Genomic DNA, 70,802 nt, shown 5'->3' with positions numbered 1-70,802 from the left:
GCTGCCACCATTCATCATGCCTGGGCACAGGTGGCAGAGGCAGTAACCTCCGTGAGCAACACCGTCCAGACAGGCCAACAGTGCTGTAAAAAACTGTACAACCTCCTTGGGGTGTGTAGGCAGCACTGTGCCTCTGGCACCAAACCCATCCCATGCTGTTCCTTAGCTCCACCCAAACAGATTTCACATTTTGTATTCCTGATCTGAGATCCTCCCTTATTAATGTACTGATGCCGTCCCTTATTATCAGTGCAACACCACCCCCTTTTCCTTTTTGCCTGCATCAACAGCAAACTCAACAATCATTACCTTCAGACCCATCATCCAAGTCATTGATATAAATTGTAAAAGATTGACTCCCCAGCACTGATCCCTGTGACACACCACTCGTTACATCTTGCCAACCAAATAATGACCTATTTATGCTAGTCTCGGTTTTCTGGTAGTTCGCCAATCTTTCACTGTGAAAGACAGTTCTGGAGTTAAAGGCTGCCAGATTGGGAAAAGAAAAGAACGGAACCCTCAGGAATCACTTTGGACTGATACTTTTATGGTGTAGGTTTCCTACAAAAATAATATTTAGTTAATGTTGCTTCTAGTTTGTTTGTTCCAGTAAAAGTTATAAAACCTTAAGTCATGTCATGTGATCCTTTAATTTGTTGACTGGGGATTTGATTTTTGTTTTGAAGTTACTGATCTTTACAGAGATTCTAATCTACAAGTTCTGTCTACCTATTTAAGCCTCTGGCACCTTTCTGTCTCGTTATTGATCGTGTCAATGACAGCGAGGCAACTGAGCTGAGGGCTGAATTTAGCTGAGAAGAACGGGGCCTGTGCCCCAGTTGGGAATCTGCTATGGGTGTCACACTAATAGACAGGAAGCTGCTGGAGGACTGACTGGGAAATCAGGTGATGGGGATGATTAGGGCTGATGGTGTCTCGAACCCAGGGTTTTGTGCTCCTGTGTTCAAAGTAGGGAGTCAGAGGAACAAGCTACAGAGGAACCGAAGAGAAACATTTGGGTCCCGAATATTGTGAACATCCTTTCATGGTTACTCTTTACTCTGGTTGTCTTTGATCCGCAAGTAATGTTCCGATATTATTTACAACCATGTTCTATTTCATGAATAAACTTGTTTCATTGAAAATATTTGATTTTTGGTGGTATTTTTCTGCTTAAATTCATTCACTTTGGGGAAAGTGGGTGAAAGAGGTTGACAGGCTCTTTAACTGAAAGTGAGTCTCTCTTAAGCTAATTGTAAAGGAGCCAGAGGGGGAGAGGAGATTTTAGTTTTTGACACAATGTTTGAAAATATGGTTCAGAGAGTCAATTGGGATTGACTAATTTATGGAGTCTTTTTCAGGAAATAATGTCAATATAGGGGAACCTGTTTATCTAGGTTTCCAGAAGGTATTCCCCAGGGTGCCACATCAAAGGTTATTGCACATAATAAGAGCTCAGGATGGTGGGGTGGGCGGGAGGAGCAACATATCAGCATGGTTAGAAGGTTGGTTAGCTAACAGGAAGCAGAGAGTAGGTATAAATGGGTTACGTTTGGGTTGGTAAGATGCAACAAGTGGAATGTCACAAGGATCAGTGCTGGGCCCTCAACTATTTTACAAACTATATGAATGAGTTGGATGATGGGATTGAATGTATGGCAGCTAAATTTGATGATGGCACAAAGCTTGGTAGGAAAGTAATTTGTGAAGTGAACTTAAGGAGTCTGCAAATAATAATAATAGACAAGAAATAGGTTAAGTGAGTGGGAACAAATTGACAGACGGACCATAACTTGGGAAAATGTGAATGTGTCCACTTTGGCAGAAAGGGTTAAATAATACAGAACATTATTTAAATGGGGAGAGATTGCTGAAGCATGAGGTACAGCGATATCTGGGCGTTTTCAGAACCCCAAAATGTATCATGGAGTTCAACCAACCTCTCCCTTTAATGGATTTCTTGCTTTTCCGAGCACACGGCTTTTTCCTTAGATGTGGGATTACAATTATGGACACGTGGGTTTTTAAACACAAAACACTGTTTATTCCATGAACTCAACTTAACTAAACTTTGGATCTCTTAACACCCCTTACTTCAAAGATAACTCAGAAAATATTGCAACAGTAAATAACTCCTTAAAATGTTCCTTCAAACTTCCAAGAGACTTAACACCTTGAAACAGTATCACATCAGGTTAAAGGCTTTACTTTAAATCACCCAAATGATCCAGAGATAGTCTTTCATGGTAGAGATCCAGCTCACTGCAAAACACAGACACACACCCAGCTCTTTTCAAAACTTGCAGCTCTCTGGAAACACACAGACACACACACGCTGCTTTTTAAACTGAAACTAAAAACCTGCAAAGTGGTTGACCTAAGCTCAGCCCCACCCACTCTGACATCACTGTTTTCTTAAAGGTACATTGCTTAAACATCCATGTCTTAAAGGTACCCTCACATGACAGTGTCCTGGTACAGGAACCATAGTAAATTAGTTTGCAGGTACAGCAAGTGATTAGGAAGGCAAATTGAATATTGTCATTTGTTGCAAAGGGACTGGAATATAAGTCGGGATGTTTTGCTGCAGTTGTACAGGGCCTTGGTGAGACCATATTTAGAGCACTGTGTATAGTTTGGGTCTCCTTATTTCAAAATGAAATGCATTAGAAGCAGTTCAGAGAAAGTTGACTCCATCGGTTCCTGGAATGGGGAGGTAACCCTCTGAGGAAGGGTTGGTCAGGTTGGGACTGTATCCATTGCAGTTTAGAAAAATGTGAGATGATCTTTTTGAAACACGTGAAATCCTGAGTGGAACTGACAGAGAGAATGTGGAGAGTATGTTTCCCCTTGTGGCAGAGACTAGAACTACATTTAAAAAGGATTTCCCATTTAAGATACAGATGAGGATATTTCTTTCCCCTGAGGTCTATGGGTCTGTGAATCTCTCTTCTCCAGGGAGTGGTGGAGTCAGGGTCATTGATGGACCACCAGACGGACAACCAGCCTCACTGAAGTTCTCAACATGAGAGTTTTAAATGGATGTTCAATGGCTCCTCTCTTTATCCTGAACCCTCAGGAGGAGTCCAACAGGTGAGAGAAAACTCAGAGCTCTGGCCTCACAGTTGCTTAATCAGAACGGAAATGACAACTTGCCAACCGCTCCCAGGTTGTGCAGAAAGAGGAAGGTATTTGGCCACAAGCCCTCAGCTGAGAGAGATCTGCTTTCGCTTTCACAGGCTGGCTGGAAGCATTTTAAATCGCCAGGCAGAGAGGTAAAAATAGAGAGAGTCCAGACTTGCAGTGTGCTGCCTTCCAGGTGTAAATAGAAGTGAATTAAAATGGAGATTGCTTCTTCTCCTAGCCTTCCCTTCAGAGGTTTCTGAAGGGTTCCACCAATCACAATGAAGAATGGGGTAAATCTGAGCTGATTGACTGCTAGTCAAGTCCATCAAAATGACATCACGGGACCCGACCACACAGCACAGAGGGGAATCCCTTTGGCCAGTTCAACTAACAGCTTGCAGCGGGGTGTTTCCAAAGTCTGTAGTTCAAACCCAGAAACTGCAATAGTGCAGCAGTGAGCAAGACAGTAAAATAAAGGGACACATAGAACAGACAAGGATTTTAAAAAGATTCCTTGCACATGGACCAATTACAAAACCTGTCATTGAACCATCTGTACCCGCCCAAGCCACGTCAAACTCTCAAACAATTGTCTTCCCCACGCTCCGTCCCCAGTACAGGGAGTCAGCATTCCCATGCCAAGCAGTGAAAACATGGTGGCATTGACACCCAGGTGTTGTCCAGGATTCCAGGCACTCTTGTTTTCTCTGTCCTCTGGGAGCTGTTTATCTCCCTGTTCCCACACAGCATGTCGTCTGTTCTCAGCTCTGCTCGATTTCTGCTGGAGTTTGGTCCCTTTTACACCTTCCGGATCAATAAAACATTTGGTCAGTGAAGACCCAAACCACAATTTCCCATCCTGTCACCTGTCAACCATCCTGACCCAGAGCGTAATCACAACAGGAATAAAAACAGGAGAAGTGTAACAATCAAATAAAAATAAATCCACAGCCAGTCATAGAATTTAATTTAACGTTCATTAATTAGCAAGAAAACCTGAAGTAGGGGGTCCTCCAGGATTTTTACAGTCCACACCTTGAGGGGGAGGAAAACTCTCTCTGACCCCTCACTCAATTTCATTCAGTTATTTTCCCGTTCTGTTCTGGCTCCACCTGGGGTAACATCTACTCGATCTTTTCTTCTCCTGAAGGAGCACCGTGAGTTCTAGGTCACTGGCACATTAGGACAGATGCTTCAAGGAACAGATCAAGCATGGATGTAAAAGATTCTCTAGCTCTCTAATTACTCTTATCCAACTTGTGGATAGTTCTTACTCAGTATTATTTCTCCCAAGCCCTTCATTGTCCCATTATCACTTTAATTTCACTCCCACTTTGACCATGTCCAGTGTGTTTAATTCTATCCGGATTGTTTCAAAGTCAGTTTCACTCTGGAGTGTGTGTCAATGTCTTGATGATGTCACAATGGTGTCTCAATCCCCTGGCCACATTAACCATTTCATCTCCTGCTGTGTCTCCAGTAGCTGTGTGTGTTTGGGACCCGGTCTTCAGTCCATTTCACCATGAATTTAGGCTTGTTATTTTTCACATGTAAGAAATCACATCTGCACACCCACACCGGTATCCCAAAATCATGTCACATATTCTTAACTCTCAGATGCTCTGATGAAAAGATCAAAGTGAGTGTCTGTTGGTCTTACCTGCCCTGTTATGGTGGTGATATTTCGTGTAGTATCTGGGCTTTCAAATGTGGATTTCTTTAAAATAAAGTTCATGGGCCAGGGTGTAAATATATCTGGGTGGCACGGTGGTCAGCATTGCTACCTCACGACGCCGAGGACCCGGGTTCGGTCCCGGCCCCAGGTCACTGTCTGTGAGGAGTTTGCACGTTCTCCCTGTGTCTGCGTCGGTCTCACCCCCACAACCCAAAAGAAGTGCTGGGCAGGTGGATTGGCCACGCTAAATTGCCCCTTTAGTGGAAAAAAATAATTGGGTCCTCTAAATTTTTTTTTAAAGCACGTCAATATTTCCAAGAGATAGTGATCAACTTTTTCATCCCGTCTGCACATTCCAGACTTTCACTAGAACGTCGGAGGATACCAGATTGATATATTCCATTCACCCACACCCAAGGCAAACATTCCAATCATTAATTGTCCAGGACAATATTCCCAGTATCTTTCAAACAGAAATTAAACATTCCCGTTCGATCTCAGGTATTAACATATTCTGTTTGTTTGTTCATGTCAGGCCTGGGATTGTTCACCTCGGAGCAAAGGAGGTTGAGGGGAGATTTTAGAGAGGTGGACAAGAATATGACAGGTTTATTTGATTTGATTTATTATTGTCACATGTATTGGTATACAGTAAAAAGTATTGTTTCTTGCATGCTATACAGACAATGCATACCGTTCATGGGAAAGGAAGGAGAGATTGCAGAATATAATGTTACAGTCATAGCTAGGGTGTAGAGAAAAGATCAACTTAATACGAGCTAGGTCCATTCAAAAGTCTGATGGCAGTATGGAAGAAGCTGTTCTTGAGTCGGTTGGTACGTGACCTCAAACCTTTGTATCTTTTTCCTGACGGAAGAAGGTGGAAGAGAATATGTCCGGGGTGTGTGGGATCCTTAATTATGCTGGCTGCCTTTCGAGACAGCGGGAATTATAGGCAGAGTCAACGGATGGAAGGCTATTTTGTGTGATGGATTGGGCTACATTCACGACCTTTTGTAGTTTCCTGCGGTCTTGGGCAGAGCAGGATCCATACCAAGCTGTGATACAATCAGAAAGAATGCTTTCTATGATGCATCTGTAAAAGTTGTTGAGAGTCATTGCTGACATGCCAAATTTCCTTAGTCTTCTGAGAAAGTAGAGTCGTTGGTGGACTTTCTTAACTATAGTGTCGGCATGGGGGGGACCAGGACAGGTTGTTGGTGATCTGCACACCTAAAAACTTGAAGCTCTTGACCCTTTCTACTTCGTTCCCATTGATGTAGACAGGGGCATGTTCTCCACTACGCTTTCTGAAGTCGATGACAATCTCCTTCGTTTTGTTGACATTGAGGGAGAGATTATGGTCGTCACACCAGTTCACCAGATTCTCTATCTCATTCCTGTACTCTGTCTCGTCATTGTTTGAGATCCGACCCACTATGGTGGTGTCATCAGTAAATTTGAAAATCGAGTTGGAGGGGCGGGGAATATTTTGATGCGGTGAATGGTAATGACCTGGAACTTGCTACCTGTGAGGGGCAGGTGTTGTGTGGAAATGAAGTCAATGGAAGATTTCAAACAGAAATTGGATCGGCATTTGAGGGAACTAAACTGCAGTGCTGCAGGGATAGAATGGGGCACTGGGAACATATAAGCCATGACAGGTCAATGGATGGGAGGCAGGTTTGTGTGATGGACTGGGCTGCGTTCACGACTCTGCAGTTTCTTACGGTCTTGGGCCGAGCAGTTGCCATACCAAGCTGTGCTGCAGCCAGATAGGATGCTTTCTATGGTATATCTGTAATAAAAGGTAAGATTCAATGTGGACATGTTGAATTTCCTTAGTTTCCTGAGGAAGTATAGGCGCTCTTGTGCTTTCTTGGTCGTAGTATCGACGTGGGTGGACCAGGACAGATTGTTGGTGATGTGCACACCGAGGAATTTGAAGCTGTCAACCATCTCCACCTCGGCCCCATTAATGCAGACAGGGGTGTGTACGATACTTTGCTTCCTGAAGTAAATGACCAGCTCCTTAGTTTTGCTGACATTATTGTCATTACACCATGCCACTAGGTTCTCTATCTCCCTCCTGTACGCTGACCCATTGTTGGTTGAGATCCGACCCACTACGGTCGTGTCATCAGCAAACACAGAGGTGGAGGTTGAGCCAAATTTTGCATATAGGGAGCTAAGTAAGCAGCCTTGTGGAGCCCCGGTATTGAGGACTACCGTGGAGGAGGCATTGTCGTTTATCATTATTGATTGTCGTCTGTGGGTCAGGAAGTTGATGATCCCATTGCAGGGGGAGGAGCTAAGTCCTAGGTTTTGGAGTTTTGATATGAGCTTGCCTGGGATTATGGTGTTGAAGGCGGAGCTGTAGTTAATGAATAGGAGTCTGACATAGGAGTCCTTGTTGTCGAGATGCTCCAGGAATGAGTGTAGGGCCAGGGAGATGGCGGTGGCATCTGCGGTGGACAGGTAGGGCCATGGCGTCTGCGGTGGACCGGTTGCGGTGGTATGCGAATTACAGTGGATCAAGGCACTCTGGGAGTCTGAAGTTGATGTGTCTCATGGCCAAACTCTCGACGCACATCATAATGATCGATGTCAAGGACACCGGATGGTAGGCGTTGAGGCACATTGCCTGGTTCTCCTTTGGCACCGGTATGGATGGTGGTCTTTTTGAAGCAGGTGGGAACCTCGGAACGGAGTAGGGAGAGATTGAGGATGTCCGGAAACACATCCGCCAATTGGTCCGTGCAGGACCTGGGTGCACGCCCAGGGCTCCTGTCAGGACCCACCGCTTACCGAGGGTTCACTTTCAAGAAGGCCAATCTGACTTGGGAGGCTGTGACGCTGGGTATGGGTGTGTCCAAGGCTGCTGGGTCAGTTGACAAATGTTTGTTGGTTTCCTGCTGAAGTGAACATAGAATGCATTGAATTAGTCTGGTATTGTCTTTTGATGTCCCTGTTCGCTTTGCAGAGGTCGCACCTAGATTTCTTGTATAGGTCAGCGTCACCTGTCTTGAACTCCTCAGATGTGGCCTTCCGAATCTCCCGAATAACCATAGTTTCTGGTTGGGTAACAAACGTACTACCTTCTTCACGCAATCTTCTACCCACTTGCTGATGAAGTCTGTGATGGTGCTGGCATACCTGTTTAGGTTGGCTGCTGAGTTTTTGAATATGGACCAGTCCACTGACTCCAAGCAGACACGCAGGAGCTCTTCTGTTGCCGCAGACCAGCATTGCACGACCTTCTTAATTGGATTCTCCCGTTATGTTTCTGCTTGTATGCCGGGAGAAGGAGCACCGTCTTGTGGTCCGATTTTCCGAAGTGCGGTTGGGGGATGGATCGAGAGGCGCCCTTGATGTTTGTGTGGCAGTGGTCAAGGATGTTGGGGTCCCTGTTGGGACAGGAGATGTGTTGGTGGAATTTTGGCAGTACACTCTTGAAGCTGGCCTGGTTAAAGTCCATGGCCACAATGAACAAGGCCTCCAGGTATTCTGCTTCATGGTTAGGTGTGACTTCGCTTGTGTTTCATCAGGTTGGATGACGTTCTAAAGCTCTTTGTGCAGTGAGAGCAGCTGAACGGTCTCTCCTCAGTGTGAATGCGCTGGTGGATCATCAGTACCTGAGAGCTTTTAAACCCACTCCCACAGTCAGAGCATTTAAAGGGTCTCTCATTGGTGTGAGTGACATTGTGGCTCAGCAGGCTGGATAATTGACTGAATCCCTTCCCACACACAGTGCAGGTGAATGGCCTCTCCCCGGTGTGAACTCGCTGGTGTGTCTGCAGGTGGGCTAACCGAGTGAATCCCTTATCACACACAGTGCAGGTGAATGGCCTCTCCCCAGTGTGAACTCGATGGTGGACCAGCAGGTTGGGTAACTGAGTGAATCCCTTCCCACACACAGAGCAGGTGAATGGACTCTCCCCAGTGTGAACTCGATGGTGTCGCTGCAGGTGGGATAACCGAGTGAATTCCTTCCCACAGTCAGAGCAGGTGAATGGCCTCTCTCCAGTGTGAACTCGTTCGTGTCTCCGCAGGTTGCCAATGTCAGTGAATCCTTTTCCACACTGGGAACAGGTGAATGGCTTCTCTCCAGTTTGACTCCGTTGATGCCTTTCCAGCTCATGTGGGGCTGTGAATCCCTTCCCACATACAGAGCAGGTGAACGCCTTCTCTCCAGTGTGACTGCGTTGATGCCTTTCCAGCCCGAATGGGCCTTTGAATCCCTTCCCACAGTCCTCACATTTCCATGGTTTCTCCATGGTCCGGGTGATCTTGCATCTCACCGCATTGGACGATCAGTTGAAGCTTCGTCCACACACAGAATACATGTACAGTCACTCCCTGATGTGAATGGTGTGATGTTTTATCAGGCTGTGTAACTGGTTAAAGCTCTTTCCACAGTCAGCGCTCTGGAACACTCTCACTCGGGTGTGTGTGTCTCGGTGGCTTTTCCAGACACACTGATGTTTAAAATCTTTTGAAGCAGACAGAATAGACAAACATTTCTCCTTCCAGATTCAAGACCGATGATATTCGGTTCCCAAGTATTGTGTGACTTAGACAGTTCTTGACGCGATATTTAGTTTGAGATATCGGCCTCAAGCCCCTCTTATTCTAACTTCCTGCAAGAAGATTTGACAAAAGTCATCACTGTCAGTACAGGATAGAAATTCAGAACAGACAATTCTAGTTTCTATCGAACATTGTTTGCTCTCTCTCTTTCCCTCAAATGCTCTAAATCTCCATTCAACACACTCTCCCTCCATTCTCACTTTGCTGTATCTAATATTCACCCTCCCAATTCTCATGAAGGCACTGAATCAGGCTGATTGACAGATCCATGCTCACTGCTTCCTGTCCTGGACACAGAGGCTGCCAGACAGATATGTGTCTATGTTACTGGACAATAAATGTGTGTAATATACGGATTGGATTCACTTCCTTCCACTCCCAATTCTCCTGAAGGTGCTGATTGATGCTGATGAACAAATCTAAACTCACTACAACCTGCACAAGAGTAGAGACTCTCCATCTAAGTGTATTTACTGATTAGAGATGGGGTGATCCTGAGGGAGAATTTTATTTAGTCATGGAGTGGGCATGAGCAGGAACCCACTGCCCACAAGGGTTGTGGAAGTCGAGATGATCAACAATTCAAAATATAATATGAAGAAAATAAGCTTTCAGGTGAACAGGGATATCGAGGGGGAATGGGACTGACTGGATTGCTGTACAGAGAGTCAGCATTGACTTGAGTTACCAAATGGATTCTGTCAGTGCTGCAATGACTGTATGACTGGAAATATATAATGTAGGTACAATACTGTATTACAAAACTAGAAATAATAATACATGTATTTTATGACAGAACCATCAATAATATATTTAATACATTCCATATAACACTAGATACATCTCTGTCCGATATAACATTATGGACGTCGATGATGAGGCCAGCATTTATTGCCCATCCCTCGTTGCCCTTCAGAAGGTGCTGATGAGTTGCCTTCTTGAACCGCTGCAGTCCTTGAGTTGTATGTACATCCCTGTGCTGTCAGGGAAGAAGTTCCAGGATATTGCCCCCAGCAACAATGAAGGAAGGGCGATATATTTCCAAGTCCGGCTGGTGAGTGACTTGGATGTGAACCTCCAGGTGGTGGGGTTCCCAGGTATCTGCTGCTCTTGTCCTTCTAGATAGTAGTGGTCATGGGTTTGGAAGGCGCTGTCTGAGGAACCTTGGTGATTTACTGCAGTGCACATTGTAAATGGTATACACGGCTGCCACTGTTTGTCGGTGTTGGAGGGTTTGAATATTTGTGGAAGGGAGAGCAGTCAAGCAGGCTGCTTTGTTCTGGATGGTGTAGAGCAGCATCTTGAGTGTTGTTGGAGCTGCATTCAACCAGGCAAGTGGTGATTATTCTATTACACGCCTGACCTGTTCCTTGTATATGGTGGACAGGTTTTGGGGGTCAGGAGGTGCGTTATTTGCTGTAGTCTTTGACCTGCCCTGGTGGCCACCGTATTAATATGGCTAGTGCAGTTGAATTTCTGATCAATGGTAACCCTCAGGATGTTGGTTGTGGGGGATTCAGTGATGTGAATGACACTGAATGTCAAGGGGTGGTGGTTAGATCCTCCTTTGTAGGAGATGGTCATTGCCTGGCACTTGTGTACCACAAATGTAACTTGCCACTTATCAGCCTACACCTGGATACTGTCCAGGTCATGCTGCGTTTCGACATGGACTGCTTCAATATCTGAGGAGTCGCAAATGGTGTTGAACATTGTGCAGTCATCCATAAACATCCCCACTTCTCACCTTTTGATAGAAGGGTGGTCATTAATGAAGCAGCTGAAGTTGGTTGGGCTGAGGAAACTGCCCTGAGGAATTCCTGCAGTGATGCCCTGGAGATGAGATGATTGACTTCCAATCACCACAACCATCTTCCTTTATGCCAGGTATGACTCCAACCAGCGGAGGTTTCCCCCTGATTCCCATTAACTCCAGTTTAGCTGGGGCTCCTCGATGCCATACTTGGTCGAATGCTGCCTTGATGTCAAGGACAGTCACTCTCACCTCACCTCTGGCATGCAGCTCTTTCGTCCATGTTTGAACCAAGGCCGTAGTTAGGTCAGGGGCTGAGTGACCCAGGCGGAACCCAAACTGAGCGTCTGCGAACAGGTTATTGCTCAGTGAAGTGCTGCTTGATTACACTGTCGATGAATTCTTCCATCAGTTTGCTGATGATGGAAATAAACTGAGAGGGAAGGAATTGGCTGGGTTGAATTATGTCCTGTTTACTGTCCCCTTAAATGTCAGCCATCTCCTGGGGAAAGCAGCCCTTTAATTGTGGACATTAGGAAAGAGACGATCCTTTTAGCCAGACAAATAAATGTGTCAAGCTGAGGGAGCAAAGGATGTCAATGTCCTTAAAAGAGAGAGACCTGGGCCAAGCTTTGCAGAGTCTGCACCCTCCCTGGGTTCACTTCCTTTCCCTTCAGTTGCTGCAAGTCACCAATTGAAGGTCAGAATAAGTAAATAAATGGAAAGGGGGAGCAAAGAAAGTGTTTTACTCACAGATGTTGGAGACAGGAAGATGATTGAGTCTGTGTGAAGCTCATTCAGGGTTGGAGGAACAACAGTTTTGCTCGGCAGAAACCTCCATGTCCAGCTTCCGCAATGAGACAATAGGGGAGCTCTGATTGGCGGAGGAGCAGAGTTCTTCCGGTCCTCCAATCATCCCATTGGTCACAACTCAGCAGTAAGGTCTGCGGTTGTGAGCTCACGTGCACATGCGCAGCTGCCCCTGTCGCTCAGACATGCGCAGTCCCGGGCCAGGGGAGAGGAAATCATCGATAGCCGGAGCTGTCAGTCGGTTGCCTGGAAACTGTATCGAGGAAGTGTTGGGGGAGGGGAACAAAAGGTGGGGGCGGGGCACCCGTGTCCGCGCGCTGGGCGTGTGTGCTCCAACGCAATGACGTCAGTGCGGAGCAGATTTATTCCTATTGGCTGATTTGGAGGACGAGCTCCTTTGTGATGTCACAATGTGGAGGTTGGACAATGATTTTCAGACTAAAACTTCCTCCTCTGGGCAACATCTGGGAGCAAATCAATGTCTCCCCCTTTCATAAGTTATAAGATATAGGAGCAGAATTAGGCCATCTGGCCCATCAAGTCTGCTCTGCCATTCGGTCATGGCTGATCTCATCCTGGCCTTAACTCCACCATCCTGAGATTTCGCCATAACCCTAAACTCGATTAAAAATCTGTCTAACTCCTCCCTACATTTACTCCTGTCCCAGCTCCACCGCATTCTGGGGTCGTGAATTCCACAGATCCACAGCCCTTGGGAGAAGCAGCTTCTCAACTCTGTTTTGAATTTGCTACCTCTTCTCGTTCTCGAATGCCCCACAATAGGGAGCAGCTGCTCCAAGTCTACTTTATCTTTCCATTTCTTGTCTCATTCTGGGGGGGGACGTTGGTGACTTGCAGCAACTGAAGAGAAAGGAAGTGAATCCTTTGTTGCACACATTTTGAGTTCAGTAATATAGACATATTTCTGTCTTGCAGTCTGCATGGAGATTTTCAGGCCTCTCCAAGACTGGAAGCAGTGAGCTGTCAGCCTGAATCAGCACTTTTAGAGAATTGAGAGGATGAATATTACATACAGCAGAGTGAGAATGGAGAGTGTGTTGGATGGAGATTTACAGCTTTTGAGAAAAGAATGTTTCATAGGAACTAGAATTGTCTTCTTAATTTCCATTGTGAATACCTTTTCCAGGATATTAGTCGATTTGCAGAAAAAGACTTCAGGATTTGGAAGAGTCACTTGGTTATGGGCGGCATGGTAGCACAGTACTTAGCACTGTTGCTTTACAGCACCAGGGTGCCAGGTTCGATTCCTGGCTTGGGTCACTGTCGGTGCGGAGTCTGCACGTTCTCCTCCTGTCTGTGTGGGTTTTCTCCAGCTGCTCCGGTTTCCTCCCAAAAGTCCCGAAAGGTGTGCTGTTAGGTAATTTGGACATTCTGAATTCTCCCTCTGTACCCGAACAGGTGCCGGAATGTGGCGACTAGGGGCTTTTCACAGTAATTTCATTGCTGTATTAATGTAAGCCTACTTGTGACAATAAAGATTATTATTATATCAGCACCTGAATATCATCAGGAGAACCATCACTGCAAAAGACACTTCTGGGGTTAAGGATTGCCAGTCATGCAAAGGAATAGAAGTAAACACAGGAACGAAGAGTCACATTGGGCTGGTTCCAGGAGAATTGAGTGACAACTTCAGCAACGTCACCATGGAGTGTGATTTTTGATAGTATTAAAAGTAAAAAGGCAACATTCTATTTATAGTTTATGGGATACATTCCATTTTTAATAGTGCTTAGGCATTGTTGTTTCTAGTTTGTATGTTGCAGGAAAAGTCATAAAACTTGAAGTTTTTGTCTTATGACTCTTTAATTTGAAATGAAATGAAAATCACTTATTGTCACAAGTAGGCTTCAAATGAATTTACTGTGAAAAGCTCCTAGTCTGGATTTACAATTTATTTTTTTGAATTACTGATCTTTTCAGAGATCTTGCACAGTTGGTTAGTGCCACAAGTTTCAACTTCCCATTTAAGCCTTCGACAACTTGCTGTCTCTCTATTGCTCATGTCACTGACAGCCCAGCAACAGAGCTAAGGGCTGGAGATGCCGTGATCCCTGGAAAGGAGCTGGCATCAGTAGGAAGCAGAACCGTAGGTTGTTTTTTTTTGAAAATATTTTATTAAGGCATTTATAATTGTAACAATTTTAACCATCAGGTATCAAAAGGAACAAAACAAGATAAACAACACACCCATCCAGTAACAAACCCCAGCCAACATGGCTTACAAAAACAGGACCTCGTTCCCCAGCCCCCCTTTCCACTGGTGTTCCTAACCTTACTCAAACCCCCCCCCTGCTGACAGCTTAATTTTTCTTGAAGTCAATGAACGGTAAACCACTGTCGCTATCCCCTCAAGGCGAACTTGATTTTCTCGAGTCTGAGAATCCCCGTCATGTCACTAACCCATAACCCCAAATTTGGGGGTTCCGAGTCCCTCCATCCTAGTAGGATTCGTCTCTGGGCCACCAGAGAGGCAAAGGCCAGAACATTGGCCTCTCCCACAGTAAGTTGTCTGTTCTCAGCTCTGCTCGATTTCTGCTGGAGTTTGGTCCCTTTTACACATTTCAGATCAATAAAACATTTGGTCAGTGAAGACCCAAACCACAATTTCCCATCCTGTCACCTGTCAACCATCCTTACTCAGAGCGTAATCACAACAGGAATAAAAACAGGAGAAGGGTAACAATCAAATTCAAAATAAATCCACAGCCAATCATAGAATTTAATTTAATGTTCACTAATTAGCAAGAAAACCTGAAGTAGGGGGTCCTCCAGGAATCTTACAGTGCACACCTAGAAGGGTGTGTTTGGGGGGGGGGGGGGGGGAAAGAGTCTTTCTGACCCCTCACTCAATGTCACTTCATTATTTCCCATTTCTTTTCTGGCTCCGCCTGGGGTAACATCTACTCCATCTTTTCTTCTCCTGAATTAGCGCCGTGAGTTCTCAGTTACTGGTACATTAGGACAGATGCTTCAAGGAACAGATCAAACATGGATGTAAAAGATTCTCCAGCTCTCTCTTTCTGGACAGTTCTTACTCAGTATTATTTCTCCCAAGCCCTTCATTGTCCCATTATCGCTTTAATTTCACTCCCACTTTGACCATGTCCAGTGTGTTTAATTCGATCCTGATTGTTTTTAAGTCAGTTTCTCTCTGGAGTGTGTCAATGTCTTGATGATGTCACAATGGTGTCTCAATCCCCTGGCCACATTAACCATTTCATCTCCTGCTGTGTCTCCAGTCGCTGTGTGTGTTTGGGACCCGGTCTTTGTCCATTACACCATGCCACTAGATTCTCTATCTCCCTCCTGTACGCTGACCCATTGTTGTTTGAGATCCGACCCACTACGGTCGTGTCATCAGAAAACTCATAGATGGGAGCGGGAGCCAAATTTTGCCACAGTCGTGTGTGTACAGGGAGTATAGGAGCTAAGTCCGCAACCTTGTGGAACCCTAGTATTGAGGACGATCGTGGAGGAGTTGTTGTTTATCCTTACTGATTGTGGTCTATGTATCAGGAATTCGAGGATCCAATTACAGAGGGAGGAGCCACGTCCCTAGGTCTTGGAGTTTTGATGTGAGCTTGGCTGGGATTATAGTGTTGAAGGCACAGCTGTAGTTAATGAATAGGAGTCTGATGTAGGTGTCCTTGTTGTCGAGTTGCTGCAGGGATGAGTGTAGGGCCAGGGAGAAGGCGTCTGCTGTGGACCGTTGCGGCGGTATGCAAATTGCAGTGGATCAAGGCACTCTGGGAGTGTGGAGTTGGATGTGAGTCATGGCCGACCTCTCGAAGCACACCATAATGATCGCTGTCAAGGCCACCGGATTGCAGTCATTGAGGCACGTTACCTGGTTCTTCTTTGGCCCTGGTATGTAAAGGAAACTTTAAATTATAGGATCTTAACCTGTCGAACTACGCCAAGTTTGGGGGAAGCTTAGTTGATGAATCAAGTCCTGGCGCAATACGACAAGTTGTAAGATTTGTACTATTTGTAGACTGTGTTAAGTTGTTAGATTCCTTGTATTATTCGACTGTGTATAGTTGAAGGAATTTATATCATCTCTGCTATTCGGTTATCAGTAGCACTTTGCGAATACTGGAACTCAGCAGAAATTTGCAGTATAAACTCCTCAGGTGCCAAAAAGAATTGTTTTATTTGTAGTCGCTTGATTACAATTTGAAAGTCATTTAAAAGGCAATTCGTAGACAATTCGAAGCTTTCAGAGAATTACAGACATTATCTTTCTTTGCTTAGGCAGACAGCTCGAAAGTAACTTTTTAAAGGTCAAAGTCTGGCAATGAAACATGAAGAGAGAGAGAAAGCTAATCTTCAGCTAAACTCAAACTCAAAGTCAAAAGTGGACTAACATCACTGGCACAGACTGTTAAACTGACAGAACCCCCAAAGACAATAACCTAAAATGGAGACTAGAATCAAAGGCAAAAACTGACTAAACTAACAGAAAGACAAAACTTAAGCTACAAAGACAATACTCACAAAGACAACAAAACCCAACCTAACCTAACCTAACCTAACCTAACCCAACCCAACCTAACCCAACCTAACCCAAAATGGCCGGGAGAAACTTTTTCAGTTATACACTTTCATATCTGTCTTAAATCGTCTAATTACACCCCAATATAATCCTAATTGGTTTGGGTTAGACTCAAACACATTTGATTTGATGGCAAGCCGTCCATCTTCAATGTGCAACATCAGCTTTTCTGACCTAGCTGTTATCTGCATTGTGAACAATGGTGCTGTGTATTCAATCCCTTGACCTTGACAATTAGCACAAGACAGTGTCATTATCTTGAAAATATGCATTTGCCAGAACAACGGACTTCAGTAAAAGTGAATTATGCTGTATAAATGGGTATTTAAAACTGGGGCTCAACATTTATGCTTAAACAGCTATCTTTTACCTATACTAGTTGTATTTGAAATACTTGGCTTCTACAGTCGGCCCTTTGATAAATCGAAAAATTGAGATATATCAGAAAATACATCATTAATGCGATAGGATAGGTAAAAGCGCAAAGAATCATTGCAGTTTTAAAGAATAAAATGGAATTAACATTGCAACAGGCATTTCAAAATAATTATTATAATTAATATACAATGAAAGTTGAACATATGATCTAGTAATAAATGGTAAAATGATTATCAAAATTGATGTCAAGTCTTTGACATCTTCTGGATAATACACAAAAGCTTGTTGAAAGGGTTAATTTTCTTACAGAGACAAAAGAGGCGTATAGCTTGGAATGATGCCATTCGCATCTTTAAACTTTTTTTTTGTCACTCAAATGGACTGGGAGTAAAAGTTGGATTGCTGCCAAATTCCCGTTATCAAATTTCTTTGAACAACCTGTTCTTTTGGCTTTTAATCAAAGATTGTTGATTAAAATGCTTCCACATTGTTTGAAGTTTTAATTTCCAGGCTAATTCCAAACATTTATTTTAAAATATCAAATACAATAACTTATTAAATATATAACTGAACCAATCTTGTGCTGTATCTTGATTTTCTGTAGATGAATTTGTCGATTCTGTTAAAGGAAACACAGCTAACAAGATATGTTAATTTCTTTAAATTAATAAAGCAACGTTCAGAATAATGACAGTTTTCTTAAGTTGACAGTTCTTGGCAACTTGTTAGCGATACATTGAGGGTTCTTTAGCTGCTTTGATGGCAGCCGTTCTCTTCTGAGTAAGTTCCCTTTCTCGTTTGGAAATTTTCTGTCCCAAGTAAACATCTTTCTGGGCAGTTTGTGCTTTGTGAAAGCTAGCTTTGTGATTGTTAGTACTGAGGTGGTTCAACACCATCCGTAAATCTTTGTCATGATCATCTTTATTGATAGAGGTTATCAGAACATCATCTTCATATTGGATAATGGTGGAAGGCCGAACAGGCAGTTGCCTGAGATGATTCTGTAAAGCCATGTGGTAAACAGTTGGGCTATTATGATACTGTTGTTGATTAACTGTAAAAGCAAACCATGGTTGTAGTTGCTTAGCCAGTGTTGCTGACCAGAAGCCAAACTGGGTGTGTCTTGTTGGTACGTGTTACATGGTTGACCATGAGGTGGAAATGTATTGTAGTGAACATTGTCTACTTCATTATCATCTCTCGAATCCATCCGTTGTTTTTGATAGCATTTTGCCATCCAGTGTCCTACTCTACCACAGAAAAGACATTGTGGTATTTCCTTACGTGATTTTAATGGAGCAAGGGTACATGTTTGCTCTAGCGCTGGTGGTGAAATTGTAGTTACTGCTGATATTCCTGCAGGTGCTGCAACAGCCGCCGCTGGAGCAGCAGGTAACATGGGCTGGATTTGAACACTATCTTCGTCTGATTCATCTGACAAAGGAACTGATTTATTCGTGACATTTGTTCTTGGCTGTGCAATTGCCGATTGTGCCACTAGGTGGGGCGCTTGGGCTGCTTTCTGAGTTTGTGCTGTTTGTTCAAATTTCTGCACAGACATTTTGCAGTGTTCAGCTAAAACACATCTTTCTTCAATTAACTTGCAATTTTCAAGTTCAATTTGCTCAGTTTTTAATTGCAATTGTCGGTATTTTGACTCCACTTCAAAGACTTGATTTTGGAATTCTGTTATTTGAAAAGATAACTGCTGGAGTTCAGAGGTTTTGTTTTGCAAATCTGTCTCAAGTTTGGATTTTGCATCTCGCAATTCTGTTTTAATTTCATCATAATGCTCAAGTTTGGATTTTGCAACTTGCAATTCTGTTTCAAGTTTGGATTTTGCATCTTGCAAATCTGTTTTAATTTCATCATAATGCTCAAGTTTGGATTTTGCAACTTGCAATTCTGTTTCAAGTTTGGATTTTGCAACTTGCAAATCTGTTTTAATTTCATCAGAATGCTCAAGTTTGGATTTTGCATCTTGCAAATCTGTTTCAAGTTTGGATTTTGCATCTTGCAATTCTTCAACAACTGTAATTAATTGCCTTTTAGTAGACCTATACTCATCATCACTTCGTTCAGTATTTAATTGCAGCTGTTGGTATTTTGACTCCACTTTAAAAACTTGATTTTGAAATTCTCCGATTTGAACAGATAACTGCTGGAGTTCAGAGGTTTTATTTTGCAAATCTGTTCTAATTTCATCATAATGCTCAAGTTTGGATTTTGCATCTCGCAATTCTTCAACAACTGCCATTAGTTGGTCTTTAGTCGACCTATACTCATGATCAAATTTAATTTTAGCAATTGTCTCTTGATGTTTTTGGAGCTGTGCCATTACTGCAAAAGACCATTTCATACGTCTTCCACCGTTTAACCGTGTGGTCTTACCCCATGCCTTCTTGATATTATCAAGGGACCACTGTCCTTTGGGGATATCATATTTTGATTCAATTTTTGTAGCAACTTCAGACAGTCCAAATTGTCTACGAATGAAAGATCTAAAATCCCCCAACATATCTTCAACAGAAACATCTGGTATTCCAGCACCCCCCTTGGATGTAGTGGGGAGTAATTTTCTGTCTGCTAAAGGCTCTGAATCTACACTTTGAATTGGATCAGCCATAACTTTTCTTGATCGCTGACTGCCGTTTTATTTTAGTTACTGCAGTGACTAATCTTCCAGTCACGCCTGATAGTCTGACCGACCGACTGGCACTTGGGCCGACTGGCACTTGATTTATTTAACACAGTCTATAAAAAATGTTCTTTTCAAGGGTCGAAGTACTGATTGATGCGGCTTTAAGACTTTTAATGGGTGAAAAAGATATTTCTTACCCCAGTCTAGCCGTGGGTTCCGGCTGTCTTCTGGGCCTCCTCCGATTATCTCCGAAGCTTCCCGAAGGTTCCCGATCTCCTCCGATTATCTTCGAAGCTTTCCGTCGTCACCTGGGCCTCCGAAGGTCGTCCTCAGTACTCCCCCCCCCCCCCGACTGCCTGACTACGCCAATTAAAGGAAACTTTAAATTATAGGATCTTAACCTGTCGAACTACGCCAAGTTTGGGGGAAGCTTAGTTGATGAATCAAGTCCTGGCGCAATACGACAAGTTATAAGATTTGTAATATTTGTAGACTGTGTTAAGTTGTTAGATTCCTTGTATTATTCGACTGTGTATAGTTGAAGGAATTTATATCATCTCTGCTATTCGGTTATCAGTAGCACTTTGCGAATACTGGAACTCAGCAGAAATTTGCAGTATAAACTCCTCAGGTGCCAAAAAGAATTGTTTTATTTGTAGTCGCTTGATTACAATTTGAAAGTCATTTAAAAGGCAATTCGTAGACAATTCGAAGCTTTCAGAGAATTACAGACATTATCTTTCTTTGCTTAGGCAGACAGCTCGAAAGTAACTTTTTAAAGGTCAAAGTCTGGCAATGAAACATGAAGAGAGAGAGAAAGCTAATCTTCAGCTAAACTCAAACTCAAAGTCAAAAGTGGACTAACATCACTGGCACAGACTGTTAAACTGACAGAACCCCCAAAGACAATAACCTAAAATGGAGACTAGAATCAAAGGCAAAAACTGACTAAACTAACAGAAAGACAAAACTTAAGCTACAAAGACAATACTCACAAAGACAACAAAACCCAACCTAACCTAACCTAACCTAACCTAACCCAACCCAACCTAACCCAACCTAACCCAAAATGGCCGGGAGAAACTTTTTCAGTTATACACTTTCATATCTGTCTTAAATCGTCTAATTACACCCCAATATAATCCTAATTGGTTTGGGTTAGACTCAAACACATTTGATTTGATGGCAAGCCGTCCATCTTCAATGTGCAACATCAGCTTTTCTGACCTAGCTGTTATCTGCATTGTGAACAATGGTGCTGTGTATTCAATCCCTTGACCTTGACAATTAGCACAAGACAGTGTCATCATCTTGAAAATATGCATTTGCCAGAACAACGGACTTCAGTAAAAGTGAATTATGCTGTATAAATGGGTATTTAAAACTGGGGCTCAACATTTATGCTTAAACAGCTATCTTTTACCTATACTAGTTGTATTTGAAATACTTGGCTTCTACAGTATGATGGTGGTCTTCTTGAAGCAGGTGGGAACGTAGTAGGGAGAGGCTGAGGATGTCCGCAAACACGCCTGCCAGTGGGTCAGCGCAGGATCTGGGTGCGCGATCTGGGATCTCGTCAGGACCCATCGCTTTCTGAGGGTTCACTTTCAAGAACGCCAATCTGACTTGGGAGGCTGTGACGGTGGGTATTGGTGTGTCCAAGACTGCTGAGGCAGTTGACAACGGTTTATTGGTTTCCTGCTCGAAACAAGCATCGAATGCATTGTGTTTGTCGGGGAGGGGTGCGCTATTGCTGAAGATTCTACTCGGCTTTACTTTGTAGCCCATTATGTTGTTTGAGCCTTGCCATAACCAATGTGAGTCCATGTCGTTAGTCTGTGACTCTAGCTTCACGTGATATTGTCGCTTGGCGTCCCTGTTGGCTTTGCAGAGGTCGTACCTAGATTTACAGGTTGAGCCACCTGTCTTGAATGCCTCAGACATGGCCTTCAGTAGGGAGTGAATCTCCCAATTAAACCATGGTTTCTGGTTGGGTAAGATACGTACTACCTTCTTTGACACACAATCTTCTACCACTTGCTGATGAAGTCTGTGATGGTGCTGGCATACTCGTTTAGTTTGACTGCTGAGTTCTTGAATATGGACCAGTCCACTGACTCCAAGCAGTTGCACAGGAGCTCTTCTGTTGCCTCGGACCAGCACTGCACGACCTTCTTAACCGGATTCTCTGCTTAAGTTTCTGCTTGTATGCCGGGAGAGGGAGCGCCATCTTGTGGTCCGATTTTCCGAAGTGCGGTCAGGAGATGGATCATCAGGCGCCCTTGATGTTTGTGTAGCAGTGGTCAAGGATGTTGGGGCCGCTGTCGGGATAGGAGATGTGTTGGTGGAATTTTGGCAGTACACTCTTGAGGTTGGCCTGGTTGATGTCCCCGGCCACGATGAACAATGCCTCCGGGTATTCGGTTACATTGTTATTTATAGCGGTTAGAATTCATCAAGCGCCTTCTTCACTTCCGCCTGGGGTGGGATGTAGACCGCCGTGATGATGGCAGAGGTGAACTCCGTGGGAGGTAGTATGGACAGTACTTCACAGTCGGGCATTCCAGGTCCGGGAGCAGTAGTTCACCAGGGTCGCCACATCCGAGCACCAGGAGTTGACGAGGAGACAAACCACTCCACCCACTCCAGGTTCAGTCCTGGATGTGATGAACAGCAGGAATAACAGCAGAATCCAACCCGACATTACTTGTGAACCCTTTGGTGTCTCAGCATGTTGGACGACTGAGTGAATCCCTCCCCACAGTGAGAGCAGGTGAATGGCTTCTTTCCAGTGTGGACTCACTGGTGTGTCAACAGGGCAGATGAATCACTAAATCTCTTCCCACAATCAGAGCAGGTGAATCAAGTGTGAACTCGCTGGTGTTCCCGCAGTGTGGATGACTTTCGAAACCTCTTTGTGCAGTGAGAGCAGTTGAATGGTCTCTCCTCAGTGTGAGTGCATTGGTGGATCATCAAACCTACAGTACGTTTGAAGCTGCTCCCACAGTCAGAGCATTTATAGGGTCTCTCATTGGTGTGAGTGACATTGTGATTCAGCAGGCTATTTGACTGAGTGAATCCTTTCCCACACACGGTGCAGGTAAATGGCCTCTCCCCAGTGTGAACTCGCTGGTGTGTCTGCAGGTTGGATAACTGGGTGAATCCCTTCTCACACACAGTGCAGATGAATGGTCTCTCCTCAGTGTGAATGCGCTGGTGGATCATCAAACCTACAGCACGTTTGAAGCTGCTCCCACAGTCAGAGCATTTAAAGGGTCTCTTATTGGTGTGAATGACATTGTGGCTCAGCAGGCTGGATGACTGAGTGAATCCCTTCCCACACACGGTGCAGGTGAATGGTCTCTTCCCGGTGTGAACGCGCTGGTGTGTCTGTAGGTTGGATGACTGGGTGAATCCCTTTTCACACACAGTGCAGATGAATGGCCTCTCCCCGGTGTGAATTCGCTGGTGTGTCTGCAGGCTGGATAATTTAGTGAATCCCTTCCCACAGTCCTCACATTTCCATGGTTTCTCCATAGCCCGGATGATCTTGCGTCTTACCACGTTGGACGATCAGTTGAAGCCTCGTCCACACACAGAACATGTGTACAGTCTCTCCCTGATATGAATGGTGTAGTATTTTTTCAGACCATGTAACTGGTGGTTGAAGCTCTTTCCACAGTCAGTGCTCTGTAACAGTCTCACAGGGTGTGTGTGTGTGTGTGTGTCTCAGTGTTTTTCCAAACACACCGATGTTTAAAATCTCTTGAAGCAGACAGAATAGGCAAACATTTCTCCTTCTAGATTCAAAGGTCGATGATTTTCGGTTCCCAATAATTGAATGACTCAGTCAGTTCTTGACGTGATATTTAGTTTGAGATATCCACCTCAAATTCCTCTCGTTCGAACTTTCTGCAAAAAAGATTTTACAAAAACCATCACTGTCAGTACAAGATAGAAATTTAGAACAGACAATTCTAGTTTCTATCGAACATTGTTTGCTCTCTCTCTTTCCCTCAAATGCTCTAAATCTCCATTCCACACAATCTCCCTCTATTCTCACTCTGCTGTATCTAATATCCACCCTCCCAATTCTCCTGAAGGCACTGAATCAGGCTGATTGACAGATCCATGCTCATTGCTTCCTGTCCTGGACACAGAGGCTGCCAGACAGATATGTGTCTATGTTACTGGACAAAAAAATATGTGTAATATACGGACTGGATTCACTTCCTTTCCCTCCCAATTCTCATCAAGGTGCTGATTGATGCTGATCAACAAATCTAAACTCACTACAACCTGTACAAAAGTAGAGACTCTCCATCTAAGTATATTTACTGATTAGAGATGGGGTGATTCTGAGGAAGAATTTTATTGAGTCACGGAGTGGTCCCTACTGAAGGCCACTGCCCACAAGGGTTGTGGAAGTCGAGATGATCAATAATTCAAAATAAAATATGAAGAAAATAAGCTTTCAGGGGAACAGGGATATTGAGGGGGAATGGCACTGACTGGATTACTGTACAGAGAGTCAGCATTGACTTGAGTTCCCAAATGGATTCTGTCAGTGCTGCAATGACTGTATGACTGGAAATATATAATGTAGGTATTTTACAAAACTATTTACAAAACTAGAAATAATAATACATGTATTTTATTACAGAACCATCAATAATATATATAATACATTCCATATATCTCTACGCAATATAACAATTTTAAAAATACATTTACGGGATGTGAGCGTCGCAGTTCAGCCAGCATTTATTGCCCATCCCTAGTTGCCCTTCAGAAGGTGGTGATGAGTTGCCTTCTTGAACCGCTGCAGTCCCTGAGTTGTAGGTACATCCCCTGTGCTGTCAGGGAAGGAGTTCCAGGATGTCGCCCCAGCAACAATGAAGGAATGGCGATATATTTCCAAGTCCAGCTGGTGAGTGACTTGGAGGTGAACCTCCAGGTGGTGGGGTTCCCAGGTATCTGCTGCTCTTGTCCTTCGAGATAGTAGTGGTCATGGGTTTGGAAGGTGCTGTCGGAGGAACCTTGGTGAGTTACTGCAGTGCACATTGTAAATGGTACACACGGCTGTCACTGTTCGTCGGTGTTGGAGGGTTTGAATATTTGTGGAAGGGAGAGCAGTCAAGCAGGCTGCTTTGTTCTGGATGGTGTAGAGCAGCATCTTGAGTGTTGTTGGAGCTACACTCAACCAGGCAAGTGGTAATTATCCTATTACACACCTGACTTGTGCCTTGTATATGGTGGACAGGCTTTGGGGGTCAGGAGGTGCGTTACTCGCTGTAGTCTTTGACCTGCCCTGGTGGCCACCGTATTAATATGACTGGTCCAGTTCAGTTTCTGATCAATGGTAACCCTCAGGATCTTGGTTGTAGGGGATTCAGCGATGGTATTGCCACTGAATGTCAAGGGGTGTTGGTTAGATCCTCCTTTGTGGGAGATGGTCATTGCCTGGCATTTGTATAGCACAAATGTAACTTGCCACTTATCAGCCCACATCTGGATACTGTCCCGGTCTTACTGCATTTGGACATGAACTGCTTCATTATCTGAGTCGTCGCGAATGGTGCTGAACATTGTACAGTAATTCGCAAACATCCCCACTTCTCACCTTATGATGGAAGGGAGGTCATTGATGAAGCAGCTAAAGATGGTTGGGTCTGGGAATGTGCCCTGAGGAACTCCTGGAACTGAGATGATTGACCTCCAACCGCCACAACCATCTTCCTTTGTGCCAGGTATGACTCTAACCGACGGAGAGTTTTCCCCAATTCCCATTGACTCCATTTTAGCTGGGGCTCCTTGATGTCATACTCGGTCAAATCCTGCCTTGATGCCAAGGGCAGTCACTCTCATCTCACCTCTGGCATTCAGCTCTTTCGTCCATGTTTGAAAGCTGTAATGAGTTCAGGAGCTGAGTGACCCTGGCGGAACCCAAACTGAGCGTCTGCGAACAGGTTATTGCTCAGTAAAGTGCTACTTGATTGCACTGTTGTTGACTCCTTCCGTCAGTTTGCTGATGATGGAAATAAACTGACAGGGAAGGAATTGGCTGGGTTGAATTATGTCCTGTTTACTGTCCCCTTAAATGTCAGCCATCTCCTGGGGAAAGCAGCCCTTTAATTGTGAACATTAGGAAAGAGACCATCATTTTAGCCAGGCAAATAAATATGTCAAGCTGAGGGAGCAAAGGATGTCAATGTCTTTAAGAGATAGCGAAACCTGGGCGAACATTTGCAGAGCCTGCACCCTCCCTGGATTCACTTCCTTTCTCTAGTTATTGCAAGTCACCAATTGAAGGTCAGACTGAGAAAATTAAGTGTTTTACTCACAGATGTTGGACAGGAGTCTGTGAGCAGCTCAAGTTCATTCAGGGTTGGAGGAACAACAGCTTTGCTCGGCAGAAACCTCCATGTCCAGCTTCCGCATTGAGACAATGGGGGAGCTCTGATTGGCGGAGGAGCAGAGTCCTTCCGGTCCTCCAATCTTCCTATTGGTCACAACTCAGCAGTGTCACCGGAGGTGAGCTCTCTCTGCACATGCGCAGAGTCCCCTCTCCCTGAGACCATGCGCAGTCCCGGGTGGGGAGAGAGGCAGTCATCGATAGCCGGAACTGTCAGCCAGTTGCTTGGAAACCTGGTCTCCAGGATGGGTCGGGGAGGGGAGAAAAATGGACGGGGGCGGGGCTCCTGTATCCGCGCGCGGGGCGAGTGCACTCAAATGCAGTGATGTCACTGCGGAACGGATTTATTCCTATTGGTTGATTTAGAGGACGAGCATCTTTGTGATGTCACAATGTGGAGGGTGGACAATGAGTTTCAGACTAAAACTTCCTCCTCTGGGCAACATCTGGGAGCAAATCAATGTCTCCCCCTTTCATAAGGTCATAAGATATAGGAGCAGAATTAGGCCATTTGGCCCATCGAGTCCGCTCCGCCATTTGATCATCGCTTATCTCATCCTGGCCTTATCTCCACTGTCCTGAGAGTTCTCCATAACCCTTCAACTGATTAAAAGTCTAACTCCTCCCTAAATGTACTCACTGTCCCAGCTCCACCGCACTCTGGGGTAGTGAATTCCACAGATTCACAGCACTTGGGAGAAGCAGTTTCTCCTCAACTCTGTTTTGAATTTGCTACCTCTTATCCAAAGACTATTACCTCTCGTCCTTGAATGCCCCACAAGAGGCAGCAGCCGCTCCAAGTCTACTTTATCTTTCCATTTATTTTCCCATTCTGAGGGGACATTGGTGACTTGCAGCAACTGAAGAGAAAGGAAGTGAATCCAGTCTGTATGTTGCACACATTTTGAGTTCAGTAACATAGACATATTTCTGTCTTGCAGCCTGCATGGAGAATTTCAGGCCTCTGTCCAGGGTGGAAAGCAGTGAGAATGGATCTGCCAGTCAGACTGAATCAGCACCTTTAGAGAATTGGGAGGATGAATATTACATACAGCAGAGTGAGAATGGAGAGAGTGTGTTGGATGGCGATTTACAGCTTTTGAGGAATGAGAGAGGAAAGAATGTTTCATAGGAACTAGAATAGTCTGTTCTTAATTTCCATTAGGTTTACAGGTTTACAGGTGGGCAGCACGGTAGCATTGTGGATAGCACAAATGCTTCACAGCTCCAGGGTCCCAGGTTCGATTCCGGCTTGGGTCACTGTCTGTGCGGAGTCTGCACGTTCTCCCCGTGTGTGCGTGGGTTTCCTCCGGGTGCTCCGGTTTCCTCCCACAGTCCAAAGATGTGCGGGTTAGGTGGATTGGCTATGCTAAATTGCCCATAGTGTCCAAGGTTGCCCTTAGTGTTGGGTGGGGTTGCTGGGCTGTGGGGATAGGGTGGAGGTGTGGACCTTGGGTGGGGTGCTCTTTCCAAGAGCCGGTGCAGACTCGATGGGCCGAATGGCCTCCTTCTGCACTGTAAATTCTATGATTCTATGATTAGGTGATTATTTACCGAAAAAAAAGACTTCAGGATTTGGAAGAGTCACTTGGTTATGGGCAGCATGGTGGCACGGTGGTTAGCACTGTTGATTCACAGTTCCAGGGTGCCAAGTTCGATTCCCGGCTTGGGTCACTGCAGAGTCTACATGTTCTCCTCGTGTCTACATGTGTTTCTTCCGGGTGCTCCGGTTTCCTCCCACAAGTCCCGAAAGGCACGCTGTTAGGTAATTTGGACATTCTGAATTCTCCCTCAGTGTACCCGAACAGGTGCCAGAATGTAGCGACTAGGGGCTTTTCACGGTAATTTCATTGCAGCGTTAATGTAAGCCGACTTGTGACAATATAGATTATTATTATTAATCAGGACCTGAATATCATTCGGAGAACCATCACTGCAAAAGATACTTCTGGAGTTAAAGCTTGCCAGTCAGGCAAAGGAATCGAATGGAAGTAAACACAGGAAAGAAGAATCACATTGGGCTGGTTCCAGGAGAATTGAGTGACAACTTCAGCGACAAAACCATGGAGTGTGATTTTTGATTGTGTTAAAAGTAAGAGGGCAACGTTCTATTTATAGTTTATGGGATACGTTCCCTATAAAAATAGTGTTTAGGCATTGTTATTTCTCGTTTGTTTGTTGCAGTAAAAGTCATAAACTTGAAGTTTTTGTCTTATGATTCTTTAGTTTGTTCACTGGGTTTAGAATTTATCTTTTGAAGTTACTGATCTTTTCAGAGATCTTACGCAGTTGGTCTTCAGTCACAAGTTTCAACTTCCCATTTAAGCCTCAGGCAACTTGCTGTCTCTCTGTTCCTCATGTCAATGACAGCCCAGTAACAGAGCTGAGGGCTGGAGATGCTCTGATCCCTTGTCAGAGCTGGAATCAGTAGAAAGAACCATAGTTTCGGGTTGAGCTGTGTGTTAGCTGCCCGACCATGATGACCATATATAAATAGCTAACCAGGTAATAGGTTGTGATGAGGGTTTATAAACAGACCCTGGGTAGACGAGTTAACTGAAGGTGTGGGTTTGTCAGCTGTACAATGAAACCAGGCTTCCAACAGCCACAGAGACCTGTAATATTGGACACTGGGTTTAACCCTGTTCTGTATTAAACAGACCTATCTGATACTGGGTTATTGTGATAGTTAATCTGACCCTTAATTCATTCAATTCCAAAAGTGAATAACATTGATTCAAGTACAGTGATTACTCTGTTAATCTGTGAATAAAGTGGTGTCAGTTCATGCAGATGTGTCTGAACTCAATTTCATTACTTATTTTTGTTACTGACTAGGGTCTCTCCCACTCTCGCTCTCTCCTCTCCCCTCTCTCTCCTGCCTCCCTCAGTCCCTGGTGCTCCTCTCTCTGGTGCCTCTCTTGCCCTCTGTCTCACTGTTCTCCCTCTCCTGTCTCAGTCTCTGGTGCTCCTCTCTTCTCTTTAGTGCCTTTCCCTCTGCTGCCTCTCTCTCTCTCCTCAATGCTGAGGAAGGCAGGTGGGGGCAGCCCGATGGCACAGTGGTTAGCATTGTTGCCTCACGGCACCGATGTTCCAGGTTTGATCCCGGCTCTGGGTCACTGTCCGTGTGGAGATTGCACATGAAATGAAATGAAAATGAAAAATGAAATTCACCCTTGTTTGCATGGGTTTTGCCCCCACAACCCAAAGATGCGCAGGGTAGATGGATTGGCGACAATAAATTGCCCCTTAATTGGAATTTATTAATTGGTTACTCTACGTTTATATTTAAAAAAAGGAAGGCTGGTGGGATAGTTTCCTTTGGTAGCCGAGGGCCAAGAATATAAGAGCAGGGAGATTGTGCTGGAACTGGATCAAACACCAGTTAGACCACAGCCGGAGCACTGTGGACATTTCTGATCATCACATTACAGGAAGGATGTGATCACTCGAGAGAGGCTGCAGAGGGGATTTATGATGATGTTTTACGGGATGGAGAATTTTAACGATGAGGAAAGATTGGAGAGGCTGGGGTTGTTCTCATTGGAACAGAGGAGGCTGAAGGGAGATTGAATTGAGTTGTGTGTAATTCGGAGGGTCTCAGATAGAGTGAATATTCCCCTCAGCAGAGTCCAACCCTTGCAGTCAAATATGAAGTCGCTGGTGTGTCAGGAAGTGGGATGAGTGAATGACTCTCGATCCGCACAGAGAACACGGAAACAGCAGCTCCCCAGCTTGAACTCGCTGGTGTGTCAACAGGCTGGAGGATTGGCTGAATTCCATCCCACTCCTGGAACATTTTTCAATGTCCTCTCCCCAGTGCCAGCAGGCTGCCTGACTGAGAGAAGCTCTGTCCACAGACAGAGCAGATGAATGGCCTGTCGTTAATATGTTGATGCTGGTGTCATATTGATATTGTTCATTCCGGGGACTTCCGGTGACAACATGTCGGTGGATGTCACACGTTAGGTGGCTCCTGCGAGAATCTCGGACTTTTGGACGTTTATGTCTGGTTTTGGGACAGTTTTTAGATGAGTTGTTGAGGGAAGTCATAAGGAGGCTGACGAAGTCCCAGAGGAAAGGTGCTGGAAAGAAGGGGGCGAGCAAAGGTCCGCCGGCGAGTGCTGCTGTGAGTCCTGCAGGAGGGAAGATGACGGGGGCTGGGTCATCGGGTGGGGCCGCTCCCCTCACCGGGGAAACTCTGACCGAGGTGATGTCAGAGCTTCAGACATAAGTAGATATTACCCCTCTGAACTGAATTGGCCACATTCCTCTTGGAGGTCTGTTCTATTCTCTGAGCCATCACCCATTTGTCCCGGTTGATCCTCGGTTGTCGCTGAAACGGAATCTTCGATGCTTGGTTCTTATTCTCCTTCTGACCCGTGTCCCAGACAGGCCAAATTTACTCTACTTCGAACTGTCGAATGACATCTTTCTTCCAACCACAGATCCATTCTTCAGACATTGTGGTTCAAGGTGTCAACTCAGGTTCTGCTTGGCATTTCATTGGTGGTTTGGGAGGCTCTGAAAGTGGTCGTAAGAGGGGAGGTGATCCTGTTTCAGGCCAAGGTGGATAGGAAGGAGAGGGAGGAACGCCAACAACTGATAGAAGAGATTTTGGAGGTGGATGGGAGGTACGTGAGGGACCTGGACCCGGGGCTCCTGGCAAAGAGAAAGGAGTTACAGGCGAGGTTTGACCTATTGTGCACAGGGAAAGTGGTGCATCAGCTGAGAAGGTTCAGGTGCGGGACAGGATGGAGGAGTTGGTGGCGACTCCGGAACAGATTAATAAGGTGTTTGAGAGAGTTAGGGAGGAAAGGGCGGCTAGGCAGCAGCTGGTCGACTCCATACTGGAGGTAGACCATAAATACTCCGAGGCCCCGACCATAGAGCTCCTAGCGGAGAGGAAAGAGCTACAAAGGAACTTTGACCTGCTCTCCACCAGGAAAGCAGTGCACCAAATCCGCCAAGCACGTGGGACCCTATACGAACACGGAGACAAAGCCAGCCGCCTGTTGGCACACCAGATGAGAAAGCAGGCAGCCACCAGAGAAATTGCACAAATCAGGGATACCAGAGGCACGTTAGAAACAGAACCAGAAAAGATCAACAAAACCTTCAAGACCTTCTACCAAGGGCTGTACACTTCAGAGCCCCCAATGGGGGAGTCCGGGATGAAACGGTTCCTTGATGGACTGGACATTCCAGTCGGGGGGGGGGGGGGGGGGGCAGAAAACGGGGCCTGGAAGCACCACTAGTACTGGGAGAGATCATGGACAGCCTTAGCTCCATGCGGCGGGGAAGGTGCCGGGTCCAGACGGGTTCCCGGCGGACTTCTACAAAAATCTGCGACAGCACTGGCCCCGCACCTGCGGGAGATATTCACAGACTCGCTGGCTAAGGGCACACTGCCACCCGCGCTAGCACAGGCCTCAATCTCGCTGATACCTAAGAAAGACAAAGCCCCAATGGAATGTGGGTCATACAGACCCATCTCAATGCTGAACGCGGATGCCAAAATACTGGCCAAGATTCTAGCCAAAAGGCTAGAAGACCGTGTACCTGAGGTGGTCGCAGAGGACCAGACGGGCTTTGTCAAAGGTAGACAGCTTTATCGAACATCAGACGCCTGTTGAACGTGATAATGACCCTCCCCGGGGAGAGAACACCAGAGGTAATCGTCTCCCGAGACGCAGAAAAGGCCTTCGACAGAGTCGAATGGAAATACCTGAGGTACTGGAGCGGTTCGGGCATGGAGCAGGGTTCACCTCCTGGGTAAAGCTCCTATAAAATAATGAAAAAAATGAAAATCGCTTATTGTCACAAGTAGGCTTCAAATGAAGTTACTGTGAAAAGCCCCTAGTCGCCACATTCCGGCGCCTGTTCGGGGAGGCTGGGACGACAACGCTCATATGGCGAGCGTACGGACCAACAATACCAACTCCCGATACTTCCAGCTGCACAGAGGCACCAGACAAGGATGCCCACTGTCCCCGCTGCTGTTCTCTCTAGCGATCGAACACTAGCAATCGCGCTCAGAGCAGCAAAAAGCTGGAGGGGATCCGAAGGGGAGGCAGAGAGCACAGAGTCTCACTCTATGCAGATGACCTGCTCCTCTACATTTTGGACCCACAGAGCAGCATGGACGGAATCATCGCGCTCCTGAAAGAGTTTCGCGCCTTCTCGGGCTACAAACTCAACATAAGCAAAAGCGAGATCTTCCCCGTACACCCACAAGTAGGTGGGGCAGCACTAACGGGACTGCTGTTTAAACAAGTCTAACACAAATTCCGCTACCTGGGGATCCAAATAGCCCATGACTGGAAAGGGATCCACAAATGGAACCTCACCAGTCTGACAGAGGAAGTAAAAAAGGACCTGCAAAGATGGAACACACTCCCACTCTCCCTCGCGGGGAGAGTCCAGACGATCAAAATGAATGTCCTGCCCAGGTACCTCTTCCTACTTAGATCCATTCCGATCTAGATCCCCAAGGCCTTTTTCAAAGCGCTGGACAAATTAATCATGGCGTTCGTATGGGGGGGGGGGGGGAATGCTCGGATCCCAAGGAAGGTCCTACAAAAAACAAAATCCAGGGGGGGCTAGCCCTCCCAAACCTACAATTCTCCCACTGGGCGGCGGCGACGACCGAGCGAATAAAGGGATGGATCAAGAAGCCAGAAGCCGAGTTGGTGCGCGCGGAAGAGGCCTCCTGCAGGGGGACCTCCCTCCGGGCCTTCGCCACAGCAGCACCCCCAACCCCACCCAAAAAACACTCCAGCAGTCTGGTGGTGATAGCCACCCTCCAATCCTGGAACCAACAACGGCAGCAATTTGGCCTGACCAGAATGTCGAACAAAGCTCCCATCTGCAACAACTATAGGTTCACACCAGCGCTGACTGACGCCACCTTCAAAAGGTGGGGGCAGGACGGAGGGAGACTGACAGTCAGGGACCTATGCATGGACGGCAGGATCGCAACACTGGACGAACTGACAGAGAAATTCCAGCTAGCCAGGGGGAACTAACTAAGGTATCTACAGCTCAAAAACTTCCAACGAAAGAAGACAAGGATGTACCACAACCGCCACGACAGACATTACTGGAAGAACTACTAGACGCAAGCATACTAGGTAAAGGAAACTGTAGTGACATGTATGACCGACTGATAGAAAGGGCCGACACCGTACTGGACGCAACAAGAAAGAAATGGGAGGAGGACGGGACTGAGATAGGGCGGGGTCTCTGGAGCGAAGCACTGCATAGAGTCAACTCCACCTCCACGTCAGCAGCACCACCCAAAGCTGCGGACTGGTTGTCCGACCTCTCGGAATCTCTCCAAATGGAGAAAATCAAATTCGCCATCCGAGGGTCAGACGACGGCTTCCACAGAACGTAGGAGCCATTCACCCAATTGTTCCGGGACCTGTTTGAGGCCAACGAACAAGAGGAAGAATAGCCAGGTAGCCAAGAATCAGGGGAAAGTGGCCAAAGCATGAAAGGGAGAGATAGACTGGGGGGGGGGGGGACCACGACACAGCTAAACCTAAGAGGAAAGTAAGGCGAACCACGGGAAGGGGAGGGATTCAGGCTGATTGACAGATTCACGCTCACTGCTTCCTGTCCTGGACACAGAGACCTGAAAATATTCATGCAGGCTGCCAGACAGATAGATGTTGATATTACTGGATGGAAAATGTGTGTAATATACAGACTGTATTCACTTACTTTATCTCCCAATTTTCCTGAAGGTGCTGATCAACAAATCTAAACTCACTAAAATCTGTACAAGAACATAAGAACTAGGAGCAGGAGTAGGCCACCTGGCCCCTCGAGCCTGCTCCACCATTCAATGAGATCATGGCTGATCTTTTGTGGACTCAGCTCCACTTTCCGGCCCGAACACCATAACCCTTAATCCCTTTATTCTTCAAAAAACTATCTTTCTTTATCTTAAAAACATTTAATGAAGGAGCCTCTACTGCTTCACTGGGCAAGGAATTCCATAGGTTCACAACCCTTTGGGTGAAGAAGTTCCTCCTAAACTCAGTCCTAAATCTACTTCCCCTTATTTTGAGGCTATCCCTAGTTCTGTTTTCACATGCCAGTGGAAACAACCTGCCCGCATCTATCTATCCTATCCACTCCCTTCATAATCTTATATGTTTCTATAAGATCCCCCCCTCATCCTTCTAAATTCCAATGAGTACAGTCCCAGTCTACTCAACCTCTCCTCGTAATCCAACCCCTTCTGCTCTGGGATTAACCGAGTGAATCTCCTCTGAACACCCTCCAGTGCCAGTACGTCCTTTCTCAAGTAAGGAGACCAAAACTGAACACAATACTCCTGGTGTGGCCTCACTAACACCTTACACAATTGCAGCAGAACCTCCCTAGTCTTAAACTCCATCCCTCTAGCAATGAAGGACAAAATTCCATTTGCCTTCTTAATCACCTGTTGCACCTGTAAGCCAACTTTTTGCGACTCATTACTAGCACACCCAGGTCTCTCTGCACAGCAGCATGTTTTAATATTTTATCATTTAAATAGTAATCTCTTTTGCTGTTATTCCTACCAAAATGGATAACCTCACACTTGCTGGTGTCTCAGCAGAAGTGTTGACCGAGTGAATCCCTTCTCACACAAGGTGTAGGTGAATGGCCTCTCCCCAGTGTGAACTCGCTGGTGTGCCTGCAGATTGGGTAGCTGAGTGAATCTCTTTTCACAGTTAGAGCAAATGAACGGCCTCTCCCCAGTGTGAATTCTCTGGTGTGTCTGTAGGTGGGATAACCGAGTGAATCCTGTCCCACAGTCAGAGCAGGTGAACGGCCTCTCCCATGTGTGAATTCGCTGGTGTCTCTGCAGGTGGGATAACCGAGTGAATCCCTTCCCACAGTCAGAGCAGGTGAACGGCCTCTCCCCAGTGTGAACTCGGTGTGCCTGTAGGTTGCTTATTTGAGTGAATCCCTTTCCACACTGAGAGCAGGTGAACGACCTCTCTCCGGTATGCAGGAGCTGGTGTGTCAGCAGATGGGATGAGATTCAAAACATCTTTGTGCAGTGGGAGAAGCTGAACGGTCTCTCCCTAGTGTGAACTTGTTGGTGTGTCAGCAGTCTGGAAGAAGTACTGAACCCCTCCCACACGTGGAGCAGGTGACTGGCCTCTCCCTGACGTGGACTGGCTGGTGCTTCTTCAGATTAGATAACTTAGCGAATCCCTTCTCACACTGGGAGCAGGTGAACGGCCTCTCCCCAGTGTGAATGCGTCGATGAGTTTCCAGTGCTGATGGGAATCTGAATCCCTTCCCACAGTCCCGACATTTCCATGGTTTCTCCAGGGTGGGGGTGTCCGTGTGTCTCTCCAGGTTGGACAATCAGTTGAAGGCTCACACAGATCTCCCCGCTGTTTTTTTCAGGCTGTGTAACTGGTTAAAGCTCTTTTCAGTCAGTGCTCTGGAACACTCTCATTCAGGTATGTATGTCTCAGTGAGTTTCCAGTCACACTGATGGTTAAAACCATCTGAAGCAGAAAGAATAGACTAACCTTTTTCCTTCTCGATTCAAAGGCCGATGATATTCAAGTCCCAGTGAATTGAGTGAATGTCAAATCGAGACGCGAGGTTTGGTTTGAGATTTCTGTCTGTAATTCTTCCTCTTCTGATATCCTGTAAGAGGAGTTTACAAAAGACATAATTGTCAGTATAGGATAGAGATTCAGAACAGACATTTCTGGTTTCTATGGTCCTCTCTCATTTCCCCAAATCTGTAAATCGCCATTCCACACACACCCTCCATTCTCACTTTGCTGTATCTAATATTCACCCTCCCAATTCTCCTGAAGGTGCTGATTCAGGCTGATTGACAGATCCCTGCTCACTGCTTCCTGTCCAGGACAAAGAGCCCTGGAAATCTTCAAGCGGACTGCCAGCCTAACGGAAATATGTAACAGGACTAAAATTGTGTTTAATGTATAGGATTGTTCCAGTTGGTTAAGATACAGGAGGTAGTGATTGATCATGATCTGGAATTTTCTGCCGATGAACGTCCTCAAGCAGAGATGATCAATAATTTCTAACTGAATTAGATGGACGCTGCAGGGTTACTTTTGTCAATAATAAAGATTATTATCCTCCTGTAACCAAAGACTATCCTCCTCACTATTTACCACCACCAATTTTCACACAATCCGGGAATATACTTAGAGACCTGGGCCAACCTTTGCAGAGTCTGCACCCTCCCTGGATTCACTTCCTTTTCCTTCAGAACCAGAGTCCTTCCGGTCCTCCAACTGCTCCCATTGGTCAACACCTCAGCAGAAAGGTCAAGAGGTGGGATCTTCCTGCACATGTGCAGCTTCCCATCGCTCCCAAGATCATGCGCAGTCCGAGCCGCCCGCCCGGCGAATGGAGCGGTTTCACCACCGCAGGGGATTATGGGGGCTATGACCGCCATTACTCATCCTGAGTCCAGTCTCCAAACCCCTTGGAATAGGATGAAATGGGGGGGGGGGGCACGAATGACCCCACCCTGACACACAGTACATATGGGTAGTCAGTGGAGTTGATTGTGGCGCCCCCTTAGCAAAACAGCTTGTTAATTTAAGGTGTAAAGATTTCGACGCCTGGGTGAAATATTTGGGGGGGGGGGGGGGGGGGGGAGGCGCAATAGATTAGTGTGACACTGAACTAGAGAGTCAGCGCCTTCAGGGGAGGAGATTTTTGGGGAAAGCAGGAGGAGATAATGGGATGAATTAGTGTTGAAATCAATAGGAAGGAGAGAATATCTGGGGAATGAGATGTAGAATTTGTGTCACATCACGGTCTTGGACAACCTTCATGAAACTTTCTTTTACAATTTTCCTGGAAAATCCTTGACGTATTTTATTAAGTCAAATGTGCTATCAAAGAGGGCGGCACGGTGGTGCAGTGGTTAGCACTGCTGCCAACGGTGCTGAGGACCTGGGTTTGATCCCGGCCCTGGGTCACTGTCGATGTGGAGTTTGCACATTCTCCCCGTGTTTGCATGGGTTTCACCCCCATAATCAAAAGATGTGAGGGTTAGGTGGATTGGCCACATTCAATTGCCCCTTAATTGGAAAAAATATAATTGGGTACTCTATTTTTTTTTAATGTGCTGTCCAAATGAAAATTAATGTTTTATTGAGGACGGCCACTTGAACTCCCCGACTACTCCCAAACACCAAGTACCTGTTCATGAACAGTCTGATTAACTATCTAATTCATACAACCCAGCCCACCCATTCTCAGTGAGTCTTCATTTCTCAATGTTCACAATGAGTAGGCTTGGTCACTTTTCTCTCTTCAAAATACAAGACTGATGGGCTAATTGAGGTCATTAAAATTATCAAAGCTTTTGATAAACACAGTGGATGTTTCCCACTTGTAGGGGTAAGAGCAAAACTTAATTCAGGAGAAACGTCTTTCCAGACAGTAATGAGAATGTGGAACCCACTACCAGTGAGTGGAGGTGAATAACATTGATACATTGAAGAGGAAGCTGGATGAACACATGAAGGAGAAATAAACAGACGGACACACTGATAGAGTCAGATGGGAAAGCATGGGAGGAGGATGAAGTGAAGTAGAAATACTAACAGAGATTGGTTGGGCTGAATGGCCTGTTTCTTTGCTGGATATTCAATGTAATTTAACCTGGTATTGCCTTTAACTCTGACATCGTCCATTCCAGGCTAAAGAGAGAAGTTTCACTCACAGAACGTTTCAGATCATTGTTTCCAGCTATTGTCCAATCAATGCCTTTGTCAGTCTGGTGTCTCAGTGAGTTGCTGAGGTAATAAATTCAACTACAAACATCAAATGTGATGTCTTCTGATATATCTTTGAAGAGCAGGGGCGTCAGTCTCTGACCCCCCCGCCGGGTCGGAGAATGGCCGTTGGCCGCCGTGAATCCCGCCCCCGCCGAAGTCTCCGCTCCCGGAGATTGGGCGGGGGGGGAATCCGGCCGCGCCGGTTGGCGGGACCCCCCGCTGGATTCTCCGGCCCGGATGGGCCGAAGTCCCGCCCAGGAATTGCCTGTCCCGCCGACGTAAATCAAACCTGGTATTTACCAGCGGGACCAGGCAGCGTGGGCGGGCTCCGGGGTCCTGGGGGGGGCGCGGGGCGATCTGACCCCGGGGGGTGCCCCCACGGTGGCCTGGCCCGTGATCGGGGCCCACCGATCCGCGGGCGAGCCTGTGCCGTGGGGGCACTCTTTCCCTTCCGCCTCCGCCACGGCCTCCACCATGGCGGAGGCGGAAGAGACTCTCCCCACTGCGCATGCACGGGAAACTGACAGCGGCCGCTGACACTCCCGCGCATGTGCTGGGAAACTGACAGCGGCCGCTGACGCTCCCGCGCATGCGCCGCATTTCCGCGCCAGCTGGCGGGGAAACAAACGCCATTTCCGCCAGCTGGCGGGGCGGAAATCCCTCCGGCGTCGGCCTAGCCCCTCAATGTTGGGGCTAGGCCGCCAAAGATGCGGAGCCTTCCGCACCTTTGGGCCGGCGCGATGCCCGTCTGATTGGCGCCGGCTTTGGCGCCAGTCGGCGGACATCCCGCCGTTGGGGGAGAATTTCGGCCCAGATCTTTTTCAAGTGGACTGAATTGGTTATATTTTCTCGGTCACAGTCCTTTCCGGCAACAATTATTATTTATCAGTCTTATTTAAATTATGGAGTTTGTTTTATACAGTAAGAAGTCTCACAACACCAGGTTAAAGTCCGACAGGTTTATTGGAAATCAAAAGTTTTCGGCGCACTGCTCCTTCATCAGGTGAAGTGAGCAGTGCTCAGAAAGCTTGTGATTTTAAATAAAGCTGTTGGACTTTATCTTGGTGTTGTGAGACTTCTTACTATGCCCACCCCAGTCCAACGCCGGCATCTCCACATGTTTTATACAGGACAAAGCACCAGCTTGTTGAGTACCCCGTCCACCACCCGAAACAGTGACTCCCTTGACCTCCAGAGCACAATGGTAGCAGTGTGTGTACCATCTACAAGATATTTCACGGTACCACAGTGATAGGGCAGGGCATTAGCACAATAATAGGGGCAGGACGTTAGCACAGTAATAGGGGCAGCACGGTAGCACAGTGGTTAGCACAGTTGCTTCACAGCTCCAGGGTCCCAGGTTCGATTCCAGGCTTGGGTCATTGTTTGTGCGGAGTCTGCACATCCTCCCCGTGTGTGCGTGGATGTCCTCTGCGTGCTCTGGTTTCCTCCCAGAGTCCAAAGATGTGCAGGTTAGGTGGATTGGCCAAAGTAAATTGCCCTTAGTGTCCAAAAAGGTTAGGTGGGTTTACGGGGACAGGGTGGAAGCGTGGGCTTAAGTGAGGTGTTCTTTCCAAAGCCAGTGCAGACTCGATGGGCTGAATGGCTTCCTTCTGCACTGTAAATTCAATGATTTATGAGCTCACCAGGGCTCCTTCGACATCACCTTCTAAACCCATAACTTTGACTGTCATGAAGGTCAAGGGCAGCAAACTCATGGGAACAGCACCAACCACTCTGTGTGGCAGCGAGCTCCACATTCTCACCACTCTTGTCCTTCTCTTCTCCTTCATCTGTTCATCCAGTCTCCCCTGATCCTTTGCTTTGTTGTGAGTTTTCTGTATTTAACACAAAATGACTTGGAAATGAGTAATTTCCACAACACGTGCTTTTACAGAGCAGCATGACCAGGAGAGAGTCTCTCCCATGGAATTGAAATTCACATCAACAACAAAATGCAATCGGCATGAAAAATGCCTCCACAATCGAGCAACTTAACTGAGAATACAGACCCTGGGATTTCAAGATGAAACCCCTTCATCTCTTACATGACTTATCAAAGTCCGTAATATATTTCACCATGGATGACCACCTATTTCCTGAAATCTATCAAAGGTTAACAATGCTTCATATGCTTCCAACAACTCATCTTTTTTATACGACTTATCCAAAACGGTAATGGAATATCCAATCAGTTTTCATTATCCAAATCATCCTCAACGAATTCCGAAAATACTTTCCTCATAACCTTGTATTTTGCTGTTAATGATGAAGCCAAAGCCCTATCCAGCCTCTTTCAGGGGAAGGAAGTGACCCGTGTCCACATCTCAGCTTCACGGTTCCATTCCTGATATTGTTCTCCCTCCGAGAAAATTCATGGATAATTAAAACCTGTCCTTCTGCCATTCTGTCACTAAAATGTCAGCAGCAATGTGCTTCTTCTCAGAGAGAGAGAATGAAACTTCTTACACACCAACACAGCACCAAAGTTTAGTGTTGATCCTCTGCTACCATGTTATTCAAAATAGTAAGAAGTCTTACAATAGCAGGTTAAAGTCCAACACGTTTGTTTCCAATCATTTCATCAGGTGACTCGCCTGATGAAGGAGCAGCGCTCCGAAAGCTAGTGATTCAAAACAAACCTGTTGGACTTTAACCTGGTGTTGTAAGACTTCCTACTGTGCCAACCCCAGTCCAACACCGGCATCTCCACATCATTCAAAATAGTGTCTGCAGAGGAAGAATCGATCGAAAGCTGAGTCGTACTTTGAACAGGTTTATTTCCAAAACAACAGAAACGCAGATACTCTCCCAGTTCCCCACCCTCACCCTTATCCCATCTACCCTATCCCCACCCTCCCACGCCCAGTTCTCCTCCCCTGAAGGTGCTGACTCTTTCCTAATGTTCACAATTAAAGGGCTGGTTTCCCCAGGAGATGGCTGACATTTGAGGGGGCAGTAAATTAATATCAGAGAGAGAAATTTCTACTGTTGTTATATGGTACAGATTAGATCTATCATTGATGGTTCTGTAATAAAATATATTCGTTATTATTTCTAGTTTTGTGATGTAGTTGTGTATCTATGTTTTATTTTTCCAGTCATAGAGTGATTATAGCACAGAAGGAGTCCATTCATTAATTTGAAACCATACCGAATCTGCTGAGCAAACCAGTCAGTACAATTGTACCTCTATATCCATGTTCCCCTGTAAGTTTAGTTCCTTCATGCTCCCAAGCTATTTCATTTTGAAATCAATAATCATCGCAGCTTCCACCAACCTCACAGGCAGGAAGTTAGAAGTCCTGACAACTCGCTCCTAAATAAAGTTTTTCCTGCACACCCACCTCTAATCAAGCAATACAGTTCGGCTGCACAGTGGTACAGCTGCTCACAATGCCAGAGACACAGGTTCGATTCCAGCCTTGGATGTGACTTGGGTGACATATCCTTTTGGTAATATGGTGACCAGAATTGTAGGCAATATTCCACGTGTGGCCTAACTAAGGTTCTGTACAGCTGCAGCATGACTTGCCAATTTTTTATACTCAATGCCCGACCAATGAAGACAAGCATGCCGTCTGCCTTCTTAGCGACCTTATCCACCTGCGTTGCCACTTTCAGTGATGTTTATTGTAATTTCCCAATCTACCACAACTTGCCCCTCATACCATGATAGTTTCCTTCTGCGAGAAACACCCAGATAAATTAGGCAAAAGAACCCTGTAACCACCATAGCCCATCTTCATGGCAACGTGGCTGCTTTGGGAACTAAATATCTTCCAACGTGCAAACACCTTTTCATTCTGTGCTCCTCGTCAAACTTGGAACCAGGTAATCACAACTAACCTCAAAAATGGTCAGCCCACCGGAGGCAGAGGTGTTAGACTGACCAGTCCAGCAGAAAGAAACCCTCCAATCATCACCATTCACCAGATGTCAGAATGAACAAAATGCAGTCCTGGATGTCAGTGAGAGCAGAAACAATAACAACGGAGCCAACATCTGTAATTTATTGTGAACTTGTTGGAGCCACAACAGGTGTGATGAATCACAACCCCCCCCCCCCCCCCCCCCCCCCCCCACATTGAGAGCAGATGAATGGTCTCTCCCCAGAATTAACTCGCTAGTGTCTCCGTAGTTGGGACGGATCATTGAATGTCTCCCCTGCTCAGAGCAGGTGAATGGCTTCTTCTAGTTGTGAACTCGCTGGTGTTCCTGCAGGGCGTATGGATATCTGAATCTCTTCTCTCACTAAGAACAGGTTAACGCCGTCTCCCCTGTGAACTCGCTGGTGTCTCCGCAGGTTGGATAACTGAGCGAATCCCTTCCCACACTGAGAGCAGGTGAACGGCCTCTCCCCAGTGTGAACGCGCTGGTGTATCTGCAGGTTCGATGAAGTAGTGAATCCCTTCTCACACTGAGAGCAGGTGAACGGCCTCTCCCCCGTGTGAATTCGCTGGTGTTTCCGCAGGTTCGATGAAGTAGCGAATCCCTTCTCACACTGAGAGCATGTGAACGGCTTTTCCCCAGTGTGAACTCGCTGATGTATCTGCAGGTTCGATGAAGTAGTGAATCCCTTCTCACACTGAGAGCAGGTGAATGGCCACTCCCCAGTGTGAAGTCGCTGATGTTTCTGCAGGCTCTTTAAAGTAATGAATCCTTTCACACACTGAGAGCAAGTGAGCGGCCTCTCCCCAGTGTGAACTAGCTGGTGTGTCCGCAGGCTCGAAGAAATAGTGAATCCCTTCTCACACTGAGAGGTGAGCGGCCTCTCCCCAGTGTGAACCTGCTGATGCGTCCGCAGGTTCGATGAATCAGTGAATCCCTTCTCACACTGAGAGCAAGTGAACGGCCTCTCCCCAGTGTGAATGCGTCGATGAGCTTCCAGCTGAGATGGGAATCTGAATCCCTTCCCACAGTCCCCACATTTCCACCGTTTCTCCATGTTTTGGGTCTCCTTTAGTCTCTCCAGGTTTGACAATAAGTTGAAGCCTCGCCAAACAAAGAACACGTGTACAGTCTCTCCCCACTGTGGATGGTGTGATGTTTTTTTCAGGCTGTGTTACTGGTTAAAGCTCTTTCCACAGTCAGTGCTCTGGAACACTCTCACTCGGGTGTGTGTGTCTCGGTGCTTTTCCAGTCACAATGATGGTTAAAATCTTTTGAAGCCGACAGAACAGACAAACATTTCTCCTTCCAGATTCAAAGTCCGGTGATATTCAGCTCCAAGGAATTGAGAGACTCAGCCAGATTGAGACGTGACTTTTGAGATTTCTGTCTGTAATTCCTCCTCTTCTAATATCCTGTAAAAACAATTTCAAAAATTCATCACTGTCAGTACAGGATAGAAATTCAGAACAGACAATTGTAGTTCCTCGAGAACATTCTTCCCTCTCTCATTCCCCAAAAGCTGTAAATCTCCATCCACACACTCTCCCTCCATTCTCACTCTGCTGTATCTATTGCAGGGGCTATTTACCACAGGGCTAAATCGCTGGCTTTGAAAGCAGACCAAGGCAGGCCAGCAGAACGGTTCAATTCCCGTAACAGCCTCCCCGAACAGGCGCTGGAATGTGGTGACTAGGGGTTTTTCACAGTAACTTCATTGAAGCCTGCTTGTGACAATAAAACAATTTTCTTCTTTTCTTCTTCTTCTAATATTCACCCTCCCAATTCTCCTGAAGGTGCTGATTCAGGCTGATTGACAGATCCATGCTCACTGCTTCCTGTCCTGGTCACAGAGATCATAACAAATAGGAGCTGCAGTCAGCCATTCGGCCCATCAAGCATGCTCATTTATTCTGTAGGATCATTGGCCGATCTATGTCAGCAACATTCTCAGTGTTATTGACCAGAGGCTGAGTGTGCTGGCTTAATATCTGTGAGCTCAGGGCGCCGAGCTGTAAAACACCAAGGAAAGGATCGACGATCCTGAGGAGGGAATCCTGAATGTTGAGCAAGATGCCTCCTCGGGGAGGCAAGAATTAAATCCTTGGAAAACCGGCTGAGTGATGTGGTGGACTCCTGGAGAACTTGGAGAACCGAGGGTCAGAGAAAGAATATCCGAGTCGTCGGCCTGCCAGAAGGTGTGGAGGGTAAGGCTCCCATAAGGTTCTTCGAGGACCGGCTGCCACGTTTTCCCAAGCTGGATGTGAAGCCTGGGTGTTTCAAATTAGAAAGGGCATCGGATCCTGTCTTTGAGGCCAAGGGATAGTTTTCATCCCAGGCCTGTAATCATTCACTTCCACAACTTGAAAGATCACCAGAGGGTCCTGGAGACGGGTAAGGCGAGGTGGGACCTGACTCCATGAGGAAGTGAGGATTTTTTGTCAGCCACACAAACGAAGCATCGAGGCTTCAATGAAATCTGAAGGGAACTCAAGGCTGCGGGAGTGAATTATGTTGCTTTATAGGTCCAACGCCGGCATCTCCACATCAAGAAGGGTGTTGACCGTGGCACATTACGAGATCAAGTCTTTCGATAATCCGACTACTGTCTTGGTCTTCGCTAAATCCTCGAAGGGCAAGGATTGGAGCGATGATTTGCAGCCCAGACTAACTGAGACTCTAATCCGGACTCTTTCCCTATCATGGTGTTGTTGTCTGAATTTGTTATCTTTTATCCTGTTGAAGGGAGTTGTTATTCTGTGAGAGCCGATTGAATGTCTTCTTCTCCTCGAGTGTTGCAGGGACTCGTATTATCTTATCTCAGTTATGGTAGATGTGCCGTGTGCTTATTATCCATCATCTTTCTTCTATTATCCGAGCGTTAATCATTTAAAAAAAATATATATTTTAATTCAAATTTTTAACATATTTTCAACACGGGTCACTTCCTTCCCCTTACAGAGAAAAGAAAAACAAAGAACACATAAGTAAACATCTTACAACTACATCACGAATTCCCCCAAGATACAAACCCCCATTAAGCAATAATAAACACAGTAGTAAACACAAAGTACACCCCCGCCCCCCACCCCCGGGTTGCTGCTGACCACCTCCGAGAAAGTCTAGGAACGGTTGCCACCACCTGAAGAACCCCTGCACAGACCCTCTCAAGGCAAATTTTACCCTCTCCAATTTAATGAACCCCGCCATGTCGCTGACCCAGGTTTCCACGCTTGGGGGCCTCGCATCCTTCCACTGCAGCAGAATCCTCCGCCGGGCTACCAGGGACGCAAAGGCCAGAATACCGGCCTCTTTCGCCTCCTGCACTCCCGGCTCGTCCGATACCCCAAATAGTGCTAACCCCCAGTTCGGCTTAACCCGGGTGTTCACCACCTTAGAAATATCCTCGCAACGCCCCTCCAGAACCCATCCAGCACCGGGCATGCCCAGAACATACGGGCGTGATTTGCTGGGCCCCCCACCGAGCACCTCCCACAATTGTCCTCCACCCCAAAGAACCTGCTCAGCCTCACCCGTCATATGCGCTCTGTGAAGATCTGAGCATTAATCATGGCAGAACCGAGTGGCGCCATTGCCGAAGGGTGGGTGTTGATGGATGCAGGTCTTCACGGGTGGGTCTAAAATGCGGGAGGGACATTCGATCCCCAATCCCTTGTTGGCCCTTCTTTTCTTCTCATTGTGGAGAAGGTATCCTGAGGGTAATGACAGTCTGGTCGTGGGGTTAATCCTCCAGGTCCTCAGTCTTATTGCGGAATGTCCCCATGGATCTATTGTGGTGGTGATTCTTTTGTATTTTTGTTATTATGGGAGGGTTTATGTGTTGTTGACTTTATCCTACTCTGGTACAGACTGGGCTTTTATCTGTGAAAGGAGCAGTTTGGGGAGACTTTGGTGCCTCTGGTGTAAAGTGAGTTGGAGGAGGGGGTAATGGCGCACGCCCGATTGTGGTGTGAAAATCTGTTCCTGTTCTCTCTGTCACCTAACTAATGGCGGCAGTTAATCTGCAAATTTTCTCAGGGAATGTACGGGGCATCCATCACCCTATCAGAAGGAAAAAGATCCTCTCCTTTCTCAAGGAGAAAATTGGCATAGGTTTTGTTATAACCTGCCTGTTTACCATTGGCTGCGGACTAATGACAATCCCACAATCCTGTGGGAGTATGAGCTTCCCCAATGAGGGGGCCGGAGAAATCATTAGCAGACTCCCTGTATAAATAAAGCTGGCCAGTTTGGAACCAGCAGGAAGGAGGGAGCAGCAAGTGAAGTTGCTGCTGTTGTGTATATATATGTTATTGTAAATAAATTTTATTTCTTTGTATCCTTAAAACTCGTGCTCCCTCGCAAAACTGGCAATGAGGGTTAAAGAGAATAGCTGTCTACACTGCTGAAGCCACCTCCCTGGATTTTTGTTGGATACAGGTTGGAAGTAGTTTTCTATTACACCATGCCTCTGTACGGACGTTTGGATGTTTTTGATGCTGCGCTGGAAAGCTGGAACCAGTATGCACAACGGATGCGTTACTATTTCCGGGCAAACAACATCACCGAAAACGAGCGCCAGGTGGTCATATTGCTCACCGCCTGTGGCCCGCATACGTTTGGGGTGATTAGGAGCCTTACGTACCCACCTGCGCCGGACACCAAAACGTTTGATGAACTTGTGAACTTAGTGGGGCAACATTTTAACCCAATCCTGTGCACGATAGTCCAACGTTATCAGTTTAATACCGCTGAGAGGACCCCAGGTGCAGAATGCTGACATTCTATCCAGGCTACGCAGGATTGCGGAGTACTGTGACTATGATGAGACCTTGTCAGAAATGTTACGCGACCATTTGGCTTGCGATATTAACAATGCGGCCACCCAGAGAAAGTTGATAGCTGAGCCAACATTGACTTTTCAACAGGCCATTCAAATAGTATTGTCCCGAGAGAGTGCAGAATGAGGAGTGCAGGAGATACAGGGAATGGAGGTGCATGCCTTGGGGCGCAACTCCTTCCGTCCGAAAACGTCCCCCCAAACCCCTGCGTTACATTGGGCGAGGCGACGTCCGGATCGATGCCAGTGGCTGTCGGACATTCCTCCCCGAGGGGAGCCTTCTCCAGAATCAGTGTTCTGGGCTTTTCACAGTAACTTCATTTGAAGCCTACTTGTGACAATAAGCGGTTTTCATTTCATTTCATTTCATTTTCATTTCATTTCATTTCATTTCATTTCAACCAATGGATGAGGAGCCATGTCCGTGTCAGACTGATAGGCGCCGACCCCGTCGCTGGTCCTGTTATTGTAAATAAATGTTTTTTCTTTGTATCCTTAAAACTCGTGCTGGATTCTTTGTGGCCCTCACAAAAGCATTATTACAGGAAACACATCTGGATGATGACAAACACTTCAAATTGAGGCGGGATTGGGTGGGGTAGGATTTTTCACCTCCTTCATCAAGTAGCAGGGGTGTGGCGATCCTTTTTAATAAAAATATCACATTTAAGGTTGAAACCTGCACCAAGGACAAAGGAGGTCGATATGTGATCATTTGAGGTTTGGTGCATGGAGATGATGTTGTTTCAATAATGAATATTTATGGACCCCGATTACTCCCCAGAGTTCATTACTAAGGCTTTTGTGGATTTTGCAGAGTTAGCTTCAACTAACACTTTTGTGGTTGGCGACTTCAACTGCCACTTAAATCCTCTGGTAGATAAGCTCCCGGTTACCAGGAACCACCCCCCCACCCCTCCCCTCACGCTGCAAGCTAGGGTGTTGGCCTCGGCTTGTGAGGAGGTGGGTTATGTGGATGTTTGGAGAACTTTGCACCCGAGGGGTGGAGATTTTACCTTCTTTCCAGTCCCACATCAATGTCATACTAGAATCAACACTTTTTTGGTGCCGAGAACGATCCTACAACTGGTGTCCACTTGCACTACAGGGAGCATCGTCATCGCAACCCTTCCCCTGTTTTTCTGGAGTTTCTGCTCGAGGGTTCACCCCCAGGTTGAGAACGTGGAGGTTTGATGCCTTCCTGATAAAGAGAAATTTCATTTACTGCACACTTTACGGAATAGTTTGAGTTCTTCCTTTTGGTTAACTCGACTCCTGGTATTTTCCCCTCCATTTTGTGGGAGACGTGTAAAGTTTATACTCGGGGGGGGGGGGGGGGGGGGGGGGGCTGATAATTTCTTACCCTGCTAATAAAAGGTGCAGAATGCTGGAGAACTAACGGCATCTGGAGTTTTGTTTGGCAAAATCAAATAAATCATATGGAGGGCCCGAGTCAGCTATTGTTGAAGGAGGTTAACACGGCAAGAGCGGCTTTGGGTTAACACGGCAAGGGCGGCTTTGGGTTAACACGGCAAACACATATTGTTTGCGATATGGGCTCCCGATTGTCTCAGCAGAAAAGTTAGGCGTTTGCGAGGCAGAAGTTGGGAATAAGCTGAGCAAATACTTAGCCTGTTTGATAAAGAAAAGGTTGACTTCAGAGCAATTACCTCTGTTCGGCTTGGGAGAGGGAAAAGGGTCATGAAGACAAACTTGGATTTCAGGAATTCTATGCAGGATTATACAAGTCTGAGCAGTCTGGTGATGCGCTGGTGGGTGTGGAACATTTTTTTCTCTTCCCTGAAGCTTCAGGAGGCCTCAGAAAGCCAACATGAGGCTCTTAATGCTCCTCTTTCTAGGGCAGAGTGTCAAAGGCCATGAAGGAGCTGCAGCCGGGTAAAGTCCCGGGACCGGATGTCTGTGGGTGTGAGTTTTATTGGAGGTTTGAGGATTTGTTGTTGGACCCGTTGGTAGATATGTATTCTCACTCTTTTGACTCGGGGATGCTGCCACCGACTCTTCGTGAGGCTAATATCTCTTTGATTCTGAAGGTGGGCAAGGACCCAGAGGAGTGGACCTCTTATTGGCCAATCTCTCTTTTGAATGTTGACTTGAAACTGCGATCTTACGTTTTGCCGATAAGGCTGGAGGACATCCTTCCGACAATCGTGCGGGAGGATCAGACTGGGTTTATACGGGGAAGATTTTCCAGTAACAATGTTGGAAGGTTGCTGAATGTGATTCAGGCTTTTCAGAAATGTGCATTGGATGGGCTGCTGATCTTCTTCGATGCAGAGAAAGCTTTTGCTCGAATTGAGTGGAATTATCTGGTGTATCCGCTGTGAGGCTTCGGGTTGGGTGAGGATTATATTGAGTGGATTCAATTGTTACATCACAGACCGGCAGCGGCGCTGCTCACCAATGGTATAAGGATGTCACATTTTGAGCTTCAGAGAGGCACTAGACTGGGCTGCCCTCTGTCTCCCTTGCTGTTTGCGTTGGCCATTGAGCCCTTGCCGGAGGATATTAGATCGGATCCTCTGATATCGGGCCTGGAGGGTGGGGTGAGGCAGCACAAGATCACTGTGTGTGCAGATGACGTGCTGCTGTTTGTATTGAACTCCAGTGTTTCAGTCCCGGCCATTATTGGAGTAGTGGATAGATTTAGTGGCTTCTCTCGTATCGAGATCAATTTTACTGAGTTTGAGCCCATGTCGGTGGGGAGGGGTTGAGGGGTAAGTCCCCTCCTCTTGCTAACTTCCCCTTCAGATGTCCCCCCCCCCACACCATGCCATTTAAAAACCTGGGATTGTCAATGGCCCCTCTTTCAGACAGCTGTATGGGGCCAACTCTCCACAGCTGATGGTGACTATTAGGTGGGATCTTGCCCGGTGGTCGGCTCTTCCGATTTCATGGCGAGGGAGGATGCCTTTATTAAAATGAATGTGTTGCCAGGACTGTTGTACCCTCGGCAGATGCTGCCTATACTGCTGTCGACCAGAGTCGTTAGGGAAATTTATCAAATCAGGGCAGGACCTACTCAGTTAATGGTAGGGAGTTGGGGAGAGTTACAGAACAAAGAGATCTACGAATAGAGGTTCATAGCTCCTTGTAGGTGGAGTCGCAGGTGGACAGGGTGGTGAAGAAGGCATTCAGTATGCTAGGTTTTATTGGTTAGAATATTGAATACAATAGTTGGGATGTCTTGTTGAAGTTGTACAAGACATTGGTAAGACCACACATGGAATACTGTGTTCAGTTCTGGCCACCCTATTATAGAAAGAATATTGTTAAACTAGAAAGAGTGCAGAAGAGATTTACCAGGATGCTGCCAGGACTTGATGGTCTGAGTTATAAGGAGAGGCTGGATAGGCTGGAACATTTTTCCCTGGAGCGTAGGAGGCTTAGTGGTAATCTTATAGAGGTCTATAAAATAACGAGGAGCATAGATAAGGTATACAGTCGACATCTTTTCCCTAATGTAGAGGAGTCTAGAACTAGAGGGCATAGGTTTAAGGTGAGAGGAGAGAGATACAAAAGAGACCAGAGGGGAAATTTCTTCACACAGAGGGTGGTGAGCATCTGGAACGGCTGCCAGAGGCAGGTACAATTTTGTCATTTGAAAAGCAGTTAGACAGTAACAAGGGCAGGGTGGGAATAGAGGGAAATGCTAACAAGTGGGACTAGCTTAGTGACAGAAACTGGGCGGCAGGGACAAGCTGGGCCGAAGGGCCTGTTTCCATGCTGTAAACATCTATGGCTCTACCTGGAACAAAAAGAAATATCGCCTCAAGTTTGTTAAGCTCCAATCACCAGGAGCTAAGGGAGGGTATGGTCTCCTGAAAATCAGGCTTCATCAATTGGGCTCTCGTCTGGGGGATTGGATTAGGATGGAGCCAACATTCATCAGGCTCAATACAGAAGCAGACAAGTCAGTCCTCCCTCTATCCAAAACTGGCATAGGCTGATTATGGAATGCATTTCCATGCAATTTTTAATGTCTGTAATTCATTTTGAGTCTGATGCATTGGGTAAAGTATGGGACTTCTACCTCAAATACATATGCTCCAATGTGACTGACTTGCTCCTCCTGGGCTTCTATGAGTGAATTCAATTTAACTTAGGCTGGGAGTAGGGCACAGTGGTTAGTACTACTACCTCAGCGCCAGGGACCCAGGTTCAATTCCAGCCTTGGGTGGCTGTCTGTGTGGAGTTTGCATATTCTTCTGTGTCTGGGTGTGTTTCCTCCGGGTGCTCCGGTTTCCTCCCATTGTCCAAAGATGTGCAGCTAAAGTGGACTGGTCACGCTAAATTGCCCCATAGTGTTCAAGATGTGTAGGTTAGGTGGGTTGACCATGATCAATGCACCGAGTTACGAGGATGGGATGGGGAGTGGGCTTCAGTGAAGTGTTCTTTCTGAGGCTCAGTGCAGACTTGAGGGGTGAATGGCCTTCTGCACTATAGGAGTTCTACGTCATCTATGTTGTGTTATTCATTTTAATTTGATTATGTGGTTAGTCTGTTTGCAATATTTTTGGGTTTACAAACTGAATTGTTATCCTCCTTTTTTATATAATCTTACCTTCTTTCCCCATTCACTATTTTAACGTGTTAATCGGTTGTTCAATTAATCTGGCATTTCATCTCAAGGCTCTGGTCCCTCAAATATCCTGTTCCAAATTAATTCTGCAATGTGTTGCTAGTATTTATATTGGCAATGTCTCTTGTTCCGCTTTGTGCCCATTTTTTCTGTTACTCTGTTGCGTTCATTGTTTAAAACATGATTTTAAAAATAACAATTTATTAAAAATCTGTCCAACTCATACATGAATATTTTCAATGACCCCCACACCCCACTGGTCCCTGTGGAAGAGAAATCCAGAGACTAATAACCCTCTGAGGGAAGAGATGACTGGTAATATGTAATGTAGCGACAGTACAATATTACAAGGCTAGAAATAAAAATAAATGTACTTTATTAGAGAACCATAAATAATACATCTAATCTGTACCATATAACAACATGAGACATATCTCTGTCCGACATTAATTTACTGTCTTCTATTTTTAAAAAAATATATTTTATTCAAGATTTTTTGGCCAAACATAACAGTACATAGTGTTTCTTTTACACAACAATAAAGCAATATAAATAACAGTGGCCAGTTTTAAACAAATAAATAAATAATATATGAACTGAAACAAAAATCAAACTAAAATGGCAACTGCCTGGTCAAAAATAAATACTCTCCAAAGATACAATCCAACAGTCCAATATACATTACCTAAAACAAGTGCCTATACATATACAATAACATCCCTGAGAGTCCGTCCGATTCCTCCCGCACCCCCCCCACCCCCACCCCACCCCCACCCCTCCCCCCTGGGATGCTGCTGTTGTCTTCTTCTTTTCCATTCCCTCTATCTTTCTGTGAGGGATTCGACGAACGGTTGCCACCGCCTGGTGAACCCTTGAGCCGAACCCCTTAGTACGAACTTAATCCGTTCTAACTTTATAAACCCTGCCATGTCGTTTATCCAGGTCTCCACACCCGGGGGTTTGGCTTCCTTCCACATTAACAATATCCTGCGCCGGGCTACCAGGGACGCAAAGGCCAAAACATCAGCCTCTCTCGCCTCCTGCACTCCCGGCTCTTCTGCAACCCCAAATAGAGCCAACCCCCAGCTTGGTTCGACCTGGACCCCCACCACCTCGAAAGCACCTTTGCCACCCCCACCCAAAACCCCTGTAGTGCCGGGCATGACCAGAACATGTGGGTATGATTCGCTGGGCTTCTCGAGCATCTCGCACACCTATCCTCTACCCCCAAAAATTTACTGAGCCGTGCTCCAGTCATATGCGCCCTGTGTAACACCTATGTATCAGGCTTAGCCTGGCACACGAGGACGATGAGTTTACCCTACGTAGGGCATCAGCCCACAGCCCCTCCTCAATCTCCTCCCCCAGCTCTTCTTCCCATTTCCCTTTCAGCTCATCTACCATGATCTCCCCCTCGTCCCTCATTTCCCTATATATGTCCGACACCTTACCATCCCCCACCCATGTCTCTGAGATCACTCTATCCTGCACCTCCTGCGTCGGGAGCTGCGGGAATTCCCTCACCTGTTGCCTCGCAAAAGCCCTCAGCTGCATATACCGAAATGCATTCCCTTGGGGCACCCCATATTTTTCCGTCAGCGCTCCCAGACTCGCAAACGTCCCATCTACGAACAGATCTCTCAATTGTGCTACCCCTGCTCTTTGCCATGCTCCAAATCCCCCATCCATTCTCCCCGGAACAAACCTACAGTTATTTCTTATCGGGGACCGCACCGAGGCTCCCGTCCTTCCCCTATGCCGTCTCCACTGCCCCCAAATTTTCAATGTAGCCACCACCACCGGGCCTGTGGTGTATTTCTTCGGTGAGAACGGCAACGGCGCCGTCACCATAGCTTGTAGGCTAGTCCCACTGCAGGACGCCCTCTCCAATCTCTTCCACGCCGGTCCCTCCTCTTCTCCCATCCACTTACACACCATTGAAATATTGGCGGCCCAGTAGTACTCACTTAGGCTCGGTAGTGCCAGCCCCCCCTGTCCCTACTACGCTGCAAAAATCCCCTCCTCACTCTCGGGGTCTTCCCGGCCCACACAAAACTCATAATACTCTTCTCGATTCTTTTGAAAAAAGCCTTCGTGACCACCACCGGGAGGCACTGAAACACAAAAAGGAATCTCGGGAGGACCACCATTTTAACCGCCTGCACCCTCCCTGCCAGTGACAGGGACACCATGTCCCATCTCTTAAAGTCCTCCTCCATCTGTTCCACCAACCGCGTTAAATTAAGCCTATGTAATGTACCCCAATTCTTGGCTATCTGGATCCCCAAGTACCAAAAGTCCCTTGTTACCTTCCTCAACGGTAAACCCTCTATTTCTCTGCTCTGCTCCCCTGGATGCACCACAAACAACTCACTTTTCCCCATGTTCAACTTATACCCTGAAAAATCCCCAAACTCCCCAAGTATCCACATTATCTCTGGCATCCCCTCCGCCGGGTCCGCCACATATAGCAACAAATCATCCGCATACAGAGATACCCGGTGTTCTTCTCCTCCCCTGAGTACTCCCCTCCACTTCCTGGAACCCCTCAATGCTATGGCCAGGGGCTCAATCGCCAGTGCAAACAATAACGGGGACAGAGGACATCCCTGCCTCGTCCCTCTATGGAGCCGAAAATACTCAGACCCCCGTCCATTCGTGACCACATTCGCCATCGGGGCCCTATACAGCAACTGTACCCATCTGATATACCCATCTCCAAAGCCAAATCTCCTCAGCACCTCCCACAAATAATCCCACTCCACTCTATCAAATGCTTTCTCGGCATCCATCGCCACCACTATCTCCGCTTCCCCCTCTGGTGGGGGCATCATCATTACCCCTAGCAGCCTCCGTATATTTGTATTCAGCTGTCTCCCCTTCACAAACCCAGTTTGGTCCTCATGAACCACCCCCGGGACACAATCCTCTATCCTCGTTGCCATTACTTTGGCCAGAATCTTAGCGTCCACATTCAGGAGGGAAATAGGCCTATAGGACCTGCATTGCAGCAGGTCTTTTTCCTTCTTTAGGAGGAGCGATATCGTTGCCTCTGACATAGTCGGGGGCAGCTGCCCCCTTTCCCTCGCCTCATTAAAGGTTCTCATCAGTAGCGGGGCCAGCAAGTCCATATATTTCCTATAGAATTCAACTGGGAATCCGTCTGGTCCCGGGGCCTTCCCCGCCTGCATGCTCCCAATCCCTTTCACTACTTCCTCCGTCTCAATCTGTGCTCCCAGTCCCGCCCTCTCCTGCTCCTCCACCTTAGGAAATTCCAGCTGATCCAGAAAGCACATCATTCTCTCCTTCCCATCCGGGGGCTGAGCTTCATATAATCTTTCATAAAATGCCTTGAACACTCCATTCACTCTCTCCGCTCCCCGCTCCATCTCTCCCTCCTCATCTCTCACCCCCCCTATCTCCCTCGCTGCTCCCCTTTTCCTCAGTTGGTGGGCCAGCAACCTGCTCGCCTTCTCCCCATATTCGTACTGTACACCCTGTGCCTTCCTCCATTGTGCCTCTGCATTACCCGTAGTCAACAAGTCAAATTCTACATGTAGCCTTTGCCTTTCCCGGTACAGTCCCTCCTCCGGTGCCTCCGCATATTGTCCGTCTACCCTCAGAAGTTCTTACAACAACCGCTCCCTTTCCCTACCCTCCTGCTTTCCTTTATGTGCCCTAATAGATATCAGCTCCCCTCTAACCACTGCCTTCAGCGCCTCCCAGACCACTCCCACCTGAACCTCCCCATTATCGTTGAGTTCCAAGTACCTTTCAATACACCCCCTCACCATTAAACACACCCCCTCATCTGCCAATAATCCCATGTCCATTCTCCAGGGTGGACGCTGTTCTTTTTCCTCCCCTATCTCCAGGTCCACCCAATGTGGAGCGTGATCCGAAATAGCTATAGCCGTGTACTCCGTCCCCGTCACCTTCGGGATCAGTGCCCTTCCCAAAACAAAAAAGTCTATCTGTGAATAAACTTTGTAGACATAGGAGAAAAACGAAAACTCCTTACTCCTAGGTCTACTAAATCTCCACGGGTCTACTCCTCCTATCTGCTCCATAAAGTCCTTAAGCACCCTAGCTGCAGCCGGCCTCCTTCCGGTCCTGGACCTCGATCTGTCCAGCCCTGGGTCCAGCACCGTATTAAAATCTCCACCCATTACCAACTTCCCCACCTCTAGGTCCGGGATACGTCCTAACATACGCCTCATAAAATTGGCATCATCAGAGTTCGGGGCATATACGTTCACTAAGACCACCGTCTCCCCTTGCAATTTGCCACTCACCATCACGTATCTGCCCCCACTATCCGCCACTATGGTCTTTGCCGCAAACATTACCCGCTTCCCCACTAGTATAGCCACCCCCCTGTTTTTTGCGTCTAGCCCCGAATGAAACACCTGCCCCACCCATCCTTTGCGTAGTCTGACCTGGTCTATCAGTTTCAGATGCGTCTCCTGCAGCATAACCACATCTGCCTTAAGTTTCTTTAGATGAATTTACTGTCTTAAATGTCAGCAATCGCCTGGAGAAACCAGCCCTTTAATAGTGAACAAATAAATGTGTCAAGCTGAGGGAGCAAAGGATGTCAATGTCTTTATGAGAGAGGCCTGGGTCTTTCCAGTCTGCACCCTCCCTGGATTCACTTCCTTTCCCTTCAGTTTCTACAAGTCACCAATTGAAGGTCAGAATTAGAAAAGAAATGGAAAGAGGCAGAAAAGAAAGTTTTACTCACAAATGTTGGAGACAAGAGGGGTTTTCAGTCTGTGCGAGGCCTCAGTTTTGCTCATTGACCAGCTTCCGCATTCAGACAACGAGGGAGCTGATTGGATGGTGGAAGAGAGTCCTTCCGGCTCACCAACTCTTCCCATTGGTCAGCAACCTTCCGGTGCACGCATTGGTATCCGCGGTGACGTCTCACGGTCCCAGTGCGGAGGCCCGGCGGGCGGATACAGCAGCCCCGCCCCACTCCCCGTGACAAGGTTTCCAGGCAACCGGCTGACAACTCCGGCCAGAGCGAGAAGCCTGTCGGCGATCTGCCCCCGGCCCTGGACTGCGCATGTCCAAGAGAGAGGAACGGTTGCGCATGTGTGAGGGAAAACCCACCCCCTGAGGTGTTGACCAATGGAAAGAGTTAGGACCGGAAGGACTCTGCTCCTCCAGCCAATCAGCGCGAGCGAGAAAGAGCTTTCCTCCTGTCTCCAACATCCGTGAGGAAAACACTTTCTTTTCTCCCCCTTTCCATTTTTTTCCTCAACTGAAGGGAAAGGAAGTGAATCCAGGGAGGGTGCAGACCCTGGAAAGCTTGGCCCAGGTCTCTCTCTCTCTTAAAGACAGTGACATCCTTTGCTCCCTCAGCTTGCCACATTTACTTGTCTGGCTAAAAATATGGTCTCTTATATAATGTCCACTATCCCCTGCAAGACCCCTGACGCTCTCAGTGCCATCGCCAACGGTTCTATAGCCAGGGCAGTCCCCCGTGCAGCCTGAAAGAATCTGAACTCACCCGGTTCGTCCGTATAAATGCCACCGGTCCCTGGTATAACAACCAGACCCAGTCCACTAAACCAGCCCAAATCCAAGCCGTCCCAGGACCTCCCACAAATAGTCCCACTCCACTCGATCAAAGGCCTTCTCGGCATCCATGGCAACCACCACCTCTACCTCTCGTCCCTCTGGAGGTATCATGGTCACATTGAGTTGCCGCCAGATGCCTCCCCTTCACAAACCCCGTCTGGTCCTCCCGTCACCCTGGGACACAATGCTCTATCCTCAAGGCCAAGATCTTAGCCAATAGTTTGGCATCCACATTTAGCAGGTTTAGCACATTTAGAACGGTTTGTATGACTCACATTGTTCCGGATCCTTTTTACGCTTCAAAATGAGGGAGATCGAAGCCTGCGACGTCGGGGGGGGGGGGCACTTCCAGCTCCCTTGCCTTGTTCAAGTCCCTTACTAGCAGCAGTCCCAATACCCCCGAGAATTTCTAATAACCCGTCCGGACCCGGGGCCTTGCCCAATTGCATCGCTTCAAGACCCTCCACCGCTTCTACCAGTCCAATTGGGTCCCTCAGGGCCTCCAACAGCTCTTCATCCACCTTCGGGAACTCCAACCCCTCTAAAAACCACCTCTACCCCGGCTGGGGGTTCCGACTCATACAGCTTGCTATAGAAGTCCCGAAACACCCCATTCACCCCCGCCGGGGGATCAGCGATCAGGCAGAAAATAACTTTTTCCGACCGAATCGGGGGTGGCGCCTGTTTTTCGAAGCTCCGCACCCTCCAAAACGGCGACATCGAGGAGTACGCCGCATGCCATTGGGACGGCCTCAGGATGTTAGCTGAAGGCCCTCCCCCAATGGGCCGAGTTCCCGACCACACAGTTGACGTGTGGTCCCAGCTGTGTGAGAAGCCGCATGGTGGCAAACTGTCCAGCGGCTCCACAGTCGGTGAAGGGGGGAGAATCGGTGAGGGCATGGGGGACTGGTGGCCCACGGGAGGTCCAAGGGGGCACTATCTGGTAGGTCAGGTCCGCGCGTGCCGGCGCCATGTTGTACAGGGCGACTGTTGCAGGTCATCGGCATGCGCATGCGCGGCTTAGGACCCGTCAATTCTCTGGCCATTTATTTTGTGTTTTACGTCCGTGGCTGCGAGCCCCTCACCGGTCAGAGGATCGGTGCTGTGACCTCGCCCATTTTTCCCACGGAGAATGTTTCAATTCTCTGTGAATACCTTGCACAGCAAACTCAAGGTAAGGTGAAATAAAGAGGTTGGTTTATTTTTACACACACGGGGTGAGAGGGGTTTCCCAACACCCACCCACTTTTGCACTCGTACAATAAACGGGGGATAAGGAAAAAGGAAGAGGGTTCCGGGAATGACCACAATAAAATCCAAGTCATGGTTTTCCATGTGTCCAGAATCCGAAGTCTAATGGAATGTTTCTTCAGAGGGAGGTTTACTGTTGCGGGAGATCTGTCTTTCCAGCAGTGAGACTTCCATGACGGGGGTAGACACGGAGAGTGAGTCAGTCTGGGAGGAACAAGAGCCAATGTTTTAGCCATTTGCAGGTTTTTTTATTTATATATATCCAACAAAAGCTCAGGATTGGTGCAGCACAGCATAAATTTCTCAGCAATACAGAAGTACAGGAGAGGACAGGAGGACGACAATACAGATGGGTCAGTATAATCATTAAGCTTGGTGCATCCGTATGTACCAATGGATATACTGGAGAACAAGGGAGAGGAGGAAAAGGCCATGAAAACATGGTGAAACGGTGCACACCTTCCCACGTAGCGAGTGCTCGCACCACCCACCAGAATCCAGGATAAGAATCATGGCGTCATGTTCGGGCGGGCGTCAGGACACATCTCCCCCCAGTCCAGTCACACCAGAGGCATCAATGACACATCCTTATGTCCCCTTCTCGGGTACAAGACCTGTCTACCGTTACAGGAAACAGTCAACGATTCTTCAACCCCAAAATAACATACTTAAATTTCAGGAAAAAATCAACAAAGACACTCATCCTAAAAGGACGCAAATAAAACTCCAACACCGGCACAGCACAGAACAATCATCACTCAACACAATTACACAGAGAAGACCAGCAAATATTCAGACAATTGGTTCAAATTCTAACCGATGCATCTTCCAAGAGACTAACAATAAAAGCACAGGATAACAGGGACCAGGATACAGCCCTGAGCACACGGTCCCCTGACGTATGCCCCTCACCACAAGACAAAAAGGGAAAAAGATGCTCATTCAAAACCTCACTCGGCCTCTCAGGACACCCCGGCCAAGAAGGAACCTCCTAAGCAAAAGGGGGCAACAGGAAAGTGACCACAGTACAAGACCTGGCCCGGCCCTGTCCACCCTCATACACAGGAAAGCAAGGATAGCCACACTGTGCCAGGACACCCAACCTCACTCCTCTCTCACCACATCCGAGGGCAGTGCACACAAGAAGATTCACCGTCCTCCACCAAGGAGATTCCACCCACAAGGAGAGGAAAATTTGTCAAGGCACCCAACAACTCGGCATCTCAGGAGGGGTGCGATCCTCCATCCCCACTCACGGCAAAGGAAATCCAGAGATCCAATATACCAAATCGGGGCCTCCATCAGTACGCTACTTCCTCAAGGAAAAGTAACTCCAAAAGAGAGGAACACCAGGATTGGCCAAAGAATGGACGATAAGAACCTGCACCATATGTGATGATAAGTAGATTGTCATCTATATTATCATCTGTACGTAAATAATGATACATGTATAATTGTTGTATTTCCAGCATCCGACCATCAGGTGGTGGAGTATGGAGACACGTGACCCGGACACACCATGTGTTCTAGGAGAAGGTGTTGGTAAGGAGTTTGCAGCAGTCGCATATGAGAGTAGCTCTGTAGTATCTTAGTGTAAGTTAGTATTAGACCATTATTTCCAACTGTATTAATCTGAGTCATTTTAGTAATTCGTTAGTGTAGTGTTAGTAATAAATAACTATGTTTATGAAATGATGTGGAGATGCCGGCGTTGGACTGGGGTGAGCACAGTAAGAAGTCTTACAACACCAGGTTAAAGTCCAACAGGTTTGTTTCAAACACAAACACTAGCTTTCGGAGCACTGCTCCTTCCATTCACCTTAGGAAGGAGCAGTGCTCCAAAAGTTAGTGTTTGAAACAAACCTGTTGGACTTTAACCTGGTGTTGTAAGACTTCTTATTATGTTTATGAAATAAAGTCTAATGTTCTTTATTCACACGACAATATCAAGATTCAGCACCTGCCCAATCAAAGAACATTACACCGTCACAAAAAGGATACTCGGGGCAGAGCTGCGTAGCCTCATTGGCGTCAAAACACTGTCTCCCCACGGGAGACCCTGCTTCAACAAGGAGGGCATTCAGGAAGTCAGTATATAATCCCACTTGGAGCAGGGTGCCTATCGCCCCCCCCCCCCCCCCCCCCCTCAGCCTCACCCTCAGACCCAATGAGGGCTCAAACATCATTGATCCACAACACTCAAACTCTCACTCAAACCCTCCAACCCACAGGTTACTACCTCTCCAGTGGAACCTATCCCAAGAGGATTGATTGATGATTTGATTGATTTGTTTTATTGTTACGTGCACCGAGGTACAGTGACACGTATTGTTCTGCGTACAGTCCATACAAATCGTTCCATACATGAAAAACAAAACATAGGACATAGATAAATACACAATGTAAATACATAGACACAGGCATCGGGTGAGGCATATGGAATGCAGTACTACTCAGTGGAGAAGGTGTGTGAAGAGATCAGGTCAGTCCATAAGAGAGTTATTCAGGAGTCTGGTAACAGCAGGGAAGAAGCTGTTTTTTTATCTGTTAGGGCGTGTTCTCAGACTTCTGTATCTCACTGCCCGATAGAAGAGGTTGGAAGAGAGAATAACCCGGGTGGGAGAGGTCTTTGATTATGCTGCCTGCTTTCACAAGGCAGCGGGAGGTGTAAACAGAGTCAATGGATGGGAGGCGGGTTCAAGTGATGGACTGAGCTGTGTTCACGACTCTCTGTAGTTTCTAATGGTCTTGACCTGAGCAGTTGCCATACCAGGCTGTGGAGGAGGACCAGAGGAGGAGCAGACCAGGGGCCTCCAAAGGGGACAACTCAGGGAGGGAAACTCACTCCACTACCCATCAGACCCTCCGCCCGACCCAGATAAACACAGTTACTCCTGCCCTGCCCGAGCCGATCAAGTGACCACTGCCATTCCCAGGCAGCCAAGAGAATATTGAAGAAGACAAGTGAAATGAAAATGAAAATCGCTTACTGTCACAAGTAGGCTTCAAATGAAGTTACTGTGAAAAGCCTCTAGTCGCCACATTCCGGCGCCTGTTCGGGAAGGCTGGTAAGTGGAACAAGGATTAACTGACCACGCCCAGTTCCTCGTGCTCACTAGTCCCCTTAGTACTCTCGTGCTTTTGGGACGATTTCTGTATCTTCCTCCGTGAAGACAGATACAGATTGTTTGGTTTCTCTAGTTTCTCTGACATTTCCTTATTCCCCATTATAAACACTCCTGTCTCTATCTGGAACGGACTCACATTGGTCTTGGCTAATCTTTTTCTTTTCACATTCTTATAGGAGCTTTTCCAGTCGGTTTTTATGTTTCTCGTCAGTTTGATCCCATATTCTATTTTCTCTTTTATCAGTTTCTTGGTCCTCCTTTGCTGAATTCTAAATCAATTACCAATCCACAGGCGTCCGGCTATTTTGGCCACTTTATGAGCCTCTTCCTTTGATCTAATGGAATTCCTACATTTTCTCGTTAGCCACAGTTGCATCACTTTTCCTGTGACTTTTTGTTCCCTTAAAGGAGTCTACATTTGATGTCAACATGTAATAATACCTTAAAAATTAGTGATTGCCTGTCTATTGTTGTAACGTCCCAATCTACAACAGACAACTTGCCTTTCAAATCTCGAGTTTTCTTTGTGAAAAACACGTCGATAAATTAAACAAAGGAACCATGTAACCACCATAGCCCATCTTCATGGCAACGTGGCATGCTTTCAGAGGTTCCAAACAGAAATGGGAACTAAATATCTTCCAACCACTGTTGCTATATTTACTTGCTATAAATATGGCAGCTAGTAAGGTTGCCCTTCTTAATCTAGATATGAATAGGATATGCTTTCAGAGTCGCCAGGTATCAAATGATACCGCCACAAGGTTCAACCGGATATCGATCAAAGACCCCAAACAACCAGTTAGTTAGTTCAAGATCAATAATACTTTATTTATACACAGGATTAACTTACACATGCAACATAAACATTATGAGCTAAATTACACCTATCACTATGACAACCTGTACTTAACTTCAGGCACCCGGCTTAGGTCAGAGGAACAGTGGCCTTTGTTCGAATCTGGATCTGCTGGGTCTGGAGAAGTAACTGTGTGGTTCAGCTAGGCTCATCCGTCTGGTAGCGAGCGTTGAACTTGAACTTGCTTCTGGTCGAGGTGCTGCAGATGGAGTCCGACGTTGCCGGAGCGCCAGGTCCAAAAGAGACCGAACACATGGCAGTGTCTCTCTTTATCCTTGGGGGGGTTTGCTCTCTTTTGGGCGGTCTTTAGGTTTGGACCCAATAATTCAGCAGTCCTCGATCACTGCCTTCGATCTGAGCCAATAAAGGGGCAGGTGCCTTGATGGCTGGGCGTGTCCTGAGCGGTCATTGACCTTGGCTGTTTATGCTTCCTGAGTAAAAGGAGTGGCACCGATGTGTCTGGAATTGTATCGGATACCCGAGTACCAGTCCTTTGTCTTAGGGAAATGGGTCATTAGCGTGCAAATCGGCCGGGGGTTTCGATCCTGTCTGCTTCTGCTTACAAATATACATTTAGGCTCTGAGCCTGCCTGAATCTTACATTGGCCATATTTCCCTTGAGGCTTTGCAAATGTCCATGTTTCTTTGTACGTGTCCATCCCAGATGGCTACACCACCAAACACCCTTTCGCTCTGTGATGCTCATGAAAGTTGAAGCCAGGAATTTGCAACATGGCTCAATGATCATCAGCCCACTGGAGACAAATTTGTGAGACCAACCAGTCCAGCAGGAAGATACCCTCCGCCCATCCCTATTGATCAACTGACAGAATTAACAAAATGTAGTCCTGGATGCAATTGAGAGCAGAACAGCGGAATCCAACCCCCGTAATCAGTTGTGAACTTGGTGTGTGAGCATGTGCGATGAAACACAAAATCTCTCCCACACTGAGAGCAGATGAACGGCCTCTCCCCAGTGAGAACTTGGCAGTGATTCCATAGTTGGGATGGATCACTGAATATCTCACCTACTCAGAGCATGTGAACGGCACCTCCCCAGTGTGAACGCTCTGGTGTCTCCGCAGGCTGGATAACCAAGCAAATCTCTTCCCACACTGAGAGCAGGTGAACGGCCTCTCCCCAGTGTGAACTCGCTGGTGGCTCTGCAGGGTGGATAACCGAGAGAATCCCTTCCCACACTGAGAGCAGGTGAACGGCCTCTCCCCAGTGTGAACTGGCTGGTGGCTCCGCAGGGTGGATAACCGAGAGAATCCCTTCCCACACTGAGAGCAGGTGAATGGCCTCTCCCCAGTGTGAACTCGCTGGTGGCTACGCAGGTGGGATAACTGAGTGCATCCCTTCCCACACTGAGAGCAGGTGAATGGCCTCTCCCCAGTGTGAACTCGCTGATGTCTCTGCAGGTCAGATAATTGAGTGAATCCCTTCCCACACTGAGAGCAGGTGAACGGCCTCTTCCCAGTGTGAACTCGCTGGTGTCTCCGCAGGTGGGATAACTGAGTGAATCCCTTTCCACACTGAGAGCACGTAAACGGCCTCTCCCCAGTGTGAACTCGCTGGTGGATCCGCAGGTGGGATAACTGAGTGAAGCCCTTCCCACACTGAGAGCACGTGAACGGCCTCCCCGCAGTGTGAACTCGTTGATGTTTCTGCAGGTCAGATAATTGAGTGAATCCCTTCCCACACTGAGAGCAGGTGAACGGCCTCTTCCCAGTGTGAACTCGCTGGTGTGTCTGCAGGCTGGATAACCGAGTGAATCTCTTCCCACATTGAGAGCAGATGAAAGGCTTCTCCCCAGTGTGAACTCTCTGGTGTCTCTGCAGGTCTGATAATAGAGTGAATCCTTTTCCACACTGAGAGCAGGTGAACGGCCTCTCACCAGTATGACTGCGTCGATGAACTTCCAGCACAGACGGTGCTGTGAATCCCTTCCCACAGTCCTCACATTTCCATGGTTTCTCCATGTTTTAGGTCTCCTCGTGTCTGTCCAGTTCAGACAATCAGTTGAGGCTTCGTCCACACACAGAACAAGTGTACGGTCTCTTCCCGCTGTGACTAGTGCAATGTTTTTTCAGGCTGTGTAACTGGTTAAAGCTCTTTCCACAGTCAGTGCTCTGGAACACTCTCACTCGGGTGTTTTTCCAGTCACAATGATGTTTAAAATCTTTTCAAGTTGACAGATGAGGCAAACATTTCTCCTTTAGATTCGAAGGCCAATGATATTCAGGTCCCAAGGAATTGAGGGACTGTCAGATCCAGACGACATATGTTAGATTTTTGTCTGTAATTTGGCCTCTTTGAATCTCCTGTAAAAACAATTTACAAAAGACATCACTGTCAGTACAGGATAGAAATTCAGAACAGACAATTCTAGTTTCACTGGGACATTCTTTTCTCTTGCATTCCGCAAGATCTGTAAATCTCCATCCCACACATTCTCCCTCCATTCTCACTCTGCTGTACCTAATATTCACCCTCCCAATTCTCCTGAAGGTGCTGATTCAGGCTGATTGACAGATCCATGCTCACTGCTTCCTGTCCTGGACACAGGGACCATAACAAATCGGAGCTGCAGTCAGCCATTCGAACCTGCTCAACCATTCAATGAGAGCATTGGCCAATCTACCTCAGCATAATTTTCCAACACTATTCCCCATATCCCTCGATACCTTCACTCCCTTGAAACGTTAGCAATCTCGGATTTGAAAATACTTGATGACTGAGGTTCCAGTCCTCTGGGGTAGAGAATTACAAATGCTGACCGGGGAAGTGAGAGGAAGATGTGTTTGGTGGTGGAATCATGCTGGAGTTGGCAGAACTGGCGGAGGATAATTTCTTCAATGCGGAGGCTGGTGGGGTGAAAAGTGAGGACAGTGGAGATTCTATCCGGGTTCTGGGAGAGGAGTGAGAGGGAAGGCAGAGGTGTGGGAGATGGGTCGGACAAGGTTGAGAGCCCCATTGACCACAGTGGGTGGGAAGCCACGGTTAAGGAAGAATGAAGACATGTCAGCAGCACCGTTTTGGAATGTGGCATCATCGGAACAGATGTGATGGAGGTGAAGGAACTGAGAGAATGGGATGGAGTCCCTGCAAGATGTGGGACATGAAGTGCTGTAGTCGGCGTAGCCGTGGGAGTCGGTAGGTTTGTAATGGATATTAGTGGACAGTCTATCTCATAAATTAAAATAGAAAGGTCAAGGAAGGAAAGGGAAGTGTTGGAGATAGACCATGTGGAGGTGATAGTGGGGTGCAAACCGGAAGCAAAATGAATATATTTTTCCAGACTTTGCAGAACACCTCCGGTCCATCCAGACCTTCCTGTCGTTTGCCATTTCAACTCACCGTCCTACTCTCAGACAACATGTCCGTCCTTGGCTTGCTGCAATGTTCAGGTGAAGCCCAGCGCAAACTGGAGGAACAGCACCTCATCTTCCGATTAAGCATGTTACACCATTGAGTTCAACATTGAGTTCAACAACCTCAGACTCTCCACCACCTTTACCCCATTTTTATTTTCATTTCTTCCATTGATCGTTTTTTCCCCTCCCCATTATTTTCCTCCCCTCCCCCCATTCGAATTATTTCAAGTTGCCCGTTACAGACTGCTCACCTTTATTCTGCCATTTGCACATTCTAACCTTTTTATGTATCACTATCAGGACTCACCTGAGGAAGGAGCAGTGCTCCAAAAGCTAGTGTTTGTGTTTGAAACAAACATGATGGACTTTAACCTGATGTTGTAAGACTTCTTACTGTGCTCACCTCAGTCCAACACTGGCATCTCCACTATCAGCACCCTTCTGAGCCTGAATTACCACCATTTGCATTCCTTTTATCTTCTGTTCTCAACATCTTTGTCTATATCTCCACCTATTGCTGGCCCCTATCCAGCCCCACCGCTCCATTCCACCCCTCCCCCACTACAGTACAAATCTGACCCCATTCCCAGTTCTCTCTAACTGTCACAAAGCGTCATGCAGACTCGAAACATTAGTTCCCTTTTCTCTCCACAGATGCTGTCAGACCTTCTGAGATTGTCAGTAATTAGTTTTCATAATATATCTAATCTGTACCATGTAAAAACACTAGACATATCTCTGTCCGACATTTATTTACTGTCCATTTAAATTTTAGCCAACTCTAATAATAATAATCTTTATTGTCACAAGTAGGCTTACATTAACACTGCAATGAAATTATTGTGAAAAGCCCCGAGTCGCCACATTCCGGCGCCTGTTATCCGGAGCACCCGGAGGAAACCCATGAACACACGGGGAGAACATGCAGACTCCACACAGACAGTGACCCAAGCCGGGAATCGAACCTGGGACCCTGGAGCTGTGCAGCAATTGTGCCAACGACTATGCTACCGTGCTGTTCGGGTACACAGAGGGAACATTCAGAATGTCCAAATTATCAGACAGTACGTCTTTCAGGACTTGTGGGAGGAAGCCGGAGCACCTGCAGGAAACCCGCGTAGACACAGGGAAAACTCTGGGGAACAACCCTTTTAATTGTGAACATGAGGAAAGAGACCACCCTTTTAGCCAAACAAATAAATGTGTCAAGCTGAGGGAGCAAAGGATGCCAATGTCTTTAAGGGAGAGAGGCCTGGCCCAAGCTTTCCAGAGTCTACATCCTCCCTGGACTCACTTCCTTTCCGTTCAGCTGCTGCAAGTGACCAATTGAAGGTCAGAACGAGAAAAGAAATGAAAAGGGAGAGAAAAGAAAGTGTTTTACTCACAGATGTTGGAGACAGGAAGAGGTTTCAGCCTGTGTCATGGTCAATCTTCATTAACACAACGTCTGCCTTCTGATTGGCTGGAGGAGCAGAGTCCTTCCGGTCCTCCCACTTTCCCATTGGTCAACACTTTAGCAGGAAGGTCAGGGGGAGGGCTTTCCTCCACACATGCGCAGCTTCCCCTCACCCTTGGACATGCGCAGTACCTGATCACCCGCCCGTGCGGCGGATAGAGCGGGTTCCCCAGCGTGGGGAATTGTGGGAGCTACGGCCGCCATTACTCATCTGGAGCCCAGTCTCCAAACCCCTGGGATGAAAAGTGGAGGAGGCTTGGGCGGTTGTGTGCGAGCTTGGTGTCCGCCCCCGGGCCGATTCAAAAGGCAGGCCGCCTCTGGGAGCTTCCTGGATGGGGTGGAACAGCAACTAGGTGCCCATTGCTCCTGGTCCCCGAGGGAAGGGGAGAAGACCGGTTTCGGAGTACTGCGACCAGTCGTGTTTCAAGTCAGCGGTTGAGCTGCGGAGACGCTGCTTCGGACTGCGAGGTTTGCTGTCGGCGGTTTTGAGTTCGCCCAATGGAGGACGAAGGAATGGAGGAAGGATGGCAGCTGGATAGGCTGCTGGAAGCGGCGGGTTTGAACCGGGAGTGGATACCCGATGGGCGGCCCGCGGCCTGCAGCCCGGGGTGGGTTGTTGCCGTTCCTGGGGTCTCTGGGGGTTCAGCCCCCCTGGACGCCCTGTGGGCGGTTGGGACTGACTCTGGGACTTTCTTCCCCGTTGTCGACTGTTGCCAACATTGGAGCGACTCTGGCCGCTGCCATTGGAGGACTTTGAGGACATGTTCCTTGTGAAATTTTGGCTGGAGCGCCGGGGTCATGAAGTGGAACGTGCAAAATTAATGGACTCTTTTTTTTTTTATAGACTTTTCTATGTGTGCTGAGGGATTTGTTTTCTTTGCTTTCATTTTATTTAGCAGCCTATGACATTCAACTCATTTCGGTTTCTCCGAAATGGTATTTAGTAATTGTGGTGGAACGCTAGTTGGTGCGAAACTGCTCTCCCTCCGAATGGTCCCGTGCCCTTGGGCGGGGTCCAGGAGGGGGGAACCCTCTCTCCTCCGCCGCGCCTGGGTCTGGCTCTCCGGGGGTCTGTGCTCTTAGCAGAGAGGGGGCCTTTCCTCCGGGGTGTCGGCTGCAGGGCGGGGTGAACGGGGGTGGGCGAGCAGGGATTAGTGTTCGGTGATTGATTCTATCCTGTTAAATCTTTTCTGGGGTGAATTGAGGCCTGGTGCCTGGTGATTGGGTTTGATATGATACTGTTTAAACGAATCGAGGCCCTGTGGGTCATATTTGTACCGGAGCGGCTGTATTGTATCGGGGCCTTTCGCCTCGCGACTGCTTGCCTTATGTGTTTAGAGGTCGTCACCTTGAAATGGGCCTGTGTCCTGTGTTGTATTTTTGGTTTTTGTTCCTTTTCTTTCTTTGTTTTCTGTTGGAGTGGTCGTATGGTTTCGAGGCCTTGTGCCCCGCGACTGCTTGTCTTGTGTGTTCAGAGGTCGTTGCCTCGATGTACTTGTGTTTTGTGGTTTTCTGTTCCTTCTTGCTTTTGGAACGGTCGTTTGGTTTCGTGGCCTTGTGCCTCACGACTGTTCGTGTTATGTGACTGTTTGATTGTTACCTGAACTATACGTAGGGCCTGTGCCTTGCGGCTGGTTGTGATAAGTGACTGGTTAATAGGTATTTGGAAACTTATTTCGGCCCTGCGCCTTGCAGCTGTTTGTGTTCAATGACTGTTACAATGTTACTGTGAAATGTAATTGGGCCTTGTGCCTTGCAGCTGTTTCGTGTTCAATGACTGTTACAATGTTACTGTGAAATGTAATTGGGCCTTGTGCCTTGCAGCTGTTTCGTGTTCAGTGACTGTTTAATCGTCAATTTGAAGTGTAATGAGGCCTGGAGCCTTGTAAATTGGTTTCTGTAATAATTGTGACGACAATAAAAGAGGTACTCACAGATGTTGGAGACAGGAAGAGGTTTCAGCCTGTGTCATGGTCAATCTTCATTAACACAACGTCTGCCTTCTGATTGGCTGGAGGAGCAGAGTCCTTTCGGTCCTCCCACTTTTCCATTGGTCAACACCTTAGCAGGAAGGTCAGGGGGAGGGCTTTCCTCCACACATGCGCAGCTTCCCCTCACCCTTGGACATGCGCAGTACCTGATCACCCGCCCGTGCGGCGGATCGTGCGGGTTCCCCAGCGCGGGGGATTGTGGGAGCTACGGCCGACACTGTCCAAACTCCTGGTCCTGGGATGAAAAGTGGAGGAGGGACAGTGACCTCACCCTGACACAAAGTACATGTTGGTAGTCACGGGAATGGATTGTGACGTTCGCTCTTAGCACCTGGGGAGGGCAATAGGTGAGAGTGAAACTGAACCCAAGAGTCAGCATCTTCACGGGAGGAGACTTGGGGAAAAGCAGGAGGACAGAAGGATAAATTAGTGTTAAAATCAATACTGAGGAGAGCATGGGTGGGGGTCACACATTTATAGTTTGAGAGGAAGAAGGATTTTCTGTGACAACTAGAATTGTCAGTTATGAATTTCTATTCTGTAATCACAGCGATGACTTTTTAAAAAAAAACAAAAAACATTTTTTTATATAGATTTAGAGTACCCAATTATTTTTTTCCAATTAAGGGGCAATATAGCATGGCCAATCCACCTAACCTACACACCTTTTTGGGTTGTGGGGGTGAGACCCACGTAGACATGGCGAGAATGTGCAAACTCCACACAGACAGTGACCCAGGGCCGGGAGTGAACCCGGGTCCTCAGCACCGTGTGGCAGCAGTGCTGACCACTATGCCACCCTGATGATGTCAATCCTATCACACCCATTAAAGTCTCTATCAGGTCAGTCTTCAACCTTCTCTTCCCCAGGGAAAATATCCCCAACCTGTTCAATATCTCCTGAAACTTAAACACTCAGTTCTGATATCATCCTTGTTAATCTTTCTTGCACATCCTGGAGGCCCTATCTCTGTTTTAAAGGGTATATAATTAATATTTAGATTGGGTTTAATTTGGTTGAAGGTACCTTATTTACTCAGTTCCAAATTGACCCTCTAAAATGCTTCAATTCGAAAGAGGCTTAACAATCAGACAAGAAAGGACTCTGAAATGTCAATGTTTATTTTTTTAAAAGCAGTATACTGATGAAGTACACGAGTGACGTTCACTACCTCAATTGGGTGACCTGTCCTGTTAGAAGTGTGAATCTTCCTCAGGTTCCTGAACCAACAGTGATTTCCTAAATTCCTGTCCAGGAACACTCCAGTGTCTCCACGACTAGAGTCCAACTTACAAAACCCAAGGTCACTCACAAATCCAACTTTTACCTCTTGAATTAACATTACCTCATCTTGAATCAGACCTGTTGTAATCAGACAATTGGTCATTGTTGTCACTGGGTTAATTTTATTGGATTTAACCATTGATGTAAATTGTTCTGTGGAATAGAATAATCGGACTGTTCAGGATCTTTCTATTATCTGAGTTTAGACAAGATCATGAACGGTTTACATCGAGTAAATAAAGAGAAACTGTTTCCACTGACAAAAGGGTTGTTAACCAGAGGACAAGATTTAAGGTAATTTACATAAAAGCCAGAGGGGAAATGAGGATGATGAATCTTGCTCCGGAATGCACTGCCTGACAGGCTGATGGAAGCAGATTCAACACAGGGAGTTGGATAAATTTTAGAAAGGGACTAGTTTTCAGGGTTCATGGAGAAAGGGCAGGATAGTGGGACTAATTGAGTACTTCTTTCTAAGAGCCAGCACAGGCACGATGGGCCGAATGGCCTCCTGTGCAGTGAGATTCTGTGGTCAAAGATGAATAAATGTGTGTCTGTAATAAGTACAGTGATGTCAATAATGCCTGGAATTCTCTTTTCCCAGTTTCAGAGTTGTCTCCCTTTCCTTCCAATTTGATTTTAGACAGAGAACAGAAGCAAATGGCTTTCAGTACATTGAGCAGCCCCAATGTCTATTCTCAGCCAGCGTTACACAGAGGGACAAGGGGTGGATTCTGAGACCAGCGAGTCAAGGCAGCCTCTTTAAATGGGCAGTTCCC

The 70,802-nt window shown here is 46.9% G+C and overlaps 3 protein-coding genes and 2 long non-coding RNA genes across 14 annotated transcripts in view; 2 read left to right on the top strand and 3 right to left on the bottom strand.

Annotated features, from left to right (window-relative positions):
* The window catches only part of LOC140419903 (uncharacterized), a 7,245-nt gene extending 6,097 nt beyond the window's left edge, over positions 1-1,148 (top strand). The window contains exon 2 of the long non-coding RNA XR_011946077.1: positions 1-1,148. This exon is cut by the window's left edge and continues 3,594 nt beyond it. This is a non-coding gene — a long non-coding RNA (uncharacterized lncRNA).
* A 14,589-nt stretch (positions 1,149-15,737) lies between these two features.
* Positions 15,738-28,762, top strand: LOC140419902 (uncharacterized). Its single transcript, XR_011946076.1, has 2 exons — positions 15,738-15,848; positions 27,876-28,762. It is a non-coding gene; the product is annotated as an uncharacterized lncRNA (long non-coding RNA).
* LOC140419898 (uncharacterized) lies at positions 16,113-37,821 on the bottom strand. 8 transcript variants are annotated; one of them, XM_072503942.1, is made up of 4 exons: positions 36,188-36,265; positions 35,516-35,636; positions 31,699-31,754; positions 16,113-23,467 (listed from the first exon to the last, which is right to left on the bottom strand). In XM_072503942.1, the coding sequence occupies exon 4, from the start codon at positions 19,538-19,540 to the stop codon at positions 17,852-17,854; it is 1,689 nt and encodes a 562-aa protein (XP_072360043.1). In that variant the 5' UTR covers positions 19,541-23,467; positions 31,699-31,754; positions 35,516-35,636; positions 36,188-36,265; the 3' UTR covers positions 16,113-17,851. The 8 variants fall into 8 exon arrangements, with proteins under 8 accessions (XP_072360043.1, XP_072360042.1, XP_072360039.1 ...); XM_072503941.1 differs by having other exon boundaries at positions 36,178-36,254; XM_072503938.1 differs by lacking the exons at positions 31,699-31,754; positions 36,188-36,265 and adding an exon at positions 37,705-37,821 and having other exon boundaries at positions 34,547-35,636.
* A 4,021-nt stretch (positions 37,822-41,842) lies between these two features.
* Positions 41,843-56,332, bottom strand: LOC140419901 (uncharacterized). Of its 2 annotated transcripts, XM_072503947.1 has the most exons (3): positions 55,835-56,332; positions 47,507-47,691; positions 41,843-43,065 (listed from the first exon to the last, which is right to left on the bottom strand). In XM_072503947.1, exon 3 carries the CDS (start codon positions 42,705-42,707, stop codon positions 41,931-41,933), a length of 777 nt encoding a protein of 258 aa, XP_072360048.1. In that variant the 5' UTR covers positions 42,708-43,065; positions 47,507-47,691; positions 55,835-56,332; the 3' UTR covers positions 41,843-41,930. The 2 variants fall into 2 exon arrangements, with proteins under 2 accessions (XP_072360048.1, XP_072360047.1); XM_072503946.1 differs by lacking the exon at positions 47,507-47,691.
* A 5,529-nt stretch (positions 56,333-61,861) lies between these two features.
* LOC140419900 (uncharacterized) lies at positions 61,862-68,701 on the bottom strand. 2 transcript variants are annotated; one of them, XM_072503945.1, is made up of 2 exons: positions 68,682-68,701; positions 61,862-64,238 (listed from the first exon to the last, which is right to left on the bottom strand). In XM_072503945.1, the coding sequence occupies exon 2, from the start codon at positions 63,894-63,896 to the stop codon at positions 62,943-62,945; it is 954 nt and encodes a 317-aa protein (XP_072360046.1). In that variant the 5' UTR covers positions 63,897-64,238; positions 68,682-68,701; the 3' UTR covers positions 61,862-62,942. The 2 variants fall into 2 exon arrangements, with proteins under 2 accessions (XP_072360046.1, XP_072360045.1); XM_072503944.1 differs by lacking the exon at positions 68,682-68,701 and adding an exon at positions 66,677-66,755.
* Between the last annotated feature and the right edge of the window lie 2,101 nt (positions 68,702-70,802).

Source organism: Scyliorhinus torazame, chromosome 5 (genome assembly GCF_047496885.1).
Source record: "Scyliorhinus torazame isolate Kashiwa2021f chromosome 5, sScyTor2.1, whole genome shotgun sequence".
NCBI lineage: Eukaryota > Metazoa > Chordata > Chondrichthyes > Carcharhiniformes > Scyliorhinidae > Scyliorhinus > Scyliorhinus torazame.
Note: the sequence above shows the minus strand (reverse complement) of the source record. Positions and strands in the feature narration are given on the sequence as shown.

Bases quoted from the DNA above. Each gene is read 5' to 3' on its own strand.
- LOC140419898 (XM_072503938.1), bottom strand. From the start codon at position 19,540: ATGGCTGATCCAATTCAAAGTGTAGATTCAGAGCCTTTAGCAGACAGA.
- LOC140419901 (XM_072503947.1), bottom strand. From the start codon at position 42,707: ATGGAGAAACGGTGGAAATGTGGGGACTGTGGGAAGGGATTCAGATTC.
- LOC140419900 (XM_072503945.1), bottom strand. From the start codon at position 63,896: ATGGAGAAACCATGGAAATGTGAGGACTGTGGGAAGGGATTCACAGCA.